This window comes from Schistocerca gregaria, chromosome 2 (genome assembly GCF_023897955.1).
Source record: "Schistocerca gregaria isolate iqSchGreg1 chromosome 2, iqSchGreg1.2, whole genome shotgun sequence".
Taxonomy (NCBI): domain Eukaryota; kingdom Metazoa; phylum Arthropoda; class Insecta; order Orthoptera; family Acrididae; genus Schistocerca; species Schistocerca gregaria.
The window spans coordinates 297,887,173-297,959,261 of record NC_064921.1 but is presented as its reverse complement, the minus strand read 5'-3'; positions in this window follow the sequence as shown (position 1 = coordinate 297,959,261).

Sequence of the window (72,089 nt, the reverse complement as noted above, 5' to 3'; positions counted from 1 at the left end):
TTAACAAGAAACGTAAATATTTACATTTAAATAGTTTCGTTGTCAGCAATGTAAATGGTTAAATTATTCACCTACACTTGCAGTCTCTGTGACACATCTCATTTGAAGGAAAGAGACGACGAAAAAGTCAACAACCTTTGCGCAGTCGTGGCGAGTAGTTGGAATTTTGTAGCTCATGTGAACAAATCGAAATTACATGACTGCGGAATTCAAATGACTATTGTGAACCAGCATTTAAAACACATAAACGATAAAATGAATGAACTTCTCTTATTTAGTAGCTACAGTACCCAATTAGCTATTACCATTTTCGAAAATTACTATATTCTTTGTAGGGGAAAAACTCGAGTCCATAATCACACCGAGAATTGAAAACGGAACAAATTTTCCAACCAGATAAGCACCATAGTTAAAAGTTTTCAAAGGGCCCTTGACTACTTTCAGTTCTACGAAAAGTGACGAATATCAGTAGATGTCATACAGCGTTGCTCATATAATCCGTTTTGAAAGAACGCGTACAATATACTCCTTAAAGAAAGACAACGGGAATGACAAGTACTGTGGTCTTTGACATTTTCTGTCAACTCGTACGTGTTACGGCACCGTAGTTGAGGACGCAGAAGAAGAAGTGGGTGGGCGCGAGGAAAATTCCCTGGAAGGCAGTTTTTCTTACCCTGTTCCTTTGCCGGCCCGCAGCGGTGTCAGGACGTGCAGTGCACAGTTGCCGACTATTTGTCAAGAAAATTGCGGAGGGTTACAGCTGGCGCCACGCCCCACGCTGAGAACGCTCTTCCCTGAATCGGTAGCGGCTGCACCAAATTTCATCGACCGTAGCGCCCGATGGAAACAGAAGAGCGAATGACGGGTAGCTGTTATGCGGGTAGCATATCTACCAGGACCGTTGTGCTTCGCGGGTTGCGTAAGCTGTAGTGTGCGGCGTGTGAAAGACTTCCGCAAAGACTCTTGTGGAATTCCAGGCAGTGGCTGCGAGGTCTTCGTGAGTTTCTTGTATACAATGGTGTTTCTCCTCTGCTAACAATATTAATAGGCTATGATAATTCGAATTTTACATTATCCTTTTCTTCTCTTTCATGTTTCTCTGAAACTTTTATTTCCTATTTCTTTTCTTTCGCATGCTTTTCTTTCTCTTTTCCTTTTCCCTTTACCTCGTTTCTATTACTTCATTTTTCACATGATAGCTTCAGTAATGTCGAATACTTTACCAAATTTAAAATTCGAAGCATGTTATGTAGTGGACCATTAATGTACTCCCTAACTCACGATGTGTCCTCACAGCATTACTTTCTTCTACTTTCCTACTGCCAGAAATAAAGCTATGAGGGCTGCTAGTCAGTCGTGCCAGAAAATTTCTGATTTAGAATTCCGATCCGGCACACCATTCGCTTTTGGTAGGAAATTTCAAATCAGTGCACGCTTTGTTGGAGGGTAGAAATTCATTCTGAATTTACATGTTCATTTTGCAGCATAACTGTAGATATCCTGGAGAAATCTCGAACAAAATCGATAAACAGGTGAATTAGTCAAAAAACATATTTATGAACTGGAGGATGCGGGATAATGTTGTTATTACTAGTGGGAGAAGGATCTACTAAAATAGTCGTTGGAATGTTTCACTCACAACGCTGAGGTTGTGGATGGGAAAGTGATGAGTAGTTAAAAAGAGCTGAAAACGACCAAAATTAGTAGATCGTTAGCAGTATTGGCATCCGGCAAAGTCTTTCTTAGGAAACGTGACGACGCTTGGTCCTAATGATAAATGCTTATGTACATTATATCTCTTACGCTCGACTTCATATTTCGTCATCATATACACAGCTATCCTGGCTAGGAGTAGATAAACACAGAGATTTCCGCAAGATGTCTCCTTTGCCGTCTTATTAGCCCCTAACATCTCCTCTCGAGCTTAACGCTCTTGTCTGAACAACACAGTAAGACTCGTTCCCACCAGTGAAAAAAACCATTCGTCCCCACTCCCCCCTCCCCGCCTAAAAAAAAATCAACCCTTCCTGTAGCAGGATCCCTCAATGTATCCAAGAAATACACAAATACGTATAGCTACAAAAGACAACAAAAGTCACATTTACGAAAAAAGCAATAATATATTTCGTTGTCCTGTATGCACAGCATACCCCATTATGGTAAAATACCAGTACACAGACCATCAAACTAGTCAGAATACTGATGACAAAAAAAAATCATTCCCCATTTCTCAATGCCCCTGCCTGGTGTATTCTGTTTGAATTTATTTTCATCGGATGTTGCTATATCATAAAATCGCATTTCTGTACATCCCTAAATACAGTTTTCTTCGTTTAAAATCACTGTCGTTAGCAATATCATGACTAGGACCAGTAGTAACATAGCTAGTATTATTCCTATGAGTTCTTAGTTGCTACTATAACTCGAAATAGCTTTAGATAAATCCAAATATTTTGGAATTTTATTTCTATCATTTAGTTCCCTTGTGTCATACTAACATTATCACATATTAAGTAATCATGATACAAAACGTAATGTGTAAATTCCCACTACGTTGTAATATATGTCTTATAGGTCCAAATCTCATCAAGTTAGATAAATAAATAAATAAATAAAAACAATGGTCTACTGAATACTGCACAGTAGATTCGAATTCGTCATATTACTCCAACATACTACTGTCTGTTTCAGGCTCAGTGTTGGTTTCCCAAAAACTTCATTTGTTCTCAGGTTAGGAAAGGAAACTGGCAACGAAGTTAATATAATTGTCAATTTTTAGATGACTTATCTTCAATAGTCTGCGTGCTGTTATTACATTTTGGTAATATCTGATTCCTTATGTACATACAACTTTCATTCATGAGGAGGCAATTAACACAGGCGATAAACACAGGAGATAAACCTTGTTAGATATATTCAAAAACTTGAATGACAGACGATCTAGTACAACACTGAAACGTAATGCAGAATTTTGGTAATCCAAGGAGTCTGTCAGTTACTTCTGTTCATATATCAATTTTGTGATAAATTTTGACAAACTGGTACTGTGTATTCACTTATTCTTCAGATCATCCTACACTTTTACCAATTTTCAGCGATAGACATTTTCAGACTTCTGTTTCATAATTTTGAAAGCAAATATTTGATAAGAAAACTAAATGTGACTGACAATATGAAGATTGCAAAAAACCAAACGTAATTTATAAAATTACTCAAGGCGTAATATTAACTGCACAAACGTGTTAACTTCGAAATCTGAAGCGAGGCAATTGGGTAGCAGGGAGCATCTAGCGTTGCCGCAAGGCCCAGTTCACATCAACCGAAAATACACCAACATATGCTGAGATCATTTGTAGAATACAAAAGTTTGAAAAGAAATGATAAAAATTTGGAATGTATCGAATTATATGTATTAATGACATTATCAGGGATCGATAATGCATTCCAGTTTTGACTTTTTTAAGCGTTTCTCTGTATTCTGCACTCAAGGCCATATATTTCTGCATGTATTGTGAGTGGCTGGACTCTCCTATTTTCGCCTTCATAAAGGCTAGAAATGTTTACGTTAAGTTGAAGTTATTTAGTTGGTACTTGATTGAGCGTGACGCAATTCTTAGCTTTTAATTCTGTGAGGATATTTTTACTGCACAGTCATTCTTGAAGTTATATAGTGCATTCCCTTCCACATATTATTGAAGGAGGCAAGCCAGAGAAAGGTTGAGAAACATCATTTGAAATCATTATGGAAGGATACCAATAAAATTAATTGATGACACTACTATCCTCTATAAAGATTAAGAATCACAAAATTTGTTGTGGGGTATGATCAGAAGTTAATAAGCACAGGATACGGACAGACATATTCGAAATTACTGAGGCACCCAGAAATCAAATTAGCGACACTTAACATGAAAATTAAAAACGACGAAGTAGAATTAAAGTATATAGGAATCTAAATAATAATCAAACGTAATACTTAAACGTAACATCTGAATCGCTTCTCTAATTCGTTTCTAAGCTGACAGATTTTCAATTGTCTTTTTTCATTCCTTCTTAGGTCTCGTAAGCAACTTGGACGAAAGAGCTGTTAAGCAGACCGTGCAATACCTCTAGCGTATACGTGTCATTGACGTCTTTCCGACTGTGTTGATGAGACTCACCCGAATATCTAGCTGGCTGTCTTGTGTTTCTTTGAATTTAAGTATTAATTTGAAAAATTGTTTCGTTGAAACTAGCCTCAATTATTTTAGATATTCCGAAGAAACATTATCTGTCTTTTTTGCATCGATCTGATGACCCGTCTTCCAAAGCTCTGTCATAATCTGACTCTAATAGTGGATCCTGTACGTCTTCCAAATCGAGATTTAAGGAGACAGCCCCTTCTCTCAGCGTACTCTTCGCAACTGCCCTCTCGTTCCTAGTTAATAGCGAAATCCGTTTTACTCTTTTAAAATTGGTTCCCATGCTTTTAAATTTTTCGAAAGTTAGTTTAACATTTCTATATGCTGAATCGGTCTATAGAAAGACCATTTCCCTCGGATGTAATAATTCCAATTCCAAAGAAGGCAGGTGCTGAGAGGTGTGGATATTTCCGAACTATCAATTTAATAAGTGATGGCTGCGAAATGCTGACACGAATTCTTTACAAAACGTTGGAAAAACCGGTAGAAGCCGATGTTTCGGAAGATCAATAGGAACACGCTAGGCAATACTGACCCTACGACTTATCTTAGGTTGAGGAAAGCCATACCTACGATTACAGCTTTTTTAGACTTAGAGGAAGCTATTGACATTGTTGACTGGAACACTCTCTTTGAAATTCTGAAGGTAGTAGAGGTAAAATACAAGGAGCCAGAGGCTATTTACAACTTGTACAGAAAAAGCGATGTTATAAGAGTCAAGAGGCATAAAACAGTGTTTGAGAAGGGAGCGAGACAGCATTATAGCCTGTCCCCGATGTTATTTGTTTCGTATACTGAGCAAGCAGTGATGGAGTCCAAAAAAATATTTGGAATAGGAACTGAACTTCCGGAAGAGCAGTTGAAGTGAATGGAGAGGTCTTGAAAGGAGGATGTAAGATGAACATCAACAAAACCAATAAAAGGATAATGGGATGTAGTCTAATAAATGAGATGATGCAGAGGCGATTAGATGATGAAACGAGATACTTAGATTTGGATGGCCGAAATAGAGAGAATATAAAATGTATACTGACAGTGGCAAGGAAAATGTTTCTGAAGAAGAGAAATCTGTTAACATCGAATATTGATGTCTAATGACACCTGAAATTGTTTGTCTAAAAGAAAGAAATCAAAAAATTAGAGATATATCTGATGCACCTTTGAAAGATACTGGAAATCATGTACAGCAAACGAGGTGCGTCAAATTCTTCTCTAATCTATTTTGTGTCTTATTTTCAGACAAATAATTTCACAAAACATACAACCACTTCTCTAAAACTTTTTATACACAAAAGGCGTGCAGCAATATACACTCCTGGAAATGGAAAAAAGAACACATTGACACCGGTGTGTCAGACCCAGCATACTTACTCCGGATACTGCGAGAGGGCTGTACAAGCAATGATCACACGCACGGCACAGCGGACACACCAGGAACCACGGTGTTGGCCGTCGAATGGCGCTAGCTGCGCAGCATTTGTGCACCGCCGCCGTCCGTGTCAGCCAGTTTGCCGTGGCATACGGAGCTCCATCGCAGTCTTTAACACTGGTAGCATGCCGCGACAGCTTGGACGTGAACCGTATGTGCACTTGACGGACTTTGAGCGAGGGCGTATAGTGGGCATGCGGGAGGCCGGGTGGACGTACCGCCGAATTGCTCAACACGTGGGGCGTGAGGTCTCCACAGTACATCGATGTTGTCGCCAGTGGTCGGCGGAAGGTGCACGTGCCCGTCGACCTGGGACCGGACCGCAGCGACGCACGGATGCACGCCAAGACCGTAGGATCCTACGCAGTGCCGTAGGGGACCGCACCGCCACTTCCCAGCAAATGAGGGACACTGTTGCTCCTGGGGTATCGGCGAGGACCATTCGCAACCGTCTCCATGAGGCTGGGCTACGGTCCCGCACACCGTTAGGCCGCCTTCCGCTCACGCCCCAACATCGTCCAGTGATGTCGCGACAGGCGCGAATGGAGGGACGAATGGAGACGTGTCGTCTTCAGCGATGAGAGTCGCTTCTGCCTTGGTGCCAATGATGGTCGTATGCGTGTTTGGCGCCGTGCAGGTGAGCGCCACAATCAGGACTGCATACGACCGAGGCACACAGGGCCAACACCCGGCATCATGGTGTGGGGAGCGATCTCCTACACTGGCCGTACACCTCTGGTGATCGTCGAGGGGACACTGAATAGTGCACAGTACATCCAAACCGTCATCGAACCCATCGTTCTACCATTCCTAGACCGGCAAGGGAACTTTCTGTTCCAACAGGACAATGCAAGTCCGCATGTATCCCGTGCCACCCAACGTGCTCTAGAAATTGTAAGTCAACTACCCTGGCCAGCAAGATCTCCGGATCTGTCCCCCATTGAGCATGTTTGGGACTGGATGAAGCGTCGTCTCACGCGGTCTGCACGTCCAGCACGAACGCTGGTCCAACTGAGGCGCCAGGTGGACATGGCATGGCAAGCCGTTCCACAGGACTACATCCAGCATCTCTACGATCGTCTCCATATGGAGAATAGCAGCCTGCATTGCTGCGAAAGGTAGATATACACTGTACTAGTGCCGACATTGTGCATGCTCTGTTGCCTGTGTCTATGTGCCTGTGGTTCTGTCAGTGTGATCATGTGATGTATCTGACCCCAGGAATGTGTCAATAAAGCTTCCCCTTCCTGGGACAATGAATTCACGTTGTTCTTATTTCAATTTCCAGGAGTGTATTTAAATGTCGCTGGGTATTCTATTCTGTTAAGAGTATATAATCTGAAAGCAAGCAGTGAAGTTTTAATTTTTGTTGCAATATGATATTTATTTTAGTTTTCCAACATGAGAGAGAAAAGTCCATAATTTCTACAACAATATTACTTTTTGGGAAAAATAGCTAGGCCTTGAGGACACAAACTTGTTGATGCTCTATTTTCCCTCAAATCTCCAATTAAGTTTGACCTTGTTACCCTGATTACTTTTGCACAATTAAAATGTATTTTCCAATGATATATTCAATTTTAACCGCATTTTTCCATTTCGCACACTTTGTTTGTCTATGAAAATGAGGCCAAAATTTATCTTTAAAAGCAATAATTAAGTTTCCTTTAAATTCCTTGATTACTTTCAAGTAATCAAATATTTTTTTGAAGACCTAGACGTCATGTTGATTAATGTGCTTCCCCGTTTTTCCATTTTCAACTCTTCCTATAGTATGAACAATAGGACAAAAATCCATTGCTTGTTTTGCATGGTGATTTGTTTTCGCTCTACTCAAACAATTTACCAGAAAACGCAGGGTAACAAAATTAAAAGGACACAAATTTCTGAAAGATGTAGTCAACGACTGCATGGTTCAAGGAAAGAACTGGGGGAAAACAGTGTACCAGCAATACGAGACAGAAACAGTTTCAGAACTAAGATCCGCAACTGACAGAATGAATAGAAAATTCAACGATATAGACAGAAGACAGAAAAGACACATGGAGATATGAGGGAGTACTTAAAAATGGAAGCAATAAGGACAGAACAGGAGTTCAATTTTTTACATGATAAAATAAATTTAGCTACAGAAATAGGTGAGAAAGGGAAAGTGTTCGGCACACGTCGAGCAAACCATCGACTCTGTATACACACAAGAGCTTCGACATATATTAAAACTGCAGAACCTTCAGAAGCATCGTACGTTGGTATTGTGTTGCAGTTCCCATTAACATGTTATTCGGCGCCAACAATTCGTGCCAGATGTTGGTGCATATGACAATGAAGCCGGCTACATCTTAACAAAATGCTTTGCGATCGCGACATAAAATTCCCTAGTACGTGATTTGATGCCACGCCGTAGAGTACTAGCAAAGGTGATGCGATACTATCGAAACAAGTGTTTTGCATTCCATGCAATTTTATTATCATCTCTTTAATAACATGGGAAAGATGTTTTACGAAAAAACCTCAAAGTACGAAACTCGTCTAACTTGAAGGGGGCACTATGGTTGCTGACTAGATGGCGCTGCTATAGGTCAAACGGATATCAAATGCGTTTTTTTTTTTTCAAAATGGGAACCCCCATTTTTTATTACATATTCGTGTAGTACGTAAAGAAATATGAATGTTTCAGTTGGACCACATTTTACGCTTTGCGATAGATGGTGCTGTAATAATCACAAACGTATGAGTACGTGGTACCACGTAACATTCCGCCAGTGTGGACGGTATTTGCTTCGTGATACATTACCCGTGTTGAAATGGACCGTTTACCAATCACGGAAAAGGTCGATATCGTGTTGATGTATGCCTATTGTGATCAAAATGCCCAACGGGCGTGTGCTAAGTGTGCTGCTCGGTATCCTGGATGACATCATCCAAGTGTCCGAACCGTTCACCGGATAGTTACGTTATTTAAGAAAACGTGAAGTGTTCAGCCACATGTGAAAAAAATTTTTCAAATGGCTCTGAGCACTATAGGACTTAACTTCTGAGGTCATCAGTCCCCTAGAACTCAGAACTACTTAAACCTAACTAACCTAAGGACATCAAACACATCCATGCCCGAGGCAGGATTCGAACTAGCGACCGTAGTGGTCACGCGGGTCCGGACTGAACCGCCTGGAACCGCTCGGCCACTCCGACCGGCGCCACATGTGAAACGTCAGCCCCCACCAGCAACAAATGATGATGCCCAGGTAGGTGTTTTAGCTGCTGTCGTGACCAATCCGCACTTCAGCAGTAGGCAAGTTGCGCGAGAATCGGGAATATCAAAAACGTCGGTGTTCAGAATGTGACATCAACATGGATTGCACTCGTATCAGATTTCTATGCACCACGAATTGCATGACGATAACTTTGAACGTCGTATGCAGTTCTGTGACTGGTCACAAGAGAATTTACGGGACGATGACAGATGTTTTGCTCGCTTTCTAATTAGCGATGAAGCGTCATTCACCAACAGCGGTAACGTAAACCGTATTAATATGCAATATTGGGCAACGGAAAATACACGATGAATGCGACAAGTGGAACATCAGCGACCTTGGCGGGTTAATGTATGGTGCGGCATTATGGAAAGAAGGATAATTGGCCCCATTTTATCGATAGCAATCTAAATGGTGCAATGTATGGTGATTTCCTACATAATATTCTACTGATGTTACTACAAGATGTCTCACTGCATGACAGAATGGCGATGTACTTCCAACATGATGGATGTCCGGCACATAGCTGGCGTGCGGTTGAAGCAGTATTGAATAGAATATTTCATGAAATGTTGATTGGTCGTCCCCGGATTTTCTTCTGTGGGGAAAGTCGAAGGATATTTGCTATCGTGATCCACCGACAACATGCGTCAGTGCATTGTCAGTGCATGTACGAACATTACGGAAGGCGAACTACCCGCTGTTAAGAGGAATGTCGTTACACGTATTGCTAAATGCACTGACGTCTCCGGACATCATTTTGAGCATTTATTGCATTAATGTGGTATTTACAGGTAATCACGCTGTAACAGCATGAGTTCTCAGAACTGATAAGTTCACAACCGAAGTAAAACTTTCAAACATATCTACGTTCTGTATTTTAATTCAAAGACCTACCTGTTACCAACTGTTCGTCTAAAATTGTGAGCCATTTGTTTGTGACTATTACAGCGCCATCTGTCAGAAAGTGAAAAAAGTGGTCCAACTAAAACATTCATATTTCTTTACTCACTACACGAATATGTAATAAAAATGGGGGTTCCTATTTAAAAAACGCAGTCAATATCCGTTTGACCTATGACAGCGCCATCTAGCGCCATCTGGTTTCCACCTTCAAGCTAGACAAGTTTCGTTCTTTGTAGTTTTTTCGTTTGACGCTTATTTCTTGAGATATTTTGCACGGTCACGATCAATGGACCACCCTCGCGCACTCCATGCATTTAGTTGTCTGGCTGTTAATGTATGTGCCGAAATCAGCAGTTTACATACTGTATGCCTTGCCCTGCCTCTGCAACGAGGTCATGATGCGCGTCGTGTGTGACACCAGACACGAGCTCGCGGCTCTGCAAACAGGGAAGCATATTGCGTCCCGCAGTGTCACCGCCCACGCAGCGAAAGCAGATTTGCTATCGGAAAGTGGGTCACCGCTTGCGAGTGCTGTAGGGCGTAGTTGTGTTCCGATACGCGGTGGGGACACGTGTTGGTCGTCGTGTGCCCAGCGGGCGGCACTGAGTACCTCTCCCGCGTGGGCGGCCGTCTGATAACGTCACACACCGAGCTGTCACATCTCCCCCACAGCCGACAGGATGTAAGCCAGAAGACCCGTCTGCCTGATCTGCCCAAAACTGTGGACACAACGATGGTAATATACCAGTGTATTGTGGCTGTTGCTGCTCGCCATAATGGCACCTCTGGCCTTGCATCTCTGGACATTATGGTTAATACCCTGAAGTGCTAAAGAAACTGGTATGCGTATTTAAATATAGAGATATGTAAACAGGAGCAAGAGTCACTGCGGTCGGCAACGCCTATATAAGACAACAAGTGTCTGACGCATTTGCTATATCTACATCTACATCTACATCCATACACCGCAAGCCACCTGACGGTGTGTGGCGGAGGGAACCGTGAGTACCTCTATCGGTTCTCCCTTCTATTCCGGTCTCGTATTGTTCTTGGAAAGAAGGATTGTCGGTATGCCTCTGTGTGGGCTCTAATCTTTTATCCTCATGGTCTCTTCGCGAGATATACGTAGGAGGGAGCAATATATTGCTAGACTCCTCGGTGAAGGTATGTTCTCGAAACTTCAACAAAAGTCCGTACCGAGCTACTTAGCGTCTGTCCTGCAGAATCTTCCACTGGAGTTTATCTATCATCTCCGTAACTCTTTCGCGATTACTAAATGATCCTGTAACGAAGCGCGCTGCTCTCCGTTGGATCACCTCTATTTCTTCTGTCAACCCTATCTGGTAGAAATTCCACACTGCTGAGCAGTATTCAATCAGTGGGCGAACAAGCGTACTTTAACCTACTTCCTTTGTTTTCAGATTGGATTTCCTTAGGATTCTTCCAATGAATCTCAGATTGGCATCTGCTTTATCGACTATCAACTTCATATGATCATTCCATTTTAAATCACTCCTAATGCGTACTCCTAAATAATTTATGGAATTAACTGCTTCCAGTTGCTGACCTGCTATATTGTAGCTAAATGATAAGGGATCTTTCTTTCTATGTATTCGCAGCACATTACAATTGTCTACTTTGAGTTTCAATTGCCATTCCCTGCACCATGCGCCAATTCGCTGCAGATCCTCCTGCATTTCAGTACAATTTTCCATTGTTACAACCTCTCGATATACCACAGGATCATCCGCAAAAAGCCTCAGTGAACTTGCGATGTCATCCACAAGGTCATTAATGTATATTGTGAATAGCAACGGTCCTACGACACTCCCCTGCGGCACACCTGAAATGACTCTTACTTCGGAAGCCTTCACTCCATTGAGAATGGCATGCTGCGTTCTGTTATCTAAGAACTCTTCAATCCAATCACACAATTCGTCTGATAGTCCATATGCTCTTACTTTGTTCATTAAACGACTGTGGGGAACTGTATCGAACACCTTGCGGAAGTCAAGAAACACGGTATCTACCTGTGAAGCCGTGTTTATGGCCCTTTGAGTCTCGTGGACGAATAGCACGAGCTGGGTTTCACACGATCGTCTTTTTCGAAACCCATGTTGATTCCTACAGAGCAGATTTCTTGTCTCCAGAAAAGTCATTATACTCGAACATAATACGTGTTCCGAAATTCTACAACTGATCGAAGTTAGAGATATAGGTCTATAGTTCTGCACATCTGTTCGTACATCGGTAACTGCGGCTACAATGGCAGGTTATCAAGATTTAAGTAAGTTTGAATGTGGTGTTGTAGTCCGCGCACTATCGATGGTTCACAGCATCTCCGGGGTAGCGACGAAGTGGGGATTTTCCCGTAGGACCATTTCGCAAGTGTACCGTAAAACATCAAATATCCGACATCGCAGCGGCGGGAAAAAAATCCTGCAAGAACGGGACCAACGACGACTAACCAGAATCGTTCAACGTGACAGAAGTGCAACAATTCCGCAAATTGCTGCAGATTTCTGTGTTGGACCATCAACATCTGTCAGCGTGCAAACCATTCAACAAAATATCAGCAATATGGGCTTTCGGAAGCGAAGGCCCACTGGTGTACCCTGGATAACTGCACGACACAAACTCTTACGCTTCGCGTGTGCCCGTCAACATCGACATTGCGCCATTGGTGACTGGAAACATGTTACCTGGTCGGAAGAGCCTCGTTTCAAATTGAAACGACCAGATGAACGTGTACGGGTACGGAGACTGCTTCATGAATCTATGAACCCTGCATATCAGCAGGGGACTGTTCAAGCTGGAGGAGACACTGTAATGTTGTGGGTCGTGTGCAGTTGGAGTGATGTGGGGCGACTGATACGACTGTGTCAGGTGACACGTACATACGCATCCTTTTTGATCTACTGCATCCATTAATGTTCATTGTGCGTCCAACGGACTTGGGCAATTCCACCCGGACAATGTGACACCCCACACGTCCAGAATTGCTACAGAGTGGCTAGAGAAACCCTGTTCTGAGTTTAGACTCTTCCGCTGGCCATCAGAGTGCCGATACATGTACATTTTTGAGCATGTGTTGGATGCCTTGCAATGTGCTGTTCAGAAGAGACCTCCACCCCCTGGTACAGTTACGGATTTATGGACAGCGCTGCAGGGTTCATGGTGTCACTTCACCCCAACAGTACTTCTTACATTATTCGAGTCTATGCCGCGTCGTGTCGCTGCACATCTGCATGCTCGTTGGGTCCCCACACAGGTGTACCAGCTTCCCTGGCTCTTCAGTGTATATCTTGTTCTGTTTGGTTTTCTAGCGAACTTTGGCTCGGCACGCACAGGTCACGAACTAGTTCACTTGTTGCAGAGTGACTTGTTTCAAGGCTTTGAATAAGTGAACAGAAACGAAAGAGATAAAACAAAAGTTAACAGCAATGGAAATGAAATTCTAAATCACATCCAGGGATTAACCATGTGGGACAATAGAACGAACGTATCGACAAGTGATTAGCATTAAATACGGTGTATAAATAAACGGATGAAGGAAGAAACAGAAATTGGAAGGTAAATGTGGAAAGTAGAAGCACCCGAGACTAATTAAAATTTGTGAAGATGGATGACCGCAAAGGAAACTACTGCCCAGATGACACCAAAGGGATGGAATGGAAGAACAGTTGATTCAGTACATTCATGCAATGAGGCTAACAAACCGGGGAAATCCTAGTCAGGAGAATAAAAAAAGGAAGGAATCAGTCGTCAACTGGATGATTTAAAGATATTTTTGTAGCCAAAATGGTCTCCAAAACTATTTTTTATTGAGCAATTTCGACTGGTAAGTCTGTCATCATCAGATTTTGAAAAACTTTTATGGCTGTATGTCATGTTCCACTGTACGTTCATTATTTATGGCATTCACGTTATAGTGGATAGTACGAAGGTTGGAACTTAAATAGTGGCAACTATTTATTTACAGCTCGTTCAAAATTGATACGTGTTTCGGATTTGTTTGACTGATGGGGCTGCAAAGTGCTATACCACCTACTGCACTCCCTTGACTTAAGCCCTCGTCAGTTCATCTCGATTTCTAAACTGAAGGAAACACTTCACTTCACGGTATTCGCTTCAGAACTGATACAAATTCGTCGGGCAATAGAGCGCGCCGGTCGCACTGTCAACACCACTGGCACTGCTCAGAATATCCTACGACTTCCACATCGCTGGCAAACGGGTTATACACAATGCTTGTGACTACTTTGAAGGTCAGTAAAACTTTGAAACACGTATCTATTTTGTACGAGCTGCAAATAAGCAGTTGCCACTACTAAAGTTCCAATCCTCGTATATTACTCATTCCTCACAGGTTTGTCAAAAATAAAATTACAAACAGGTTTGTTGCAAGTAAAAATACTTACAGCTAACATTCAACTAGTGGGAAGTGGAATGTCTGCGTACGTAGCCGTCCTTTGATGTTTGTCAGTTGTTAAACCCATAATAGGTAATAAAAGTGTATATTTAGGCCAAGTTTTACTTTGTATGACGAGCTAAGCACATCTGGGACCCATCTCACTCGAATTATATATAGTGGAACTCGTCATAATGAAAAGCCTCACTGAAATCTTTGAAACGTAAAGTTACAGCCTTCGTTCTAAAACAGAGATAAATAAATATAAACTTGAAATGTACACAGCTGACAAATTTGATCTATGGAATACAAAAAGCGATCTATAGCTACATCAGTGGTCATTCAGATATAACATGTTTACGTAGAGCAAATTGTTGTGATCGCTGGAAGCGTTGTCTTTACGAAGAACCGCAAAATACGGAAAAGAAAGAATTGGCGCCACGCATTAATTAGCTCAATATTGAGTTTAGGGGCATTTAAAGGCCTTTACGACAGGCTTCTAGCAGAAACAGAAATTTCTCATTTCGAATTGTGTGTCATTGACGTTCTTTGACAAAAATTTTTCCTCCGTTTCTTTTTCTTTCTTTCTTTTCTTTCTACAAGTACTTACTTATCATTTTCTTCTACTACGGTTAAACATGTCAAAATTCCACAGTCACTGGTTTCTTTAGTCAGTTATGAAACTATCCCACAGTGGTGACATACTTTGCAATTCCGCACTGCATAAGTAGAAAATAGTCACAGAACAAAACCTTTTCTATACTCTATAATAATGATAGTAGATAATAGGCGAGAATTACCAGGTGTACCGGTGCCAATTAGCGTTTTTTGTGAAAATGGAACACTAATTTTGAATTGAAAAGTAAAAACATTTTATTCAAAGTACTGACCATTTCTTTCTACACATTTTGACTACCTTTCTGGCAATTTGTGGACACCATGCCAATATAAATGTTCGTCTTTTGAAGCAAACCAATCAGACACCCAATTTTCGAATTCTTCGTAGGAATCGAAGTGTTCCTCAGCCAATGCGTGTTTGATGAAAACAAATGGTAGTCGGAAGGGTCCAAGTCTGGTTAATACGGCGGGTGGGATAGCAGCTCCCAGCGAAGTTTTTTGATTTTATCCTGAACCAGTTTTGCTTTCTGTGCAGGTGCATTGTCGTGAAAAAAATACTTTGCCATGTCTTCTGGCCCATTCTGGTCTTTTTTCGATCAATACATAGTTCAAATTGATCATTTGTTGTCCGTAGCGATTAGTATTCACAGTTTCACAGGGTTTTAGACGTTCATGATAGGTTAGTGTTGTTTAACGTCCCGTCGACAAAGAGGTCATTAGAGACGGAGCGAAAGCTCGGGTTAGGGAAGGATGGGAAAGGAAATCGGCCGTGCACTTTCAAAGGAACCATCCCGGCATTTGCCTGAAACGATTTAGGGAAATCACGGAAAACCTAAATCAGGATGGCTGGAGACGGGATTGAACCGTCGGCCTCCCCAATGTGAGTCCAGTGTGCTAACCACTGCGCCACCTCGCTCGGTGAAGTTCGTGATACACCACACCTTTCTGATCCCACCAAACACAGAGCATTGTCTTCTTGCCGAATCGATCTGGTTTTGCAGTCAATGTTGATGGTTGTCCCGCATTAACCCATGATTATTTCCGTTTAGGATTCTTAAAATAAGTCCAGTTCTCATCGCCAGTAACAATTCGATGCAAAATTGATTTTCTTTCATATCTTTGAAACAAAATTTGAAAAATGGTTTTTCGGTTTTCCATCTGTCTTTCATTCAGTTCACGTGGCACCCATTTTCCACACTTTTGGATCTTTTCCATAGCTTTCAAACGGTCACAAATTGTTTGTTGTGCAACATTTAACATTGCTGCGATTTGCTTCTGACTCAAAGTATCATCTTCATCAAATATTTCTTGCTGTTCGGCGTATTCGAACGTTTTTGGTGGTCTTCCATCTTTTCCATGGAATGAATGATGAAGCAATTCATGGAGATAAGAAAGCTGACTGTCCAGTCAGGGTAAACGATTATTACAGCACATACTTCCCTGCATTTGTCCTCTTCATTACGGCAGTTTCTTGACCCGCACACTGCAACCTAATGTAAAATCAAACAAATTCAGATGTGGGCACTATACTTAACATTTGTAAATCACCTGATTGCTGAACTCCTAATTTGTGAACTGGCAGAAGCCAGAAGAATTCAGGCTGTTAATGCTTTGTGTCTAACCACTCTAATAACAATAGTTCAAATGGCTCTGAGCACTATGGGACTTAACATCTGAGGGAATCAGTCCTCTAGAACTTAGAATTACTTATACCTAAATAACCTAAGGACATCACACACATTCAAGCCCCAGGAAGGATTCGAACCTGCGAACCTAGCAGTCGCGCGGTTCCTGACTGAAGCGCCTAGAACCGCTCGGCCTGCGCGGCCGGCTCCAACGCTTTATTGATGGTAACTGAGAAAAAGTAATTATTGATAATTTGTATAATCAGTATTAGTCTTACAACACTGTCCTAATGAGAATAATCTTTTGAAAATAAATTAATTTCGTGACTAAAACAGAAAAATCGAACTGTTTGAATTTTACCCCTCAGAAAAATTCATTTTACCCATCAGGGGGTAGTTATCGCCGGGTTGGGAACCATTGGTTGTGAGCAACTGTGCGTATTATATGTAATGTTCTATTTCTGACACACAGTCTGATGAAGGCACAAGTCAGTTAATGACTTATTACATTGCGACCTGCCTAGATTTGTGCAGACTACACATATGAAATTTATTCCAGTTTTTGCTGGTAGGACGTTCGCTACCAGCCCACTGGGCACGACGCACTCGTACCACGTACCGCGTGGATCGCAAACGGCCGCTTATCTGGCGTGTGGGGGGTGATGGATGGCGGCTTATGACGAGCAGACCGACGCGCCGCGGTCAGCGCCGCAGCGGGCGCCACAAAACCGCAAATCGCGAGCTGCAGCTGCCGCGGCCGCGGTCGGCGTCGCACCGCCGTAGGACGCGCGGGCTGCCTCACGGCTTCCATTTCCGGCCGCCGGACGGAGGCGATGCGCAGGCGCGGCGCGGCGCGCCTATCCCAGGAGGCTCCCGCAGTGGCGGAGGTCGCCAACGCCGCCTCCAGACCGCGGCCGCCACTGACTCATTGCTGCTGCGGCCGCTTTAAAAGCTCCTTCAAGGGGATGGATTCAGTTGCTAAGTACAGCTTGTGCGTGATACAAAGACCGTAAGCTCGCGGTATCGGTAAAAGAGGTGGTCCTTGCACTAGGACCGTACCGAATAGATGGTGAGATACGCCCCGCCAACGGCGTAGGCACAGAGGGAGTGAAAAATCTGGCCAGTAGGAAAGGAATAAGTCTGACGAACTTAACGGCAGAAATACATGAGTTCTGCTACCAGTCGTGCGTCTACAATGTACCTACGAGAACAGGCCTTTCCCTTGTGACAGTACATTCAAAATGTCGTAACTTCATACTATCATTATTATCTCCCAAAATTTTTGGGCGCGTGCTACTTGCTGAGACTGAAATCTTCCACGTGTGTGTTTTTCATCTCCTTAAAATGTGAGGTCGAGTTGGTGATGTAGCTAGTGAGTTGAAAGTGGTAGAGGATGAGCGGATGCCTCTCCTGCCGTTTCACCCCGTTTTTCCTGGCTCCCGAACGTAATTTTAGTATGCTACTTGTGTGTATCTAGTGTTATCTGATGTTAACGGTTTTAGAAATGTTGCGAATCGCGTAACTGAGGTGGGACGCCGCTATCCAGCTAGTATCCACGGGGTCGGATGTGGAATATGACCTGAAAACCATATCGAAGTTGGCCAGCAAAGGAGGCCTCGTCGCCAGTTCACCGGGTGGATTTCAAGCGGAGCTGAGGCTCCTACCCGAGTGCCCGATAAACATCTGAGCATTTATGCTGAAAACACTCATATCTCCAGTCAGTACGATTTCGTGTTGATCCGACCCAATTCATCTATGTTTTAGGAAGTGTGGCACAAATGTTTCACCGAGCGAGGTGGCGCAGTGATTAGCACACTGGACTCCCACTCGGAAGAACGATGGTTCAAGCCCGCGTCCGGCCATCCTGACCTACGTTTTCCGTAATTTCCCAAAACCGTTTCAGGCAAATGCCGGGAGGGTTCCGTTCGAAGGGCACGGCCGAATTCCTTCTCCATTCTTCCCTCATCTAATGGGACCGATGACCTCGCTGTTTGGTCCCCTCCTCCAATCAACAAACCAACCGCGAATTGTCTCGTGAATCATAACTTTTGGAGACTGGCCAGTTTCCTGGTATCCCAACACCGATCTGAAGCGCCTTGGCATGATTCGCGCGGCTCCCCCCGTCGGTGGTTCGAGTCCTCCCTCGGGCAGGGGTGTGAGTGTTGTCCTTAGCGTAAGTTAGTTTTAGATTAAGTATTGTGTAAACCTAGGGACCGATGACCTCTGAAGTTTGGTCCCATAGGAACTTACCACAATTTTGCACCACTACTTATAAATTTTGTTTCAGTCTGCCCTCGAACTAAATTACCTATCAAAATCATACACGCTGAAACTTCCTGGCAGATTAAAACTGTGTGCCGGACCGAGACTCGAACTCGGGACCTTTGCCTTTCGCTGGCAAGTGCTCTACCAACTGAGCTACCCAAGCACGACTCAAGCCCCGTCCTCACAGCTTTAATTCTGCCAGTATCTTGTCTCCTGCTTTCCAAACTTTACAGAAGCTCTCCTGCGAACTTTGCAGAACTAGCATCCCTGAAAGAAAGGATATTGCGGAGACATGGCTTAGCCACAGCCTGGGGGATGTTTCCAGGATGAGATTTTCACTCTGCAGCGGAGTGTGCGCTCATATGAAACTTCCTGGCAGATTAAAACTGTGTGCCAGACCGAGACTCGAACTTGGGACCTTTGCCTTTCGCGGGCAAGTGCTCTACCAAATGAGCTACCCAAGCCGAACTTTACAGAAGCTCTCCTGCGAACCTTGCAGAACTAGCATCCCTGAAAGAAAGGATATTGCGGAGACATGGCTTAGGCACAGCCTGGGGGATGTTTCCAGGATAAGATTTTCACTCTGTAGCGGAGTGTGCGCTGATATGAAACTTCCTGGCAGATTAAAAGTATGTGCATTACCGAGACTCGAACTTGGCACCTTTGTCTCTCGCGGGCAAGTGCTCTACCAACTGAGCTACCCAAGCACGACTCACGCCTCGTCCTCACCGCTTTACTTCTGCCAGTATCTCGTCTCCTACCTTCCAAACTTGCCCGCGAAAGGCAAAGGTCCCGAGGTCGAGTCTCGGTCCGGTACACAGTTTTAATCTGTCAGGATGTTTCATATCAGCGCACACTCCGCTGCAGAGTGAAAATATCATTCTTCATACAGGTTCCTCTCCATCAACGACAAATGTTTTCCATCATGCAAACAACCTGCCTGATCGTTTAAGGAAAATGAATTGTGCTTATGTGCCTTGTTTTATTTCCCATTCGGGTATTGGAGTAGTTGTTAACTGTTATGAACAGCGACAGTTATTGTACTTAAGTAGCGGCACACTTGCGACGACATGTCGTCTCTAGTGGCACATGAACCTCGAGCAACAGGGGACCTGCTGTTGTTGGCGGTGTAGCGCTAGCCAGCCACGTGCCGCTGCGGACGGAAACAGAGGGACACAGAGGGAGTGAATGCCTGCACTCAAGCGGAGGGAGCGCGCCAGTACTGGCGCGTGGCTGGTGTTTGTCCGTGGCTGGCGCCAGCAGCGCGCCAGTCCAAATAAACCTCGCCACTCACGGACATGCAATCCGCGCTTCTGGCGAGAGACACTCCGGGGCGCAGTGAACCGGGCCGGCGCGCCGCGAGGCCCCAGTCACTGTCGCTCCAGCTGAGGTTACCACGCAGACACGAGCATTAGGGTCCTCGGAAACTATTGGCTCATTAGAGACTCAGAGTGTTTAATGCTTTTGCTGAAATCGCGCCAACTGTCTGGCGAGCTGTGCTTCATCAGTGCTGGCCGCTTCTGTCGCACTCCTTACCGCGACTGTCGTGCTAAATTTTCATTGCCGTTTTATCTGTTTGTTTTACCTTAGCAAAACATTACAATAAAAGAAAACGTTAAATTTAGTTAATTCTTTTTTGTGTTACACGTTTAATAACATGGAACGGTACACTGCGATTTTCTTACTGCAGACGATGTAACTGCTATTCCGAGGCGATCCAGAAAATCTTGAAAAGTGCTTTCCTCATAGTCAGAGGCTGTTTGCCTTCCCTTAATTCGTAACTCCCCACTGGACTGTAATCATACCAAAAACAGTTAAAACAAATGAAGCTTTGTTTGCCCTCTGTGATTAATAAGCGCTGTAGGGCAGGTTCTGAATCGAATCGTAAAGCACTCCGTCGTCAGGCCACGAGTGATCTACCAGGACCATCCAATCGCCCGGTCATCCTCAGTGGAGGATGCGGATAGGAGCGGTTTGGGACAGCACATCGCTCTCCCGGTCTTTATGATGGTATTCTTGATCGAAGCCGCTACCATTCGGTCGAGTAGCTCCTCAATTGGCATCACGAGGCTGAGTGCACCCCGAAAAATGGTAACAGCGCATGAGGGCATGATGGTCCCCGTCCAAGTGGCGACCACGCCCGACAGCGCTTAACCTCGGTGATCTCACGGGAACCGATGTATCCACTGAGGCAAGGCCGTTTCCTATCGAATAGTAAAGGGAATGCACAAAAATATTGAAACACCAAAAATTACAACTGATTACCACTCCTAAAACCGTTCGCATTCAAAACAGCTTCCATTAGCCCTTCTACTGTTTCCAGTCAAGTCATGTACCATTCTTTATGCAAAATAGTGGCCAGTTCAGGTAACTATCATAATGGAAAACGGTCACTCAAACTTCTGTCCAAAGTAGACCACAAAGGGTCAGTAATATTGGGATCTGGTGACTGTCGTGGCCGTGGGAGATGCGACGATTCATTCTCGTGCTCTCAGAACTAGTCGTGGACCATACGAGCAGTGTGGACAGTCGACTTGTTGTCTTCGACACAACGTTACTATTAGGGAACAGGTACTGTACGATGGAATGGGCCAGATCAGCCAAAATGGTCACACAATCCTTGGCAGTAATTTGACTAGGACGAGTAGCGATGGGGCCCACGGAATACCACGACATGGCTTCCCACATTATCACCAAACACTCGCCATGTTCTGGAACCTAAGCTCAGACAAGTTGAAAACTGTGTGAAACAAGACATATCCGTCTTCCATTGTTCCACAATGAAGGTTTTATGGCATCCCCACTTCATCTGCCTGCTGCAAGCATTTGTGTCAGCGGTGAGTGGTTTTGCGACTCCAGCTCTTCTTGAAAATCCCAGTTATTGCTGGTCCCTTGATTTTATTTTGATGCTGACAAGGTTGCCGAAGCAGACATTCAATTCTGCAGTCACTTTTACAGCTGTCACGCATTTCTCTTTCGTAACAGTCCTCTTCAATGGCCGTCCGCCACAATAACTCAACACACACTTCCAATCGCGTTGTGACTTAGCGGATGACGCTTTTCAGTTTTCTCTGTATGCAGTATTCACTATGTGATCAAAGTACCGGGACATCTGGCTGGCGCGAGACACCTGGTTGGCGCCCTCCACCGGTAATGTTGGAATTCAATATGATGTTGGCCTATCCTTAGCCTTGATCACAGCTTCCGTTCTCCCAAGCATACGTTCAATGATCTGCTGATAGGTTTCTTGAGGATTGCAGCCCGTTCTTCACGGAATGCTGCACTATAGGCTACATGCCTTGTGGATACCCATTACGTGTCCTTAATGTAGTGGTGCCCATTGCTTTCGGCATCCTTATGCCGTTCATCACTGCTGATTATTCCGTCTTTAGGGAGACCCCAAACGCAGGAGAGTGCCCTGATCCTCTGTCTGCTCCTCCGCTCTCTTTAGCAAGGCAGTTGGTCGAATGGGGGGGGGGGGGGGGGGGGGGGGGACTTCTTATGCCTGCTTAGCGCCAGGTAAACGCGGAGAGCGCGCAGTTTCCGTATCTGTGATAGCAGCGGCGAGCCGCGGCGCTAAGCGGCCGGCGTCGCCTTATCACTGTAATGTGGGTGAGGGATGGGGGGAGGCGGGTTGGAGGCCTGGCGCGCTCGATATCCCTCGCCAGCTGGCGCTTCACACGGAACACGACGAGCGAAGGGGCCTCCCTCACGGACCATCGCCTCGATCGGAATCTCGCCTCACGGTCGGTTCCCCCGCATTCATACGTCCTCTCCCGCACGCGAGGGGAGCTGTCACTCGTCTCCTTCCTCACCGCCTCTCCCTCCTCCTCCAACTTCTTTTTCTCGCATCGAATATCTCACGCTTCGCAACACGCACACAGACACATCCCCAAACCCTGACGCAGACAAACACAAACAGTCGCTATCCAACCAACTAGTCCACCCCTCTCTCCAAACAATTCTGTCTGAGAAAACATTGTCCCCTTTTGCACTACTCTTTTTAGCGTTCCATATCCAAATCAAAAAAGGAACCCTTATAGGATCACATGATGTTACTATTAGGACATCCACAGCTTTCATACATATTTAAAAATTTAAACCTTCTAAACAACTTCTTGGGAACTGCATTAGCTGTTGATAGGTCTGCTATTACACGATCACACACAACAGGTTTTGCGATGATTTAATCAAATCCTCAGGTGTATACATCTTTGACAAAATATGAAGTAGAAGGTGTAATAACGGTAAAAATGCGAGGGTTGTACCCAATGTAAGGTTCCCATACATTTTTACAAATAGAAAACATTGTTTATTGTTATCAATTTATATAAAGTTGAAAAGCTTACACTTTTGTCTATTTTTCAACATTTTTTCGACACACTTTTAAAGACGGTGCTCCAGCTTTTGTGTTCTTAAGTCGAAGAACACTCCCTGCCAAACAATTGAGGTACCGTCTAACCTCTGCTCGGACTTCATCGTCACTCTTGAATCGTTTGCCACCTCAGTGTTCCTTTAGCTGGGGGTGGAGGTGATACTCGCTGGGAGCTAAGTCCGGAATGTACGGGGGATGGGGGCATAACAGTCCACTCAAATTTTTTCAAGATATCCTGTGTTTGACGAGCGACGGGAGATCGAGCGTTGTCGTGAAGAAGCACTATTCCCTCCTTTAATCGTCCTCTCTGGCGATTCAGGATTTCTCGCCGGAGTTTGGTCAATGTTTCACAATTCTGTCTCAGATTACTGTCGTCCCAGGTTGGATGAAACCGATGAGGAGTACCCCCTTCCGATCCCAAAACTCAGTCGTCATAACCTTTCCCGCCGACTGCGTTCGTTTGAATTGCTTTGGTGGTGGGGAACCGTATGACACGGCGTTTTCCCAGTATTCCTCCTCCGGTTGTGAATCTTGAAGAGACTGTTCGCTATTACTAGCTGAAATTTATGACAGAACTCATCTAGTCGTTCTCCTCTCTCGTTCCCTGTCCCTAGCACATATTCTACTGTAACTCTACTCCTTCCCCTAAAGCTGTATTCCAGGCCCGCATGACTATTTCGCTTCCCTTTACGTTCTGTATTATCCTTTCAGTATCTTCACATGCATTCTCTATCTCTTCATCTTCATCTTGCCACATCGCCATGTACATCTGAAGTGTCGTTATCGGTGTTGATCTGCTGTCGAATTACATAAGTAGACCCATAGTCCACGTTAATGTGTAGATCCTACTACAGCTGGCTCTGTAAGTCTTTTTAAAGGTCCGAGGAAGAAAGGGCATACGGGGACCATTAGGACAATGTCGGATATTGCCGTGGATATAGCTTGAATTACTTCGGGAAAAGTGGCCTACTGATAATGGCACGATGAATCTCAGCCATCACTAGTATGAAATAAAAGCTGCGGACACGGAGTATAAATGTTACTTTTTATGGAGATAGACCGAGACTAGTGAAGCATATTGAATGACAGAAAAAGTAATGCATGCAGAGCACATGGTCAGCATGTGGCAAGGCTCCCGTAAGATCGCAACATTGCACCAGCCAGCGGTGCATTCCTTCGCCGCCAGACAGCCAAACATTCGCCGGGGCGTTATTTATACGCAGAGGCTCCAGCCAGCGGCCCTGACCAGCGGTCGCCGCTCTGCTGGGCCGCTCCAGCTTCCGCTGGACAGCTGTCTTATTCATCAGCCCACCACTCGCATTCGGTCAGCGCCTACCGGAACTATGGGGTCCGTGACCAGACAGCAGCCGATCTGGCACGCAGTCTGACACACCAACTGGATATCACGTTGCTGCGGAGACAAGGCGAAGCAACACAGCGTCCCTTCGCCGCGGGACGTGTGTTCAAAGGGTCGACGCCAGTTCACGCCTCCGGCCAACGATGCGTAGACTGTTCCAGCAATAACGGGTTTTCAAAAAAATTGTTCAATTGGCTATGAGGGCTATGGGACTTAACTTCTGAGGTCATCAGTCCCCTAGAACTTAGAAATACTTAAACCTAACTAAACTAAGGACATTAAGAGTAGTGACTGGCGTATTGCGTATTAGAAGAGCGTCGCTTTTCGTCACAGGGTTATTTGGTAACCGTGATAGCGTTACCGAGATGTTTAGCAAACTCAAGTGTCAGACTCTGCAAGAGAGGCGCTCTGCATTGCGGTGTACCTTGCTCGCCTGGCTTCGAGACGGTGCGTTTCTGGATGAGGTATCGAATATATTGCTTCCCCGTACTTATACTTCCGGAGGAGATCACGAATGTAAAATTAGAGAGATTCGAGGGCGCAAGGACGCTTTCAGACAGTCGTTCTTCCCGCGAACCATACGCGACTGGAACAGAAAAGGGAGGTAATGACAATGGCGCGTAAAGTGCCCTCCGCCACACACCGTTGGGTGGCTTGCGGAGTATAAATGTAGATGTAGATGTACATGTAGACATGACACACATCCATGTCCGTGTCAGGATTCGAACCTGCGAGCTTAGCGGTCCTGCGGTTCCAGATTGTAGTGCCTAGAACTGCTCGGCCACTCCTGCCGGCACGAGTTTTCACAAACTCTGTCTGTCTTACTGCCACTATCTTCACTTCCGAACTCCCGTTGCTTTGTCAAGCCATCGAACACACTACAACCGAGATGAAGATGTGAACGCAAACCTGACACCTAGAAGAATGGCTCTTCCACGCCTCCGGAGTGGTCACTACACGCCAACAGCTACAATTCCAGCAGTATTTAGATAAATAATTAAACTTACAATTCTCTTTGCGAGACAGCACGGACTCCACATTCAATTAATGTTGTTGTTTAGTGTTGTTACCAGTTCTGGCCGCAGCGTGGAGAAAAAACTGGGTATCACTAAAGAACCAGATCAAGTGGCAAAATTTAGTTTTTATGGGTTTTATTGAATATTTTGGGATATTTCTCGCATCCAAGATTAAGAAGTTCAATTTAGATTCTAATGATTAATATATTCCAAACACAACCCCTTCTTACAACTTCTTTATCATTGTCCCGTTTTTTGCTCTGAAAGCGGTGCATCTTTTGAGAGAATCTTGTCCACCTGCAGGTTTGTTTGGTCAGAATTAAGAAACACTTTAGGAGAGAAAAAATTTGAAAAAAATGTGTGAAGAACTATAAATTTCTGCAGTCAAAGCCAACTATACTTTGTAGTCGCTAAGATTCTGCACGGTGGTAAAGTTCTTTTTCTAGAAATGTAATTATTTAACTGTGTTTCCTCTACAACAAGAAAAGTTAAAATACAGTATTAATAAAATAAATTATTGTGATAGTAAACAGTTGTCTTCAGTAAATATAGTGACTGATTTGTCTAAGGCTAACTAAGTAACATTTTGTTTGGTAATTTTCAGAATTAAATATAGTAGAGTTTTACTAGATCTACTGGTAGGTTTTTAAATGACATTTTTTAAAAGAATATGAATGATTTTTCTTTGTGTCTGGTTAAATTAGAGTAACCCTGGTGGTAGGGCATACACAATGTGTTCCAGTTACGTTAGGACGATGGCTATGAAAAATAGGTTATAGATTACGCTTACCAAATCACTGTATTTATTCAAAATAGTCTCCGTCTGAACTAGTACACTGTTGAAATCGTTTTAGAGTAGTACTGTAGTCAATTTTTGTAATATCATTTAGTACTGCAGTAGAATTTTCTTTTATCCACTTAATTGCATCGTAACGATCTCCTTTTATTACCAACTTCGATTTGTGAAACAACCTGCAGTCGGTTGTGGCCAAATCCGATGAGTATGGTGGGTGATAGAGCACTGTGACCATTCTGCTCACCAAAACCTTGAGCACGATCTTCGCTTTGTGGACTGAGACATTGTCAAAGAGGAGCGACCAGGAGCCTTCCTTTCGGTATTCGAGTTGAATCTGACAAAGCTTCGCCCATGAACACAAAACTTAACACAAAACTTGTTATGGCCTCGCCGCTCCACCGCCATTTTCCGACGAGTGCCAGAACACATACTGTTAGATGTCAGGACATGTGCTACAGCGCTTTCACCTTCGACATACCTCGTATTGCAACTGAAAGGATCTCAGCGCTACAGCTCACCACGAGATAGCATTGCAGTTTGAAATTTCACAATAGCATCCTAATGGAGCTGGGAGACATCATGTAAGGCGGGTGATGGGAGGGGGGGGGGGGGGGCTGGGCAGCATCAGGAATTGAGTGCTCAGTGTGGAGGACGAGTTTAGCACAGTCTCGTGAGACGGCTTTATCACTGACTGGCAGAGTTTGTAAGCCGCCTCACTGTGGGGCTCACTTGGCTGGCATTCCCACGTGACAGAGGCCCCATATTGAAAATATGAGAGGACACACACTCTACGTGAAGGTTCTGGTCTATCACAAGAAACGATCGCCATATTGTGTACCTGGCATATTACGAATCGTTCATACCCGCGTCTGACATCAGAGAACAATTTCAGGGCCCCCTGCAACATTGTGTTTCATCATACTCCATCAATTGGAGACTATCAGGAGCCAGGTTATAGAATTACCGTCCGATGCGTAGCCTGCCCTTAACTCCACAACACAAATTGCTCGACTTAGAGTAGCGCTGTGATAGGGAGGCATGGACTGCTGATGTAAGGTGTCGCGTTGTTTTCAGTGATGACTCGAGATTCTGCCCTACACCGTATGACTACCGTCGGCGGAAACGGTGTGATCAACGGCATAAGATCAAACTATGCTTATGAAAACGTGATGACATGTGGCTTCCCTCATACTGCTGTGCAGAGCATAACATGCAGTTTAATAATTCCAAAGGTTGACTTCAGGTAGCGGCAGATGGTAATGGACAGAAATCTGCTCACTGCTGGTAATAATTCAGGGAATTCCGATGGTACAACGCCAAAGAGAACCAGCGTCCTGCGTCATTTTACATGGTAGTGTCAAATTCAAATGGCTCTAAGCATTATGGGACTCAACATCTCAGGTCATCAGCCCCCTAGACCTAAGACTACTTAAAGGCAACGAACCTAAGGACATCACATACATCCATGCCCGAGACAGGATTTAAATCTGTGACCGTAGCAGCCGCATTGTTCCGGACTGATGCGCCTAGAACCGCTCGTAAACATCGGTCAGTGTCACAATATCGTGGTGCCGTAATTGAGAAGGATAATGCTCGACCACACATGCAATGTCTCTCTTGAACTGTATGCATGGTGTCAATGTCCTCCTCTTACTAGCAAGATACCCATATCAGTCCTCAGCAGAATGTGTTCCAGATATCACGGACCAGTTACAAGAGTTTGGGGCAGCGTCTCCTGGGACATGATATAACGAATTTATGACACCATTATTAACCGAATTAGTGCATTTATGCAGACCAGAGGGGGTGCAAGGTAATTATGGTGGCTCTCAAAGTGTCAAGTTCCTCTTATTACTAAAATAATAATACAAGTCGTCTCAACCAGTGAAGTTTCATTTCGTTTCTCCTCCTGGGTGCTCCATTTTCGTTGCCAGGCAATGTATTTGAAGAAATTCTTGCTATCACCATAAGCTGCTGAGCCGTGGCGGCTCATATCGATAGTGCCACTCTGGTAGTTTATCTTTCCTGCCAGCGTCAGGGCGGTAAGCAGCGCCCTCTGGGGAATACGCGAGGAGTAACGAGGGGAGGTCCTGTGGGGGTTTGTGCTCCGGGACGTGGTGGAAGACGGTTCTCGGGTTGACGCAGCGAGTGTGGGACCGGACCTATCGCATGGAGATATACAAGTTGGCTCTGAACCGAAGGCGCCGTAGCAAGCAGTGGGAAGCGGGCGTCCTGCAATTTGTGTGAAGGAGTAACGATTTTTGCATTGGATGTCGCAGTGGTTTCCGAGAGTTGCGGTGGCTGCTTTCGGAGAGGAGAATTGGTAAGAGCTTGTGTCTACGCTCATTTCCGTACGATGTTGCTGCCTGCCGTTATAAACGGGTGAAAATCAGGCGGTCGTATTGACTATACGCGAACTTGTGATGTAAAATTACATTTGTGATTGATTCTCACTTGTACTGTGACAATTTAGAGGCAACAACTGTGGTGGTTTCATTAGGTCTGGTTCTTTGCTGTGCATCTAAGGGAGGCAGTTATTTTGGGTAACTGAGGGAGCACCATTATGTTGGTCTAAGTGACACGTTCTCCACTTTTGTCTATGGCCTTGCGAATCGAAATCGTGGGGGAGTACACGTATGAGTAATTTGCTATTGTATTGATGGTTATGTTGTAAAGACTGATCTCTTGTGTGTTAAATCACGCGCTGATTTGTAGCCAATCTAAGCAGAAGTTGCCATTGCCACTTGCTTACTTGCTACTGTCCTTATGATTAGCGTTGTTTGCCGTCTGATTGCGGGTGTGCTCACGTTTAAAAAAAATTACGGCTACTATTCATAAGGGTTGTATCATATGCTGGTCTGTTTGCTTATCACATTGGCTTTCTATGCAGTAATTAAAGGAATGTGTATGGTGGTTCAAGATTGTAGGCTGACTAGTATTTGAACTGGTGTTGAGGTTAAGGGCGAGATCAGCGTCCCGCAAACCCGCACGCTGCACGTGGTTAAATGTTCCGCAGTTGGGGAGCCGGCTCTCTGTTCTTGGATTTTGTAAGGATACGTAATGAGTGCGTCGCTGTAGTTTTTCACGTGCTAAATTGCAGGGTGTCGGTGACGTCCTAGGGCTAGACTTGTGATGTATGTTATGTTGATAGGGAATTAACTGTACCAAACTTAAGATAGCTTTTGGTTTGTTTTAGGTCTGTACATGAAATAATGATATTTTGTCGATTGTGGCAATAACTTCCTATGTCGTGAGATTCTCTGAGAGGCTTGTACTGTTGCAGTGCAGTCCATCTGAAACGTGCTGCTTAAAACGTGGGACTACAGCTCTCTGATGTTATATATTACTGTTTAATCTTAAATGTCTTGGATGTAAAATGGTTGTTGAGGATTATTTAATTAATTTTGATCGCTGGTTACTTAAAGGAAGTACTTCGTTCTAAAATATGTGATCGGTCAGAGCATATTTACATATGATTTTAACTAATCATTCAAATTTTCTAGTCTTGGCTTCTTAAAAGGCTTTCAGTTAAATGATTGCTATTTGCCTGTTGAAATGTTTGAGTGACTTAAAGGAAAAGAATATTATTTTGTAATTTGTACTGTTTGTTCCTTTTGGGTAATACCTGACTTACGTGTTCAATAAATGAGTGTCTAGTCAATGGTGATGCACTGTTCTATTGCTAGCCTACCCCTTCCACTCCACAGCCTATTCAGCTGCTTTGTGTCAAAATTGTGTTCAGAACACCCCTCTGACCCGACACCTCAGCTGGTTTTGGCAAATAATGCTTTAATCAAGACTGGATTCGGCAGGAAGTACCATTTTCATGTCCGCGTAACAAGACTAGTCGTCTTGTGGCGGTTAGATGAATTTCTCCATATGCATTCACTCTGTTTTTCCGAGATGATAAACGTGAACATTATTACCGCCCCTCGTTTAATATTTCGACATCAATTTATTTCACCTGTTTATAGGCGAGCACTTCCCGCCATGTCCAGATGAGATACTGCATCGGCGCCCTCCCCTCTTAGCTATGAGGACCGGGCGCTTCGCTCGCACGCACTTGTGCCTGCCCGTGGCGTCCAGCGAAAGAGCGAGAGAGGGAAAGAGACGCGCCGTATAAAAGCTCCGAAAATAACGCAGCCGGCACGCAGGGCTGCCAACGTGCCGGACGGACGGCCGCGCTTCCCGCCGCCGGGGACGTATCGATTGCGAATGGTGGCGACCCCGCGCGCGACATGCGACCGCCTCATTAAAACGAACACTGGCGCCGTTGCCCCGCATATCGCGTTTAATTTTATGCCCGGCGTAAACACCGCCCGCATGTACCCTTAATAACTGCTCGGTAATCAAATTATTTAGCTGGCGATCCGCAAACCGAGGCGCGGATGGGCGGAAGCGGCTGGGGGTTACGATTGAAACGCTACAGGTATGTACATGCATATACAGTGCACACAGTTCATTGCGCGGCGTATGCTCACCCACAGCAAACCTATCAGGACTCTCGGGCATTCCACGTTATGAGCATACGCACTAGTCACCGTCCGTACAATTGACATCATCACCTCGAAAAAATCAATCTTCGAAAATGAAACGTGGTAAAAATAAATTTCATGTGACTTCTGAAATTTTCCCGGCGTATTTGTTCTTCTAATAATTTCCGGGTATGCAGCCGGATCCCGTCGACATTCTGCCACGATATTTCGGCCCAGAGACGTCCGGCCATCATCAGGTGAGTACACAACTACTAGTTAGAAGAAAAAAATAAATTTCCTTTACTTCATGCCTAGGGTCACAAATTTTTATGTCATCAGGCTACTGGTTTCGGTCTATGGTGACCATTTTCAGATATGTTTTGTGATGTACTGCAGCCAAGGTGGCATCGTCAGAAGCTAAACACCAAATCAGCCCAAGCTTTTGACGATGCTATGTTTTTATAAATCAGATCTGAAGGAGGTCATTATAGACCGAAACCGCTAGTCTGATGACATAAAAATTTGTGACCAAGGACGAGAAGTAAACGAAATTTATTCTACTTCCGGGGCACTTTTCAATTCGCTACCAAGTTGCAGCTTGTGATGAAACGTGGTGACGATTTTACTGGTCCTCTACACATTCTACGTGTACATATACACTCTATAAAAACTACCTTTCGGTTTGTAACGGTGAGAACTCTGTAGACGGGGTTTGGGACACTTGTGAGGAGCGACATTTGTGAGGAGACCCAGCCGAACAGGTAGCGGGCGGTCTACAGAGACACCAAACATGTAGCGCACTGCAGTTCAGTATTGTGTTGTAAAGATGTAATTCACCACGACAACGGTAGGAAGGCCTCTAGTGACTTATAACGGTTGCCAGTATATAGTGGAATATACCAACAATGAAGTTATAAGTTATTGGCGGTGCGCAAACGTAAACAAGAAGTGTAAAGGAAGACTATCCACCAAAAACAACTTAGTCTTAGGTGAAGGCAGCCATACATGTATTCCGGGCGTCGCGGCAAATGAAGTGCGAAAATACGTGGCAAACGCCAAAAGGCGAGCAAAAGAAACGCTCACTTCAGTTTCCTCTCTTTATGCCGAAGACGTAGAGCAGCTGTTCAATCAAGGATACGACATCGTCACATCATTGCCGTCACACAGGAGTGCAAAACGATCGCTGCAACGCATCAGGCCAAAAAGTATGGATCTACACAAGATCCGACTGATGCTGCAGGAATATTTCTGCAATAACATTATTTGCTGATGTATGATGGGAGCAAATTTTTACTTGCAGATTACGACAGAAGACCAAATGATAGGATTCGCCAGCGAAAGGGGAAAATCCTGTTTAACAGACTGCAAATCGTTCTTTGTCGATGGAACGTTCGAAAGCTCCAGCCAGCAGTTTGGACAGTTATTAATTGTTCATGCCGATATTTCCAGTTCTGAGAAGGAAACAAACACAGTTAGAACCGTGTAAGCCTTGTTACCCAATACAAACCGAGAAACGTACGATCGCTTTATCACAGCTGTTAAGAGCAAGGTACCTGGATGGAATCCAACAGCTATCATGATGGATTTTTCAAGCTGCAATCATCCAATCAGTAACACATTTGTTTCCTGATGCTAAGATTAATGGCTGCAACTACCATTTCAATCAGTGGTTGTGGAGGCAAGTGCAGAATTGCGGCCTTGTTGCTGTCTACAAGGAAAACGAAGAAATTCGTTTTCACATGAGATTGTGTTCCGCTTTGTCCCACATTCCCCTGTATATGTTAGACGATGGGTGGCTATGCATTCAGGAGCGCACGCCAGATAATGAAAAACTGCAGGGTTTTTACGATTATTTTGTTGAACAATGGCTGGATAATGAATACATGTCAAGGGATATATGGAACTGCGCAGGAAGGGGTCATTGCACCAACTATGTTTCAGAAGGATGGAATAGGAGGATAAATAAATTAATTTCGAAGGTTGATCCAAATTTATACTCCCTAGTAAAAATTCTCAGAGACGACGAGAATATCATGCGTACCAATTTAAACGATTAGTTTTAAATCTAGGTGGGAAAAGAAGAAAGAATTCCGCAATTAAGACAGCTGAGATAGTTTCTAAGGCCCTTACAAGACTCCAAGCTGACGGCAATATAACATCATTTCTTACTCGCGTGTCCTACGCACAGAAATTACGATGAAAAGAAAATGGCCGAAGCTACAGTAACACTCGATCGCTCTATTGTACAAATTGTAAATAAATAATCATCCTGTAAATATTGTTAATAAATATAATGGGAGACGAAGAGAGACTACCTCCTCGTGGTGTTCCCTGGAAACGACACAAAGTCAGCTAAACGTCTATTGCAAATGAAGTCTGAAAAATCATAGCTTTTCTAACAATCGCAATAAGCATTTTTGTGTAGAGAATTTTAGAAACAATGTCTGTCTGAGTGGACGACGAATACATCTTGTTTCAAACCATAAATTTCATTCCTTAACGCTAACTGCTAGAAGGACTCACATTAGACCTCAGTTCACTTCCCTGCGTGGTGCGGGAAAATTGAGGTTTATTTCGAAATACTTGAAGAAAAAAAGTTTCTACCGAGAACCAAATACTTTAGTTGGCTCCTCTTAATATACGGTAAAAGTTTGCTACATCTATCATATCAAATATTGGGTGAGGGCTTGAAAGATGGAAAACATTTTCGGTTTTTATAGTTTCTGTAATACACTCCTGGAAATGGAAAAAAGAACACATTGACACCGGTGTGTCAGACCCACCATACTTGCTCCGGACACTGCGAGAGGGCTGTACAAGCAATGATCACACGCACGGCACAGCGGACACACCAGGAACCGCGGTGTTGGCCGTCGAATGGCGCTAGCTGCGCAGCATTTGTGCACCGCCGCCGTCAGTGTCAGGCAGTTTGCCGTGGCATACGGAGCTCCATCGCAGTCTTTAACACTGGTAGCATGCCGCGACAGCGTGGACGTGAACCGTATGTGCAGTTGACGGACTTTGAGAGAGGGCGTATAGTGGGCATGCGGGAGGCCGGGTGGACGTACCGCCGAATTGCTCAACACGTGGGGCGTGAGGTCTCCACAGTACATCGATGTTGTCGCCAGTGGTCGGCGGAAGGTGCACGTGCCCGTCGACCTGGGACCGGACCGCAGCGACGCACGGATGCACGCCAAGACCGTAGGATCCTACGCAGTGCCGTAGGGGACCGCACCGCCACTTCCCAGCAAATTAGGGACACTGTTGCTTCTGGGGTATCGGCGAGGACCATTCGCAACCGTCTCCATGAAGCTGGGCTACGGTCCCGCACACCGTTAGGCCGTCTTCCGCTCACGCCCCAACATCGTGCAGCCCGCCTCCAGTGGTGTCGCGACAAGCGTGAATGGAGGGACGAATGGAGACGTGTCGTCTTCAGCGATGAGAGTCGCTTCTGCCTTGGTGCCAATGATGGTCGTATGCTTGTTTGGCGCCGTGCAGGTGAGCGCCACAATCAGGACTGCATACGACCGAGGCACACAGGGCCAACACCCGGCATCATAGTGTGGGCAGTGATCTCCTACACTGGCCGTTCACCTCTGGTGATCGTCGAGGGGACACTGAATAGTGCACGGTACATCCAAACCGTCATCGAACCCATCGTTCTACCATTCCCAGACCGGCAAGGGAACTTGCTGTTCCAACAGGACAATGACGTCCGCATGTATCCCGTGCCACCCAACGTGCTCTAGAAGGTGTAAGTCAACTACCCTGGCCAGCAAGATCTCCGGATCTGTCCCCCATTGAGCATGTTTGGGACTGGATGAAGCGTCGTCTCACGCGGTCTGGACGTCCAGCACGAACGCTGGTCCAACTGAGGCGCCAGGTGGAAATGGCATGGCAAGCCGTTCCACAGGACTACATCCAGCATCTCTACGATCGTCTCCATGGGAGAATAGCAGCGTGCATTGCTGCGAAAGGTGGGTATACACTGTACTAGTGCCGACATTGTGCATGCTCTGTTGCCTGTGTCTATAAGCCTGTGGTTCTGTCAGTGTGATCATGTGATGTATCTGACCCCAGGAATGTGTCAATAAAGTTTCCCCTTCCTGGGACAATGAATTCACGGTGTTCTTATTTCAATTTCCAGGAGTGTATTTATTGATACTTCTAGGAACGTATGCTTTCGGAGCTGTTGCTCCACAGAGTGATGGAGGACGCTTCACTTGCAGCGTCGTGAAGCTTTCGTGCCTACTAAATTAACATGCAACGAAACGTGGTGTTCTGCTTTAGATCTTCTCGGTTCTCTCTATCAATCCTACTTGGTACGGATCCCACACTGGTCAGTAATATTTCATTACTAGTCGGACGAGGACTTTCTACACTCCTGGAAATTGAAATAAGAACACCGTGAATTCATTGTCCCAGGAAGGGGAAACTTTATTGACACATTCCTGGGGTCAGATACATCACATGATCACACTGACAAAACCACAGGCACATAGACACAGGCAACAGAGCATGCACAATGTCGGCACTAGTACAGTGTATATCCATCTTTCGCAGCAATGCAGGTTGCTATTCTCCCATGGAGACGATCGTAGAGATGCTGGATGTAGTCCTGTGGAATGGCTTGCCATGCCATTTCCACCTGCCGCCTCAGTTGGACCAGCGTTCGTGTTGGACGTCCAGACCGCGTGAGACGACGCTTCATCCAGTCCCAAACATGCTCAATGGGGGACAGATCCGGAGATCTTGCTGGCCAGGGTAGTTGACTTACACCTTCTAGAGCACGTTGGGTGGCACGGGATACATGCGGACGTCATTGTCCTGTTGGAACAGCAAGTTCCCTTGCCGGTCTGGGAATGGTAGAACGATGGGTTCGATGACGGTTTGGATGTACCGTGCACTATTCAGTGTCCCCTCGACGATCACCAGAGGTGAACGGCCAGTGTAGGAGATCGCTGCCCACACTATGATGCCGGGTGTTGGCCCTGTGTGCCTCGGTCGTATGCAGTCCTGATTGTGGCGCTCACCTGCACGGCGCCAAACACGCATACGACCATCATTGGCACCAAGGCAGAAGCGACTCTCATCGCTGAAGACGACACGTCTCCATTCGTCCCTCCATTCACGCCTGTCGCGACACCACTGGAGGCGGGCTGAACGATGTTGGGGCGTGAGAGGAAGACGGCCTAACGGTGTGCGGGACCGTAGCCCAGCTTCATGGAGACGGTTGCGAATGGTCCTCGCCGATAACCCAGGAGCAACAGTGTCCCTAATTTGCTGGGAAGTGACGGTGCGGTCCCCTACGGCACTGCGTAGGATCCTACGGTCTTGGGGTGCATCCGTGTGTCGCTGCTGTCCGGTCCCAGGTCGACGGGCACGTGCACCTTCCGCCGACCACTGGCGACAACATCGATGTACTGTGGAGACCTCACGCCCCACGTGTTGAGCAATTCGGCGGTACGTCCACCCGGCCTCCCGCATGCCCACTATACGCCCTCTCTCAAAGTCCGTCAACTGCACATACGGTTCACGTCCACGCTGTCGTGGCATGCTACCAGTGTTAAAGACTGCGATGGAGCTCCGTATGCCACGGTAAACTGGCTGACACTGACGGCAGCGGTGCACAAATGCTGCGCAGCTAGCGTCATTCGACGGCCAACACCGCGGTTCCTGGTGTGTCCGCTGTGCCGTGCGTGTGATCATTGCTTGTACAGCCCTCTCGCAGTGTCCGGAGCAAGTATGGTGGGTCTGACACACCGGTGTCAATGTGTTATTTTTCCATTTCCAGGAGTGTATGACACCTAGTTTGTTGACTGACTTCATTTCCTGAAGAGTTTTCCTATAATCACTCTGCGACTAGTTTCATGTGCTCGTTCTACTTTTAATCTCTCCTGACGCATACTCCCACATATATTTTTTTTTAGAAATAACTGCTTCCAGTGTTTATTCTGCAATCGTATAACATACAATAAAGGGTCCTATAGCACTCGCTTATGAGCGACCCCTCCCGCCGGAGGTTCGATTCCTCCTTCGTGCTTGGGTGTGTGTGTATCGTTCTTAGCATAAGTTACTTTAAGTAGTGTTAAGTCTAGGAACCGATGGCCTGAGCAGTTTAGTCAAAAATGGTTCAAATGACTCTGAGCACTATGGGACTTAACATCTGAGTTCATCAGTCCCCTAGACCTTAGAACTACTTAAACCTAACTAACCTAAGGACATCACACACATCCACGCCCGAGGCAGGACTGGAACCTGCGACCGTAGCGGTCACGCGGTTCCGGACTGAAGCGCCTAGAACCGGCCACACCGGCCGGCAGCTGTTTAGTCCCTTTGGAATTCACACACATTTCAACATTTTGAACACTCCCTTGGGGTATACCCGTGTGTGTGTTGGGGCTTATGGGCGCTCAACATCGAGGTCATCAGCACCGGGTATACCCGTAGTTACTCTTACGTCTTAATACTTCCATCCATTGAGAATGTCTTTTCAATCCAGTCATACGGTTGATCTGGTACTCCGTATACTCGTATTTTGTTCATCAAGTGGCGGTGCAGACCAGTACCGATCGCCTTCCGGAAGTTATCAACTTGTCCAACTGTATGTTTTGCATTCTACGTCTCGTAGATGAAGAGAGCAAGCTGGTTTTAACACAAAAGTTGTTAGCGGAAGCCATGTTGACTCCTACAGAGGAGACATTCGCTTTCCAGAAATGACTACGCGAGCATGAAACATGTTAAAAAATTCTACAAGACACCGACGTCAGAGATATAAGTCTATAGATTTGTGCGTCTGCTCGACGTCCATTCAATGTGACGAATTCTCTCTATTGTGGACGACATGGCGAAGACCTTGCTTGTACAAGTCTCCAGAGAGCGTGGCAACTCAGAAGCCAGCTCTTCGTTATTGTGGACGAGCCTGTTCCGCAATGCTTTCTTCCTTCTAGGAACACTTAGAAGTCGCTGGATGCCACGATGGGAGAGTAGGACGGGAGGCAGAGGGAGATGAAGAAAGAACCAACATGCGTGGCGGTGTCCTTTGCAGAATGACCTATGCAGTTGTCGTCGGACCTCTAAAGCCTTCCGTAAACTCAACAGGCTATTTCCAGATAAGCACCTATGATGGTTTCCCTCTCACGTGTAGACCCAAATTAGCAGTTTCATACACCGGCCAGCGTCAACGGAAAATGTAGTTACCGTTCACGTCACAGAAAAATATAGTTTCAGTCTGTTTGTGTGAAATATTTGGTAAAGATTACTTACGAGGAAAATTATGGTACGGAAGAACTCAGAAAATTAGCTGGGTCGATCGAAAATTCACGGACAGTGTTCTGAATTGAAAAGTCTCTATAGGAGTACTCAGACAAAACTTGATCAGGCGAAGGAACTGATTGCCAGAATACAGTATGAGACATCAAGGAATTGTTAATTTGGTAATGGAGTTAAGCGTCGGGAAGTGGCGAGGGGGGGGGGGGGGGGGGGGGTTGACACCAGTAAACAGGTTCAAATGGAAGTAGACTGTAGTAATTTTGTACATACGATGAGACTTCCACAGGATACAGTATTATGAAGACCTGTGTGAAGCTAGGCGTTGGACTGAAACGCACAAAATCAAAAACAAAATGAGATGCTTGGCCGGTGACTGAAGCAGCCTTGCTAATTTCATCGTCCAACGCGCAGCAGCCCTAATCCATCGCCGCTAAAAGTACTGTTCTCTCTTCAGGGTTAACCATCTACTTTAGGAAACGTCGTAAAACTCAGTGTGGCACGAGACTCATTTGAGGCTATCGTATCAACGGGGTCCGTAAAGATGTAATGCAAATGAAAAATTACGTTTCGTTTGTTAAGTGGGTATGCGACACAAAAAAGAGCCTTGAGCCTGTTTCTACCTAAACATAACGAAAGGAAAATTAAAAACCCTTCGACAGACATGTCGTAAGACACCTGATGTCTTTTTTATGTGAGTCACTTGTTGAACGTCAGTTATTTGCTTTAGTCATAGATTTAAGCCAACAGCCTTGCCGCAGTGGTAACACCGGTTGCCGTCAGATCACCAAACTTAAGCGCTGTCGGGCTGGGCTAGCACTTAGATGAGAGACCATCCGGTCTGCAGGGTACACTCAGCCCTTGTGCTGCAAACTGAGGAGCTACGTGATTGCGAAGTAGCGGCTCCTGTCTCGGAAACTGACATACGGCCGGATAAACGGTGTGATGACCACAGGACCCTCCATATCCGCATCCAGTGACGCTTGTGGGCTGAGGATGACACGGCGGCCGGTCGGTATGTTGGGCCTTCATGGCCTATTAGTGAGGAGTTTAGTTTCATAGATTTAATCCAGTAAGGCTTGTTAAATGAAATTGTCGCCATGAAACTAGAAAAGCTTCTGAATTTTTTACACGTGTATATTAAATCTTTTAAAACAAACAAACGTTGTTAACATCTTCAACTTTTGCAGTCCTGTCTTCCTCAGTATTACGGTATATTGGTAAATTTTTACTTATGGACCGTCTGACACACACACACACACACACACACACACACACACACACACACACACACACACACACACACAGCCCACAAAAAATATTATATATATGCCACACAAAAACACACACACACACACATATATATATATTCCTGGAAATGGAAAAAAGAACACATTGACACCGGTGTGTCAGACCCACCATACTTGCTCCGGACACTGCGAGAGGGCTGTACAAGCAATGATCACACGCACGGCACCTCGGACACACCAGGAACCGCAGTGTTGGCCGTCGAATGGCGCTAGCTGCGCAGCATTTGTGCACCGCCGCCGTCAGTGTCAGCCATTTTGCCGTGGCATACGGAGCTCCATCGCAGTCTTTAACACTGGTAGGATGCCGCGACAGCATGGACGTGAACCGTATGTGCAGTTGACGGACTTTGAGCGAGGGCGTATAGTGGGCATGCGGGAGGCCGGGTGGACGTACCGCCGAATTGCTCAACACGTGGGGCGTGAGGTCTCCACAGTACATCGATGTTGTCGCCAGTGGTCGGCGGAAGGTGCACGTGCCCGTCGACATCGAACCGGACCGCAGCGACGCACGGATGCACGCCAAGACCGTAGGATCCTACGCAGTGCCGTAGGGGACCGCATCGCCACTTCCCAGCAAATTAGGGACACTGTTGCTCCTGGGGTATCGGCGAGGACCATTCGCAACCGTCTCCATGAAGCTGGGCTACGGTCCCGCACACCGTTAGGCCTTCTTCCGCTCACGCCCCAACATCGTGCAGCCCGCCTCCAGTGGTGTCGCGACAGGCGTGAATGGAGGGACGAATGGAGACGTGTCGTCTTCAGCGATGAGAGGCGCTTCTGCCTTGGTGCCAATGATGGTCGTATGCGTGTTTGGCGCCGTGTAGGTGAGCGCCACAATCAGGACTGCATACGACCGAGGCACACAGGGCCAACACCCGGCATCATGGTGTGGGGAGCGATCTCCTACACTGGCCGTACACCTCTGGTGATCGTCGAGGGGACACTGAATAGTGCACGGTACATCCAAACCGTCATCGAACCCATCGTTCTACCATTCCTAGACCGGCAAGGGAACTTGCTGTTCCAACAGGACAATGCACGTCCGCATGTATCCCGTGCCACCCAACGTGCTCTAGAAGGTGTAAGTCAACTACCCTGGCCAGCAAGATCTCCGGATCTGTCCCCCTTGAGCATGTTTGGGACTGGATGAAGCGCCGTCTCACGCGGTCTGCACGTCCAGCACGAACGCTGGTCCAACTGAGGCGCCAGGTGGAAATGGCATGGCAAGCCGTTCCACAGGACTACGTCCAGCATCTCTACGATCGTCTCCATGGGAGAATAGCAACCTGCATTGCTGCGAAAGGTAGATATACACTGTACTAGTGCCGACATTGTGCATGCTCTGTTGCCTGTGTCTATGTGCCTGTGGTTCAAAAATTCAAATGGCTCTGAGCACTATGGGACTCAACTGCTGTGGTCATCAGTCCCCTAGAACTTAGAACTACTTAAACCTAACTAACCTAAGGACATCACACACATCCATGCCCGAGGCAGGATTCGAACCTGCGACCGTAGCAGTCGCACGGTTCCCGACTGCGTGCCTGTGTTTCTGTCAGTGTGATCATGTGATGTATCTGACCCCAGGAATGTGTCAATAAAGTTTCCCCTTCCTGGGACAATGAATTCACGGTGTTCTTATTTCATTTTCCTGGAGTATATATATATATATATATATATATATATATATATATATATATATATATATATATATATATATATATATATATACGAACAGATCACAGATACTTCAATAGTTACAATCAACAGTTTGGCAATAACGTTCGATCTTTGGAAAAAACATGTTACAATCGGCAACAGAAACCAAAAAATAGCATTGAAACAAGCGTTCAATTCATAGTGCTGTTAATGTGGGAAAAAAACGCAAATTGGCATTCATAAGACGAAGAACAACACCAAAAATGCAACAGGAGCGTAATATATAAGAAATTGTCCACGCAACTTGTAAGTACAGTTCAAAACGTTACTACTTAATAGGAAATACCAACCATCAGAACTGTTTATAACCTATAGGTACAGTGATAAAAATGTAAATTAAATAGGAAACATATGTACATATTCCAGGCCACTGATGATGCCTTGCAGAAAATAAAGGCGAAACGCGTATGGCACTAAAATTGTGTTTTATTACGTTGCTGTCAGACAGTCCATAAGTAAGAATTATCAATAAACGTTATTAACTTTCTACATATTTATTCTTCACGTCAACGTATTTATTTCTCAATATAATTACCCTGATGACGAACACATTTCTCTCACCTAGAGACCAGTTTGTCGGCACGTCATTGTAGAATGTCGGACTTTGTTGATGCAGCGACAACCTCAGCTCCGTTAGCACCGCTTTATCGCTGTCAAAGTGAATCCCCAAAGATGTTCTTTAAGTTTTGGAAACAGATTTAATTCGGATGAGGCAAAGTCGCGACTTGATGCATAATCGCTGACAGTAAGCTCAAGTGGTCCGATTGTTAGTGCGCTTTTGTGTGATCTGGCATTGTCGTCCTGAAGGAGAGGATACGCCATGTATAGACGAACTCTTCGAATTTTTAATTCTGTTGCTCATTCACCGATATGTCCGTTACACGCTGTCATCTTACATGCTACAATTCGATGACGTATGACTGAAGAGGGTTGCAAATATGTAGACGTGAAGAACGGAGATGTTGAATGTTAATAACGTTCGTTTTGTTTAAAAAGTTTTAAGAGTTTTAACGTAAAACTTTCGGAGGAATTGCGTTTCAGCTCGCCCTCGTATATTAGTCACTTGGAGCAGTCCATGTTTTGAATGATCTGTGATACCGATTAAATTTAGGATGTGGAGAGCTCAAAACAGTTACGAATTTGGAGAGCAGGCTGCCTAAAGATCACAACGAAAGATGTCGGTTGAGCTCATTTCTTCGGCGTAAAGTTCTCTAGTTCTCCGTTGCAAATGTCCGCACACAATTTAGGCCAGTAAAAAAATAAAAGTACAGCAGTGACGAGACGCCGCAGCACCTACCAGGAAAAGCTGCCCTGTGTGTAAATGGCGGAAGGTGGTCGTTGCCCAACGCGGCGTCCATCAGCGGCTATCAGCGGGTAAACAGATAAACGACTCGCAATCGCCGGCGCCGGCCCTCGCTGCAGAAACAGACAACTACCTGCCGCGCCGCCAAATATCATTGGGATGAAATCACTCCGCTGGTCATCTGTCGTTCCGGGAAAGCGACGTACGAGAGGGAAGGAACGATTACGCTGGATGAAATTCTTCCCACACAGCTTGAATTACAAACGTGGCAGAAAGTATAACGTTCGGAACTTCCACACTGTGTCCCATACAGGATTGCAACGCCATGGCGCATTTGGATGGCGTTCCATTATTTTGCGCTGATACGCTGTGAACATTTTCCATAGAGAAATATACATACAGGATTATTCAAAACGACTGTGCCTGTTTAATTAATTTTTATTTCATGAAATATAAATTTTACGTAAGAAAGATAAACAATGGTAAGGAAGAGGATCCAAAGTCCCGATTATCACCGATTGAGCGATTATAGCTGTGACAACACCTTATAGAGTACTCGAGCCAAAAGGGAGCCAGTTCGCGTCGATTACACTGAGATTACTAATATGCAGCGTGAGCTTTTCTGCGTTGTTCCAATATAAAAAACGAGTTGCTAATATCAGTTGAGAAAGCATTTTGTTTTCAACCAGGAAAAGCGTAAGCTGCTGATTTGAGCAGTTTCTGAATGAAGGACGACGTACGGGCTGATTAAGAATGTGATACGATGAAGTGACACGAAGAAAGTTTCTTCAGTAGATCTAGTAAGTCAACCAATTGTAGAGGGCTAGGAGTATCTCTACTAACTGAGTAGCGAGTTTTTAGATGCCGTTAACTTTGCTTGCACTAACTTACAACAAGTGCTGGCTCCTGCTGAAAACAAAGAAAAGCGTACTGAACTCTTTGGCGACGTGCTAAGAAAGACAGAGATGAAACATTTCTGTGCAGTCGACTGTGTGACGCTCCTCCCTAAGCAAAAGGATGAGGACTTATTTCTCATTTCTTAGAATTCTGCAAAAACCTTCCCAGGTGCATTAACCTATCATTCACCTGACTATATGTGCCCGCTGTCCCATTTTATTTTCATTCCCATCTCAACTGTAGTTTCCAATCCATTCTAATACATACGATTGTTTTGATGAGAGATAAATACTCTACAGTTATTATTTTCCAGCATACATCGCAAGTATCAGTTCGGAGCTGTGTGTGTGTGTGTGTGTGTCTGAATCGGCACTGGACAATCATCTACGGAAAGCTGAAGCCACTAGTTTAAGCAGTTTCAACAGACTGAATTTATCTATGAAGGACAACACACGGACTGACTGCGTATTCATATGATGATAGACGAAGGAAGTGTTCTGAGTAATTCAAGTGAGTGAACCAGTAGACCTGGCAGAAAACTAGAAACATTCCTACCAAGTGTGTCGAGAGATTTGAGAGCCGTTAACTGCACTTGCCCTATCACTTACAACATTTGCTGGGTCTTGCTGAAAACAAAGAAAGGCATACTGAATTGTTTGGCGACACGCTAAGAAAGCTGGAGAATGAAACCTTACAATGCACTTAATTTTTATCGAGTAAGTGACGTTTCAGCGTAATGGGAAGATGAAGCCATATTTCTCGTTTCTCGGAAAGCTGCAAAAACCTTCCTTGGCCATCAAACCATCGTCCACCTAGTTGTATGTTCTAACTGATTTTTAATTTTCATTTCTGTCATAACTAAAATTTTGTCTCCGGTAAGTTGCCTAATAGATTTGACTGTTTTCCTAAGTATTTCCCAGCATACATCTCTCCATTACTGGGTGATCAACCACCAGCGTTGGAATGTTTTACAATTGAAAGCCTATGTCTCACCGTCGTAAGCCTGTCCTGGAAACACATCTGTTTTTAAGCTTTTCTCTTTATATAGTCTCAAACTATAATTTGGATTATTTAGTTCACGAAAAATTCTCTTGGATTATTTTTTACAAGCTCGCGTACGAACTGCGTGGAAGGAGAGTCCCCAAGAATGTATCCTGATCCTCTCACACGATTAGATAGTTCGAAGTACGGAATCGAATTCATATCGAGAAAATAAAGCTCAGTAAATTTCGAAATTTTAATGTTAACATGTAACTGATGCGAACATGAAGCTCGCGTCAGTCACATACACCATTTCTCAAGTTTGAATTTTCACGAACTATAGGGCAAAACTCAGTCAACCTGTAAGACCTAAATTAAAACTAAATTCCGTCCGAAGAAGCCTCGAAAGGCTCAACGGTACCGACCGACCGCTGAGTCATCTCAGCCGAATATGGAGAGGCACGTGGTCGCACACCGCTCTCCCGTCCGTTGTTAGTTTTCGTGACCGGAGACTCTATTTCTCACACATGTAGTTCCTAAATTGGCCTCACAAGAGCTGAGCTCACTCCACGTGCCAATAGCGCTAGACAGACAGGATGGTCGCAACCAAGTTCTGGCCAGGCCCGACAGCGCTTAACTTCGGGGATATGACGAGAAACGGCGTTACCCCTGTGGCAAGGCCGTTCGCCCAACCTGTAAGAATTTCTATACTTATTTTTATGGTTCTCCGATGATGGGAACGAAAAGTTGCAGATTCAGTTACCAGTGTAACAAATATTATTCGTACTGTAATTAAAAACAAAGGGGAAGGACAAGGAGGTCATTAAAGTATAAGCTCGAACTCGGATAGGTCGTAGAAGGAAATCTGGGAGGTTCTCTTAAACAGAATCTTCCCGCGTGTACCTTAAGCGATTTAGCTAAACCAAGGGAAAGCCATGTAAGATGGCAGAATGGAGAATCAAACCCTGGACTTCCTAAGAACGAGTGGTGTGTCTTAGCACTGGGACGCGTCGCTCTGTCGTGCAGTCCTCTCCAATTCGATTGGTCTAGTTCCTGTGCAGAATAAAAGGAGAATTATTGTTGACGAAGGCCCCTTTCAGAAGAACCGCTACTGATGATTTTCGTATTTCCTTAGCTTCATGTTGAAGATTTTGCTGCCTCCTCACGTTTTCCCTTCTGACTAATCACATAGAGCACTTTCAGGTAACATACACGTCTTGTAAATTCGATAACCGCAGTTTCACAACCTACCATTTAGTTCGTAGGCTTTCACAGCCTGTGTCATTTAGGATAAACTAATTTTGGGTATTAGGCCACTTCATCATCACAAAACACCAAAGCAACAAAACTGCCGACGTTTCGACCGATTTTCTGCGGCCCTGTTCATGGCAGCTAACTGGTGGACACTTGTGAACGTCTTTCCCTACATACTGCCTATACGTACACGCGGTCCGCAGAGCTGTAATCGTTTGCAGCCAGGATAGACATAGCTGGTGGCCATCCTCCTTGTTCTTGCTGGCAGAGCGCTTCAGTAGCCTTCCTTGTCTTACGCTGCTGCATCCACGGCTGCCAAGCAAGAACGAAAAAATTCAAATAAAACTGGAAGAACGGCCAAATTCCTCGCCGTGTTAAGCTACCTCTGACTTGTTCCGTCCCAGTCGTACATAAAGTTCATGCTCCGACACGCGAGTGTTACCGTGCCTTCCGGTTTGCTGCCCAACGCTGTGGTCTACAGTGCCCCTGCATCAGCTCCAGGCGAAAATTCAACATACCCCTATATATATATATATATATATGGTGTTACTAAAAGGTACGGCCAAACTTTCAGGAAACATTCCTCACACACAAATAAAGAAAATATGTTATGTGGACATGTGTCCGGAAACGCTTAATTTCCATGTTAGAGCTCATTTTAGTTTCGTCAGTATGTACTGTACTTCCTGTACTTCCTCGATTCACCGCCAGTTGGCCCAATTGAAGGAAGGTAATGTTGACTTCGGTGCTTGTGTTGACATGCGACTCATTGCTCTACAGTACTAGCATCAAGCTCCTGCACATTTCAGTCGAAGTGTTCGTACGCTTCTCAACAACAGATTCGGTGATAGATGGATTGGTAGAGGCGGACCAATTCCATGGCATCCACGCTCTCCTGACCTCAACCCTATTGACTTTCATTTATGGGGGCATTTGAAAGCTCTTATCTACGCAACCCCGGTACCAAATGTAGAGACTTTTCGTGCTCGTATTGTGGACGGCTGTGATACAATACGCCATTCTCCAGGGCTGCATCAGCGCATCAGGGATTCCATGCGACGGAGGGTGGATGCATGTATCCTCGCTAACGGAGGACATTTTGGACATTTCCTATAACGAAGTGTTTGAAGTCACTCTGCTAAGTTCTGTTGCTATGTGTTTCCATTCCATGATTAATGTGATTTGAAGAGAAGTAATAAAATGAGCTCTAACATGGAAAGTAAGCGTTTCTGGACACATGTCCATATAACATATTTTCTTTCTTTGTGTGTGAGGAATGTTTCCTGAAAGTTTGGCCGTACCTTTTTGTAACACCCTGTATATATCTGGCAATAACACTGAAAGTAGGCAACAACATCTAAGACATCAAATCAAAAACAGTGTTCAGTTTCTGATGCTGTGAAAACGAAATTTCAAATGGCAGTTAGGTGCAACAATGGACTAAGAACGGAACATGTACATCAACATTCACGATATCTGTAAGTAGAGCTGTATATGACGTAAATATACAACATGCTAAAACGAAACTAGACACACACACACACACACACACACACACACACACACACACACACAGACACACACACACACGCACTAATCACGAACGCTATCTATAAATAGAGAACAGCTTTCATACTATCTAGAAAGAAGAGCGAGATTAAATAATATTTAACCTTGTGAAGTTAATTAAGGATTTCCCGCAAACAGAAAATACTTCGTTGTCTACAGTTCTTAATTTATGTAACGTAAGAGTACAAGAAAGTCACTTTTCTTTACAAAACCAAAATCTTTTTATCGAAACTTTCAAAAGGCATTAAGGAAGTCTCATTACAGTTAACCCTAGGGAAACGTTAACTTTTATTCTGGAGGAAGCTTAAGTTTGTTTAGAGAATGTGTAGAATTGGCTACTGGGGAATTCTCAGCTTCGTAAAAGACGTTTAAGGAAATCCTCCTACCTTGTGTAGATTGTCTATTACCACGAACACTCGAAAGGAACCAGTGTAAGTAGAACTGTCAGTACATTTTATCAGCGAGCGTTGAGTACGCAGTCACCACGAGAGAAGCCCTTGCGGCGAGCACACGCCAGGAACCGTGCTTGACCTGCCGCCCGTTGTTCATGAAGTTCATCGATCGGCCGCTGCCGGATTCCGAATTGACGTGGCTATTTTGAGCGAATTGCAAGCACAGCGCTGTTGTAACTAAGGCCGCAGAGCTCAGTCACGCTGATGGTAGTGGTCGAAAGAACAGAGTCACCAACCACGAAAAAAATTTTCATATTATCAGTTGAGGCAACTATCTATTTGTGACATATCGCTGGAAAAGCATTACTCTAGACAGATAAGTAAATTCTGAAGGTGAAATTTGTTCCCTTATGTTTATCAATTGTTGTTCTTATTGTTGCTGTTTTTGTTACAGTCATTGTTTCCAAGGCTTGTTTGACGTAAATGTTGACGCCACCTTCTCTTGTCCGAGACTTTTGTGAGGGTAAACCTACTGAAACGTACATCCATACTAACCAGCACACTGTGCTCAGTCCCTGGTCTTCAACAATTATATCCCTCACGCATCCGACCTCCTCCGACCCCCCCCCCCCCCTCCTACCCATTCCTTTATTAAGTATACAATAACTCGTCAGGACGTGTTATAGAAGTCGTCCTTACAGTTCTTTTATCCCAAATTCATTTCATAAACTCTTGAAAAGTTACTGTCTACCTATGCAACCCAAAACGTTATGGTAACTTGCTTAAGACGTACTGAACTACCTGCGAAACGCAATGCAGCAGTTTTTCTGCGTAACATCGACTATAGAAGTCATGGATTGGTTTCCGGAGGCATGTGTCACCGGCTGTCTATGCAAAATCACGCAATTCCCTCCAAAGTACTTCCCGGTGGTTTGGGGGTGCCGAGATGGCCCACGGTAGCGTCCAAAGTACGTTCCATCAGGTTCAGGTCAAGATAATTTGGCGACCAAGACATCAGCTTCACTGTCGTGGACACCAAGCCTTCTCTTCTCCATAGCATGGGTGGATCTCAAATTTGCTCTTGTGCTTCTCCGATTCTCCCTTACTTGCTCTGCATTGATCCGTTATTAGAAAGGTTGACCAATGAGCAACTGGGCTTAAAAGTAAACCTGAGAACAACCAGATTTTTCTTATCTGCTTCGTGGGCAGCGATATTAAAGGCAAGGAAAGCCATGCATGGAGTAAACCCAAGAGAGTGATCACAGTGGTAGTAAACTACACGTAACAATATTAATTTATGATAAACTCCTTCCTTGAAAGGTGGACTGGGATAAGACAATATGGTGGATACAAGTGCCGTACTTTTCCCAAGCAAAACATGAAGAAAATGTTGGCCTCAAAGTTTGTGACATTGTCGGGAACAAATGGACTGCAAGCAATGAACAGTACCTTTCTCCGTAGTCTACCGCGTCGGGATTGACAGGCAGAAACGCAAAAAATGTTCAACACAATACACTGTAAACCAGTTATCCTATTTCTAACGCTGTAATGGGTCCGCCTAATCAATGTAAATCTCCTCCATTAAGGATTACACTGTATTGGTTAATTACACTGTAATGGATACAGTAAAGCTTGTCAAGTAACTGATCAACGTTCTAGTCCCGTTGCAGATAAAATCGTCTCCAATTTTCAACCTAGATTTAACCACTTCACCAGCTGAGCACTCGTGATAATATATTGGAGGCAAACCGACGGTCACTACAATCTTACCATCTCGGCATCCATCAGGAATCCGAGAACCGACATACCAACTGCTAAGGAAAGCAACTAGATTTTCTTATCAGATTTCCTGACGAGGAACTAGACCTGCGACGTGAGCAAATTAAGGGACTGGTGGTCGGTTGGAATTTGGGCTACGCAGAAAACGCGGCACGACGTTGTAGTAGGCTGGAGGCGTGCAAGTGTGCTTTCGTGCCCATTAGCTACGATAGCTGAGGTAACGGTTACGGATTCTGCCCTCTGCTCTGGTACCTAAAGCACTGGCAAGTTGGACGAAATTTTATCCAAACAAAAACTGAGATTAAATGGATAACAAAACATAGCATTAAAAGGTTGTTAACTGCTAACAATAAACTGATGTAGGCCACAACGCAAATTTCTGCTCAATTCAGAGATAATTTGTTCAATTAATCAGCTGAAAAGAATACTTAGAAATAGGTATGCTATAATAATACTAGTTTAAAATATAAATTTGTAATACTGAACTGCAGTAAGCATTGCGTAAATCTGCTTTCTAATAATGGTAGTTGACTCCCCAGGAATCAATATGCAATCACTAGTTTACCAAAATAACTAAATACCGAGCTTTGAACTATGCACAGATAATTCCACAAAAGCAAGAATTCACGTCAAAGTTCCCTGAAGCACATTTTGTGATAATCGCTGGCAGTTAAAATCCACACTACTCAACGTCCTCGGTGTATAAATAAGTGTGAGCAAATTTTGAAGTGTTCGCGACTGCTAGCCGCTCATATTCTGTCACTTTAATCCACTTTATGCCTTGCAGCATCATGTCTCCTCTATATCACGTCTCGACATGAAGTTCACTTCATCACATCTACACACCAGTTCTCTCTCTCTCTCTCTCTCTCTCTCTCTCTCTCTCTCTCTCTCTCTCTCTCTCTCTCCCCATCACTCAGAACCTCTCTCTCCCTCTCTCTCTCTCTCTCTATCTATCCTGTTACGACACGAAGTGCTGGCTATCACATCTTTTCACATCATTATACCAAGTCTTCCCCTGCTGTCACATCTTTTCACATCTTTATACAAAGTCTTCCGCGCTCAATCACCTCTCGACATAAAGTGTTTCAAGCCTCTCTCAATCTCCCAAAAATCCCCACCTCGCTCCCAAGGGCCTTCCATAAATCCGAATGTCCAGAAAAGTGCCTCAGTGCTCGCATGTACGAGAAACATTCGCTCCCCCAAGCATCAGGAATTACGAAAATCTATAAAATGATCACAATTTGCTTAATAAAACATTAAACAGCAAGTCCTCCCGCTTATGTAGACACCAAACACGATATCTTACACATTAAAGCATAGACATAATTCATTAAACACAATCAAGCGCGTACTCGCTTACAGCAAATAATAAAGAATCCGCTTTAAAACATATGAAATTCATGTTTGACCTGCTCAATTGAAGCGTCTTTTCACGCTCAATCTATTTACAATATTACCTAAAACTCAAAGATCATTTACTTGAAATTATGATGGAATGTCATTAATCCCTTCTGCGTTATATCATCTTACGCCAAAGCTAATTCTGATTCTAATACTGAATCCCCTACCTCTTCTGTCACGTAAGTTCTTCACTGTTCTCTTTCCATCCATCCGCTCTCTCCTCTGTACTCAAAATGGAATTCCGGTAGCACTCTTAATGTCACCATCCTTGCTTTTAATTTCACCGAAGATTGTTTTTACTTTCTATATGCCGAGTCAGTCATTCCGACCATTATTTCTTTTTCGATTTCTTGACATTTTTCTTGCAGCCATTTCGTATTAGCTTCCCTGCACGTGCTACTTATTTCATTCCTCAGCGAATGGTAATTCTACATTCCTGAATTTCCGTGAACATTTTTGTACTTCCTTCTTTCATTGATCAACTGAAGTATTACTTCTGTTAACCATGGTTTCTTTACGGTTGCTTTCTTTGTACCTGTGTTTTAGTTTCCAGCTTCTGTGATTACCCTTTTCGATATGTCGATTCCTCTTCAACTGTACTGCCTACTGGACTATTATTTATTGTTCTATCAATAGCCTTAGAAAACTTCAAGCGAATTCTTCACCATTACTACATTGTGATCTGAGTCAATAACTGCTCCTGGGTACAGCTTACAATCCAGACTATGATTTCGGAGTTGCCATACTGCTTTCATTTGCCGTGTGTATGTGGAGGATACTATGACCTGACACATTTACGTAATAAAAATATATAGAACAATGTTTGACTTAAGGATGGTAGCTAGAGTCGTAAGTTAGGTCGAATGCTTCGTTTATATAGATCACACGAAGCGTTGGGAGTTATTAATTTGCAGTAACTATATTTGTGAACTGTGTTCAACTAATTTCTACAGTTTTTACGATATTTATAATATGAAAGTCTTAATATATGCGCCTCAATCCATCAAGCATGCTGATACAGTATGTTTGGATTTATCGTATTACGAGACAGTGAATTATTGTAGAATTAGGAACTATTTCAACATGGCCGTCTTTCACACTGTAGCAGAAGACGTCACTGTACTCTACACTGTAGTACTGGCCGGAGGTATGCCACTTTCTACCTACTAACGGAGAAAAAACAGCTGTTGTCCACTGGCGGTCGATCCTATGTGCACGCGGCACACCCAGCAGTCAGATCCCACTCACGCGATATATTATTCCTCGAGAGTAAAAAAAAAAAGGCCAATTTGTGGTAAATTCTAATGGACCAAACTACTGAGGTCATCGGTCCTTAAGCTTAAACACTGCTTAACCTAACTTAAAAACACACTTACGCTAAGAACAACACACACACCCATGTCCAAGGGAAGACTAGAACCTCCGAAGGGGAGAGTCGCGTGAACCGTGACAAGGCTACCCCGCGCGGCAAAAATAAAAAAAATAAAATATTGTGTACTGAGCAACTGCTGTGTAGTTCCTTCATTTTCCAAAAACGTACACATACAAATTTAGAGCATGCGAGGAACTGACACTTAGACTTTTCTGTTACACAATGGACCACCCTCTGTAATCAATTTACTGCACGAACGGGCTACTCGTCATTCTGCCATGGCACCCTGATGTAAACTCAATAATGGATAGTCCTACTGCAGACCCGAAAATATTTTCAGCACTCCTTTCATAAAAACATAATCCTTCAGCAGCACTTGTAAGGCTACCAATCTTCTCGAAAGGGAGTACCTGTTAGCCTCGTATGCGTATACACTGAATCCTAAATATTTCTTTGAAGTGATGGGCAGGTGAAGTTTTTGTGCACTGGCATGGAAATTAGTAAGAGGAATACCATCAGTCATAGCTCCACGAACAAACTTTTCACACGTCTGTCAACCAATGGGTACAAAAGCTGGTAACACTGCTCCTCTAACAGTCCACAAACCTTCAGATCTACGAAAGACACGAAAAATGTTGATTTTAAAGGTGTGGCCCGAAAATTTCCTTCAACAGTTGAAGGATAGGATGGGAGAATTTAGCAAATAGTTCAATATTTCTGCCACCAAACTCAGCCATCTGAGTGGGAGAAGGTAGGATTAAGAAGGGTGTAACACTGTGATGCAGTCTTTTGCCCTTGCTCTTAGATCTATTCATCCAGGAAGGAATGACGAAACAGAAAAAGAGGTGAAGAGTGGAATTAAAATTAAGGGTGAAAGGATGTCAATGACAAGATTCACCGATGACACTTCCACCCTTAGTGAGGGACGAGAAGAATTACAGGATCTGTTAAACAGAAGCAACAATAAATGAGTACAGTATAGGGACAGCGAGTAAACCGAAAATAGTCTAAAGTATCGAGATATAGAGCAGAAATTAGGGTAGCAAGAAACTTAGCATCAATATTGGTGATCAAACTGCAAACGAATTTTATTACGATGGAAGCGAAAGAACCCATGACGGAAGACACAAGGAGGACACGAAAAGGAGACCAGCACAATAAAAGAGAGAATTCCTGGCCAAAGGAAATACGTTAACATGAAACATCGACTTTAATCTGAGGAAGAATTTTCTGTGAATGTGCGTTTGGAGTACATCATCGCAGGGTAGTGAACAATGGACTGTGGGAAAACCGGAACAGAATACAATCGAAGCATTTGTGTGAGGCTACAGAAGAATGTTGAAAATTGGGTGGACTGCTAAAGTATGGAATGTGGAGGTTCTCTTCAGAATCAGCGAAGAAATGAATAACAGGAAAAACTCTGACAACGGAAGGGACAGGATGATAGAACATGTGATACGATACTAGGGAATAACTTCCATGGTACTTGAAGGAGTTGTAGAAAGTAAAAACTACAAAGGAAAATAGAGAACGGAGTACATTCAACAAACAACGGAGGACATAGGATGCAAATGCTATTCTGAGATGAAGAGACTGCCACAGGAGAGCAATTTCTTGTAGGCTGCCTCACTCCAGTCATAAAGCTACAAAAATAAACTGAGAACACTAATCGCCATCCAAAAAAACCTACACATAACTTAAAACTTTTCAGAAACGTCTTTTTTCGCCGACAGTCCCCACAAATTTACGAATGGAGAATGGTCTATCCTTTACAATATATTTGCTGTTCAGGCATGAAGTTTTAATTGTATACCTGTTCAGTACTAGTCCTATTAGCATCACATTTCACACCATTGACTTTGTCTGCAAAATTATATCACTGTACAGGAGGAATAACTGCTTTCAATGCGAGTTCAATTCTTTAAGGATTCGGAGTGAGGGTTTACTGGTTAACTGTTTTTATTTGTGCTCATAATTAAAATACTCATCTTAATAACATCTCAAATGCACATGACTGTATCAACAGAGTACCTAGAAAATGAAAATGTTTTGTGTACTTTTTTGGTACGTGGATTTCCTAGCTGTCTGAAGGAGAGGACCTGAGTGACCTAAAATTGTCAGGCTAGATAAAATAGTAAATATGTAATTAATATTATGTGACTTAATATTGTTATGTATGTGAACCAGTGATTTTAATTTTCAGTAATTTTTATTTATTTGTCTGTGTCACAAATGATAGAATGATATGACCGGTTTCAATTGTGCTAGAAATCATGTTCAGATCACAAAACTATCGTTACCATGAGTAACTAGTCACATGTTTCACGATGAAGTACTGAGTCGTTAAAACTCATTACCTGTTTGACTCAGTACATGGCTGTACAACAAGTTACACACGGTAACTGTTGTTTTATGACCTGAAGACGACTGATAGCACAATCGAAACCCGTCATATCATTGTATAAATTTGCGACCTAGACAAGTAAAACATTTTAAAAGTGCATTCTTGTTTCTAATCAAACATCACACCGTCGCAAGAAGTTCTATAATCCCCTTTCCAACAACCTCGCTGTTGTTCGAAATATGTTATTGACAAACGAAGTTTTAGATGGAAGGTTTCATCCCGAAAGTTGCCCAGCGGTGAACAAAGAAGTGACTAAAGTATCGGTGTAGTTGTATACTCGTTTGCGAAGATGACGTCACTGAAGATAGATTTCAAGATAAACGGCTGTTGCTACGAACAGTAGCTAGCGAAATGTGCGCTGAACGTCTCTCCAGATCTAAAACAGGAAGAGGGTCAGCGAGATTGGCAGTACATAGAAGCGGGGATCATGATCGTTGTTCGCAGCGTCGATAAAGAGAAGAGAAGGTTTCGCTGTCGCGCACACCTGGCAATGATTAGCCTGCGATGGGGAAAGCGGTGCGGCCGCACATCAAAGTGACGTATAGACGGCCAGGCTGCGTAGCGATTCCGCTGTCACAACCTCACTTCCCTGGGCCCCCTGCGCGCGCGCGCGCGTGTGTGTGTGTGTGTGTGTGTGAGAGAGAGAGAGAGAGAGAGAGAGAGAGAGAGAGAGAGAGAGAGTGTATTCCATCGCCCTCCTCTCGCTGCTGTCCGCCAATTATTCACGCAGGATACGCTCCGATACTCCACCTGTATACCGGCACCGTGGAAGCCGAGCAAAACAGATTCGCCGAACGTGATGAGATCGCGATGTACGGCTGACATTTCCGTCCTTCCGTACCCTGCTTATTGACTTCCCACTCTACCGTCGCGTGACGTATTTTGTGAAGCAAAGATGAGCGAAAATTTGAGCGCTGCAGGGTTAATGTCTTTCCGTGTCAGGTTAGCGCAGCTAGCCATCCCAGTTTTCGTTTCCAGTGCACTAGAGCTCCACTTCCAGATCCACCAGAAGCGTATACTTTATGTCCCATTTTCCGCTCTCATTTCTGAAGGGTTCTACGTGTGCTCGTTGTCAAAGTTGCGAAGGGCATTCGTTACAAATTTCCCCCGACATTCTTTTACTTACAATACGACTCCGATACTCCGCAAGTATAAAACTTCCGCTTCTAAACAGATGAATGAACTCCTTTTACGTTCACTGAAATGGTTTCGGCGGAATAAAGGACCTAGTGGCATACAAAGTGAGTATACAGTGAAGTAGGGAAGTCTGTAGTCAGGAAGTGGCATCGTCTGTTCATAAGTCGGATATCGGAGCAACTGGCTTGAATTTCAAAGTCACGAAACCTGGAAATCGAAACACATAGCACATAGCGAACCGAGGTCATCATAAAACAGAAATGTTAGTACATTCTCCATAAAACCTGCGAAGGAAACGAATAGAGTGAAATCCATGGGGAAAAAACTGACCTAAAGCATGTTGTTGTTCTTGTTGTGGTCTTCAGTCCTGAGACTGGTTTGACGCAGCTCTCCGTGCTATTCTATCCTGTGCAAGCTTCTACATCTCCCAGTACCTACTGCAACCAACATCCAGCTGTATCTGCTTAGTGTATTCATCTCTTGGTCTCCCTCTACGATTTTTATCCTTCACGCTGCCCTCCGATACTAAATTGGTGATCCCTTGATGCCTCAGAACATGTCCTACCAACCGATCACATCTTCTAGTCAAGTTGTGCCATAAACTCGTCCCCAATTCTATTCAATACCTCCTCATTAGTTATGTGGTCTACCCATCTAATCTTCAGCATTCTTCTGTAGCACCACATTTCAAAAGCTTCTATTCTCTTCCCGTCCAAACTATTTATCGTCCATGTTTCACTACCATACATGGCTACACTCCGTACAAATACTTTCAGAAACGACTTCCTGACACAATAAATCTATACTCGATGTTAACAAATTTCTCTCCTTCAGAAACGCTCTCCTTGCCATTGCCAGTCTACATTTCATATCCTCTCTTCTTAGACCATCATCAGTTATTTTGCTCCCCAAATAGCAAAACTCCTTTACTACTGTAAGTGCCTCATTTCCTAATCTAATTCCCTCAGCATCACCCGACTTAATTCGACTACATTACATTATCCTCGTTTTGCTTTTGTTGATGTTCATCTCATATCCTCCTTTCAAGAGACTGTCCATTCCGTTCAACTGCTCTTCCAAGTCCTTTGTTGTCTCTGACAGATTTACAAAGTCATCGGCGAACCTCAAAATTTTTCTTTCTTCTCCATGGGTTTTAATGCCTACTCTGAATTTCTCTTTTGTTTCCTTTACTGCTTCCTCAATATACAGATTGAATGACTTCGGGGAGAAGCTACAACCCTGTCTCACTCCCTTCCCAACCACTGTTTCACTTTCATGCCCCCTCGACTCTTATAACTGCAATCTGGTTTCTGTACAAATTGTAAATAGCCTTTCGCTCCCTGTATTTTATACCTGCCCCGTTTAGAAGTTGAAAGAGAGTATTCCAGTCAACATTACCAAAAGTTTTCTCTAAGTCTACAACTGCTAGAAACGTAGGTTAGCCTTTCCTTAATCTAATTTCTATGATAAGTCGTAGGGTCAGTATTGACTCACGTGTTCCAATATTTCTACGGAATCCAAACTGATCTTCCCCGAGGTCGGCTTCTACCAGTTTTCCATTCGACTGTAAAGAATTAGCGTTAATATTTTGTACCTGTGACTTATCAAATTGATAGTTTGGTATTTTTCACATCTGTCAACACCTGCTTTCTTTGGGATTGGAATTATTATATCCTTCTTGATGTCTGAGGGTATTTCGCCTGTTTCATACATCTTGCTCACCAAATGGTAGAGTTTTGTCAGGGCTGGTTTTCCCAAGGCTATCAGTAGTTCTAATGGAATGTTGCCTACTCCTGGGGCCTTGGTTCGGCTCTAAATCATACGGAATCTATTTTCCTTAGTTATTCGACTTACGAAGTATTTTCAAGAGGAGTAAACAATCGACAGATCTTTTACCAAAATGCTGTGCTATGTCATCCGCAGAATTTCAATCGAAACAAGTGAAGCACATCAGTCTTCTTGAACTACGACTTCCAATCATCTCGGAATGGATAAATATAAGTCTGCAAAATAGTGGAAAGTTCTAATAATCATGATGGAGGTGGGTAGCTATGACGCTCTCGTATCTGCAGCACAGAGGCTCGAGCTGTCTTGTGACCGTGTTGGTCAGGATAGGTCCGACAATGATTCTCGTGCTTTCAAAACCAGTCCCGGACGATGCGAGCAGTGTGAATATGGGACAGCGTTGTACAAGTATCGTACTATGGATGGTCCTCATCAGCCAAAATGTTCAAATAAACCTTATCAGTAATATGACCCATGAGTCCCGCGGAATACCATGTCAAGGCTGCCCCGATCACCACGAAACCTCGACATGTTTTACTCTTTATAGCAGGCAGTCTGCACCGAAGGCTCGGGATGGCGTACTGCAGATGTAATCTCGATCAAAAGACGGAAACAAGACTCATCGAGCCAAACTGTTTTGTCCCATTGCCTCACGGTGCAGGTTTCATGTCTTCGGCCCCACGTTTTCATTTTTGGGACATTTGCATCACTGACTTGGTGTTTCGGAATTCCAGTAAGTGATTCCAGTTTCCACCTTTTGCTACTCCGTTCTCACTGTTTTGGTACTGACAGGGTTCGCGAGTGCGACATTTGTTTCAGCAGTCACCTATGTAGGTGTCGTCCTCTTATTTTTCTTCACAACCGTTTTCAGTGACCGTCTGTTAGCATCTATTCACACATACACTACTGGCCATTAAAATTGCTACACCACGAAGATGACGTGCTACAGACGCGAAATTTTACTGACTGGAAGAAGATGCTGCGATTTGCAAATGATTAGTTTTTCAGAGCATTCACACAAGGTTGGTGGCGGTGGCGACACCTACAACGTGATGACATGAGGAAAGTTTCCAACCGATTTCTCATACACAAACAGCATTTGACCGGCGTTGCCTGGTGAAACGTTGTTGTGATGCCTCGTGTAAGTAAGAGAAATGCGTACCATCACGTTTCCGACTTTGATAAAGGTCGGATTGTAGCCTATCGCGATTACGGTTTATAGTATCGCGACCTTTCTGCTCGCGTTGGTCTTGATCCAATGACTGTTAGCAGAATATGGAATCGGTGGGTTCAGGAGGGTAATACGGAACGCCGTGTTGGATCCCAACGGCCTCGTATCACTAGTATTCGGTTCACGAGAGTAATACGGAACGCCGTGTTGCATCCCAACGGCCTCGTATCACTAGCAGCCGAGATGATACACATCTTATACGCATGGCTGTAACGGATCGTGCAGCCACATCTCGATCCCTGAGTCAACAGATGGGGACGTTTGCGAGACAACAACCATATGCACGAACAGTTTGACGATGTTTGCAGCAGCATGGACTATCAGCTCCCAGACAATGGCTGCGGTTACCCTTGACGCTGCATCACAGACAGGAGCGCCTGCGATGGTATACACAACGATGAAACTGGGTGCACGAATGGCAAAATGTCATTTTTTCCGGATGAATCCAGGTTCTGTTTAGAGCATCATGGTGGTCGTATCCGTGTTTGACGACATTGCGGTGAACGCAGATTGGAAGCTCGTATTCGTCATCACCCCGCGTGATGGTATGGGGTGCCATTGGTTATACGTCTCTCTCACCTCTTGTTCGCATTGACGGCACTTACAACATTGGACATTACGTTTCAGATGTTTTACCACCCGAGGCTGTACCCTTCATTCGATCCCTGCGAAACCCTACATTTCAGCAGGACAATGCACGGCTGCATGTTGCAGGTCCTGTGCGGGCCTTTCTGGATACAGACAATGTTCGACTGCTGCCCTGTCCAGCACATTCTCCAGATCTCTCACCAACTGAAAACGTCTGGTCAATGGCGGCTCAGCAACTGGCTCGTCTCAATACGCCAGTCACTATTCTTGATGAACTGTTGCATCGTGTTGTATGTGCTTGGGCAGATGTACCTGTACACGCCATCCAAGCTCTGTTTGACTCAATGCCCAGGCGTATCAATGCCGTTATTACGTCCAGAGATGGTTGTTCTGGGTACTGATTTCTCAGGATCTATCCACCCTAATTGCGTGAAAATGTAATCACATGTCAGTTTTAGTATAATATATTTGTCCAATGAATACTCGTTTATTATCTGCATTTCTTCTTGGTGTAGCAATTTTAATGGTCAGTAGTGTAGTTTCGTACGTATCGTGACTTAGCGGATGATGTTTTTCTACTTAACTTGTGTGCAGTATAAATCTTCGATACGGCGCCTCTTGAAACACCAAACACGTCATCTAACGTGGTTATGAAAGGATCCTGCATACGAGCACCAGTAATTTTCCCACGTTTGGATTCACTCAGGTCTGATATATGCACTAACAACTACACAGAACTCAGTTGTGACCAGATTGAGTGTCACTACTATCCCGTCGTACACTTTAATCCTGAGGACACAAAGAGGCAGTCATGCTCGCCAAGGGTATCCTTGTTCTTTAAGACAATCTCCAACGTCACAACTCAACAAGTTTACCGAATAGTGTATCGCTCCTACAGATTTGAAAGTCTAGCGCGAACACCATATTTTACCTGCCTCACTCATAGGACTTCCACTTCTTACCAACAACAAAGTTATTTTTGAAATGGTAAGCATTCTCTGTGGTTCTGGTTTCTGAGGGTAAAATGTGGCCTTTGAATCAACTCACTGACGTCTGAAAGCGAGGCTCGTAAAGTTGGATAAGAGTCCTGAGAATTAGCTAGACATGTGCAGTACAGAGGGCTAATACCTGCCTCACGTTTCAACGTTCCTAGTCTACAAGAATATAGTAGAGGGCTCTTTAATAATCCCTCAGTCTTGTGGCGTCATATTCTTTCCTGTTTACTTAAAAGTAATTGTCGTCGGCTTCTTCTTAATTATTAGGTGTTTAGTATTCGTGTATCCATACAGGTAAACACAGATATTACTTGTGTCTTTATTAGAGATCTTATGACTACGTAGCAATGGAAATGATGATGAAAAATGTTGTAGCAATTGAGACTGAACTCACAGAGCCAGGGGAGAAAAAGTATGTCCTCAAACAAATCCTGAATAAGTTTACCTTTCATTCAGAAAGCTGTTGCACTCAGCGACTGTTATGCTGACTTGCAAACTATAGGTTGCAGTAATCAGCCGTCTTTTAAAAGAACGACTGATTGCTGCAATATATTATTTACAAATCCTGCATAGAGTATCGATCTTAAGTCTATGCCCATTTTGGAGCTACGTTTCAGTGCCATGTTTAGACTTTTGTAAGAGCAATTCAGTCTTGCAGTTGTCCACAGATTACGTTTGTCGGAAACCACCTTGGGAGGCAGTAAATTAAGAAACTTCCTTTTCTTGTTACAATCTATTAATACATTCTGAACTAGATTTTTCCACGATTTTCAGAGATGGTAGTTAAATGCATCAATCTGGAATACGGTGGTCTAGTCTAGAAATGGCTGAAACAAAAATTGCGAAATGAAATGTGCCACAATATAGCTTTACTGGCCGAGTGGGAGTACCTACGAATCTTTGTTCCTCCGATCCAATAAACCGACTTTTTACGAAAGTAGCTTTTAAGATTGTAGAGCAGAGGAATGTCAGAACAGTGTGCGATCTTTTAATTTTTAGGATGGACGAAAGTGAAAACGACATATGTGTTCGTCATGAAGGATGTTGACTGCACACTCCTTCAATGTACTGCGTGTGGCGTGGGTTGGTATGATTCGTTGTAAGAGTCTCACAGGCTGCGGTATTTGTTTCCTAGTCCACAGCCAGTCAGCACTTTTGGAATGAAGTTGTACCCAATTATGTAATAAGTAGGCACGATTTTCCTTAGTGCGCAAGCAATGGAAAATTTCTCGGAAACTCACAGGCTGTATCGGATAAAGTGCTCCTTTTGATATGACCTGATCCATCCCGTATTTCCAAGACTACTCCCAGAGATAATGAAAAAACAGCGCGGTATCACAACATAACAACCGAAGCCTATTATGTAGTTGATTGTTAGTCAGCAGTTCTACGTGAAATTTGTTTGCGGAAAAAGTACCTACACCTCCACGATTTTAAAATTCTAACCCTTCGCATTCTGATTAACCCACATGTGCTACATCTATGTGTGTACCCTGCAAGACACCTGATGGTGTGTGGCGGAGGGTACATTGTGTACTATGGTCCCTTCCCCATTTTTCTGCGCCAGTTGTGAATAGTCCGTTAGCAGAACAATTCAAGGTAAGCCTCTGTGCTTTATCATCACGGACATTTCCAGATATATGCAGAAGTAAGCAGTATATTAATCGAGTCTTCTAGGAATGTACGCTCTCGGAAACATAGCAGTAAACCACACCGTGATGCACAACCTCTGTCTTGTGAGATCATATCTCTCTAATTTTACCTCCAGTCTTCTAGAAACGTACCCTCCCGGAACTTCAGCAGTAAATCACACTGCGATGCAAAACTACTCTCTTGAAACGCGTAGCACTGCTCTGTATGAGCATCTCCGTGAAGCTTTTGCTCTTACTGAATAAATCGGTAATCAAACTTTGCGAATTCCTTGTAATGTTGTGGGAAAACCGATCAAAGAGTGAGATTTATTGGCAGAATTCCCTCTAAAATGCAACAGGCCTACTAAAAATACTGCTTACACTACGCTTGTCAGATCTCTTCCGGAGTACTGTTATGCGGTGGGTATCCACATCAGATAAAGTTTGGAGAATACATAGAAAAAGTTCCCAAAAAGGCACTCGTTTTGTATTATCTCGAAATAGGGGAGACAGAGCCACGGATGCGATACCCGAACTGGAGTGGCAGTCATTAAAACAAAGGCATTTTCGTTGCTGTAGGATTTCTCATGAAATTTCAGACATCAAAGGTGAAAATATTTTGTTCGCGTACAGCTACGTAGAGAAAAATGATCATCATGCAAAAATACAGGAAGTCAGAGTTCGCACGGAAGATTTAAGTGTTGGATTCCCGTGCATTCTTCCAGAGTGGAATGACGGAGCAATAGTTTGAAGGTGGTTCCATGAACGCTCTGCCAGGCAATTGTGGACTGCCGATAAATTAAGTAAATCTAGATGTAGAAACGTGGGGCAAGTTTTGTTTCTTCTGCATGTCATCTATGAATGTTATCTGGTACGAAGCCCAGACTGACGAGCAATCTACACTTATCAGCCATAACATTAAGACCACCGACATCATATCGATATAAACCCGTCCAGGTGACGGTAGCGTCACCTGGCGAGGAATGACTGCACACGGTGCGTGTAGCATCGGCGAGCGTGAAATCCGTGTATAGTGGGGAAGGCGTGTGGTCTACTTGAGTTTGATTCGAGGAGTGTTATGGTGGGTGTCTTTAACACTTAGCGAAACCAAGGTGAAATCACGTCCAAGCATAATGGGATTGGGCAGCCACCACTCATTACCAGGTCTCGGACGTCGTAGGCCGGGCATAATGGTAAAACAGGACCGGCGGCTAACTGTGGTTGAATTAACATCAGACTTTACTGCTGGACAGAGTAGAAGTGAGTTTAAACACGCAGTGCTTCCTGGAATCCTTGGCGTAGAGAAACAACTAAAAGAGCTGAAAATCAGCAAGTCACCAGGTCCTGGTGGAATCCCAATTCAGTTTTACAAAGAGTACTCTACTTCACTGGCCCCTTACTGAGCTTGCATTTATCGCGAATCTCTTGAACAGCACAAAGTGCCAAGCGACTGTAAAAAAGCGCTGCTGACTTGTATGCATAAGATGGGTAAAACAATGGAACCTTCAAAATTACAGACCAATTTTTTTAACATCGGTTTTCTGCAAAATCATAGAGCACATTCTCATTGTCTACGAATCAGCACGGCTTTAGAATACATCGTTCGTGCGAATCCTAGCTTGCTCTTTTCTTACATGACGTATTGCGAACTATGAATGAAGGGAAACAGGTAGATTCCATATCTCTAGATATACGAAAAGCGTCAGACACGGTATCCCGCTGCAGACTGTTAACTAAGGTACGTGCATACGGAAGATGTTCCCAGATATGTGACTGGCTCAGAAACTTCTTAATAGAACCCAGTATGTGGTCCTCGACTGAGTGTTCATCGGAGATTCGGTGACATAAAGAGTGTCCCATGGATGTGTGATTGAACCGATGCTATATTCTCTATACATAAATGATCTAGTAGACAGGATGGGCAGTAATCTGCAGTTGTTCCCTGATGATGCTGTGGTATGTAGAAATGTGTCTAAGAAAAGTTACTGTAGCAGATATAAGATGACGTTGACAAAATAGATAGTCGGTGCGATGAATGGCTCTTAATGTAGAAAAATGTAAGTTAATCAGTATCAGTAGAGAAAAAAAACCCGTAATGTTCGGCTACAGCATTAATAGTGTCCTGCTTGACACAATCAACTCATTTAAATATCTGGGTATAACATTTCGAAGCGACATAAATGGAACGAGTATGTGAGGGTTGTGTTAGGCAAGGCAAATGGTCGACTCCGGTTTTTAGGAAAGTGTAGTTCTTATTTAGAGGATGCTACTACAAACTATTTTTGAGTACTATCCGAGTGTTCGGAATACGCACCAGGTGGATTGAAAGAAAACACCGAAGCAATTCAGAAGCGATCTGTTAGATTTGTTACAGGTAGGTGGTAACATTAAGAGTGCAATCGAAATTCCACTTTCAAATGCGGAGGCGAGAGCGGATAGGTGGAATGAATACTTGAAAGCCTCTATGAGGGGGAAGATTTCTCTGATGTGATAGAAGAAGAAAAATGAGTCCATTTAGAAGAGATAGGGGATCAAGAATTAGAATTTAGAAGAGTTTTGGACTACTTAAGGCAAATAAGACAGAATGGATAGATAAAATGCCATCAGAATTTCTAAAAACTTTAGGAGAAGTCGCAACAAAACGACTATTCGCATTGGTGTCTAGAATTTGTCAGGCTGGAGACATACCATCTGACTTTCGGAAATATATCAGTCACACAACTCCGAAGAGTGCAAGAGCTGACAAGTGCGAGAATTATCGCACAATCAGTTTAACACCTCATGCTTCCAAGTTACTGACAAGAATCATATACAGCAGAATGGAAAAGGAAGTGATGGATGAGCTGTATTGACGATCAGTTTGGTTCTGAAGAAGATAAAGCACGAGAGAGGCAATTTTGACTTTGCGGTTGATAATGGAAGCCAGACTAAAGAAAAATCAAGACATGTTCATAGGATTCATCGACGTGGAAAAAGTGTTCGTTCGAAATTCTGAGAAAGATAAGGGTAAGCTATATGGAAAGACGGGTAATATACACTATGTAAAAGAGCTAAAAGGGAAAAATGAGAAAGGACGACCAACAACGAAGTGCTCAGATTAGAAAGGGTATAGGAGAGGGTGTAGTCTTCCTTCCCTACTATTCAACCTGTACATCGAAGAAGCAGTGATGGAAATAACAGAAAGATTCAGGAGTGGAATTAAAATTCAAGGTGAAAGGATATTAATGATATGATTCGTTGATGTCACTGCTATCCTGAGTGACAGTGAAGGAGAATTACATGATGTGTTGAATGGACGATCAATGTAATGAATACAGAATATGGATTGAGACTAAATCGAAGAAAGATAGTACCAGAAATGAGAACAGCGAATAACTTAACATCAGGTTTGATGGTAACGAAGTAAATGAAGTCAAAGAATTCTGCTACCTAGGCAATAAAATAACCAATGACGGACGGAGATGTAGTGATAAAGACGAATTTTGAAAATTAGGTGAACTGATAAGGTAAGGAATGAAGAGGTTGTGCGCAGAATCGGAGAGGAAAGGCATATGTGGAAAACACTGATAATGAGAAGGGACAGGATGACAGGACATGAGGAGATAAACTGCATGGTACTACAGGGAGCTGTAGAGGGCAGAAACTGTAAAGGAAGACAGGGATTGAAATGCCTCTAGCAAATAATTGAGGACGTAGGCTTCCAGTGCTACTCTGAGATGAAGATGTTGCTGCAGGAGAGGAATTCGTAACGGGCTGCATCAGATCAGTCAAAAGACTACTGACCTAAAACAATAGTGGTTCGGTCAGCATGCGAGTGTTATGGATATGCTTTGGTGGCTCATGTGGGAACCCATGGATAGAAGAAAACTTTCATTTCGGAGGATAATACTGACAACGTTTAGCGTAACGGTATTAGAAGCTGACTGCAGAACGATCGAATTGCCGCCAACATACATTTCACGTATGGACTACGAAGATAAGATACGAAAAATCAGGACTCGTGCAAAGGAATATTGATAGTTGTTTTTCCGTCGCTCTGCCAACGAGTGGAACAAGAGAGAAAACATGTAGTTAAATGGTACCCTCCACCACGATCCTACGGTGGCCTGCCCAGTATGTATCTGAATGCAGATGTCGATGTAGAACACTCCTAAAGATCGGCCTCCGCTGCCGACGACCTATGCATTTGCCAATGTTAACGCAACGATATCGGCAATGCATGGAGAAGAAATAAAAACTTTGAGATTCACCGATGACATTGTAATTCTGTCAGAGACAACAAAGGACTTGGAAGAGCAGTTGAACGGAATGGACAGTGTCTTGAAAGGAGGATATAAGGTGAACATCAACAAAAGCAAAGCGAGGATAATGGAATACAGTCGAATTAAGTCGGGTGATGCTGAGGTAATTAGACTAGGAAATGAGACACTTAAAGTAGTAAAGGAGTTTAGCTATTTGGGGAGCAAAGTAACTGACGATGGTCGAAGTAGAGAGGATATAAAATGTAGACTGGCAATGGCAAGGAAAGCGTTTCTGAAGAAGGGGAATTTGTTAACATCGAGTACAGATTTAAGTGTCTGAAAGTCATTTCTGAAAGTATTTGTATAGAGAGTAGCCATGTATGGAAATATAACATGTACTATAAACAGTTTAGACAAGAAGAGAATAGAAGCTTTTGAAATGTGGTGCTACAGAAGAATGCTGAAGATTAGATGGGTAGATCACATAACTAACGATGAGGTATTGAATAGGCTTGGGGAGAAGAGGAGTTTGTGGCACAACTTGACTAGAAGAAGGGATCGATTGGTAGGACATGTTCTGAGGCATCAAGGGATCAGCAATTTAGTATTGGAGGGCAGCGTGGAGGGTAAAAATCGTAAAGGGAGACCAAGAGATGAATACACTAAATAGATTCAGAAAGACGTAGGTTGCAGTAGGTACTGGGAGATGAAAAAGCTTGCACAGGATAGAGTAGCATGGAGAGCTGCATCAAGCCAGTCTAAGGACTGAAGAAGACGACAACAACAACAACAACAACAACAACAACAACAACACAACAACAACATCGGCAACTACGACTGAAAGGAGCACGTGACCATGGGCACTGGACGTAGGCACAGTGGCAGAGCGTTACAAGTTCGGATGAATACCGATACTTTATCATGCCGTTGTGCGGACGCGAATCCATCTTCCAGGTGAAAAGTCCCTTGACACTTGTCCTGCGCGACGGAGACAAGATGGCGGGGGCCTCATTATGCTCTGAGGAACATTCAAGTGGCATCCATAGGTCCAGTGCAGCTCGTGCGAGGCATCACGGCGGCCAAGGAATATCGTACACTGATTGCACAAAACGCACAGACTGCAAGACAGTCATGGTTCGCGACGGCAGTGACATTTTTCAATAGGATAATGCTCCATGTCACAAGGCCATGAGTCCCTGTTTATTTAAAAGAATTGCCGTAAGGTACGGTACCAGTTGCCTCATTTTATTTTCCTCAGCGCCTTCAAAACCGTACCCAAAATTTTTGGCATACGAATATTTTCGGACTTTTTTATGCTGAGAGAGAAGGATGCCTTGACTGTGACAAAGAGGCAGAAAAGTAACAAACACTGAAAGATAGTAGACAGTGGACGTGTTATAGAAAGAACGAAGCAGACAGTGGAAGTGTGAGAGAAAAGGAGGGACACAGTGGCAGTGGAGCATAACTGACAGTGTAGAGCAGTGCTAGGAAAAGAGTGAAAGAGACGGTGTAAGAGGGAGGGAAGAATAAAGAGAAAGTGGAAGCGGGTGAGAGACAGAGTATATGTCCGCCTGCTTAGCTGAGTGGTAACATGTTTGCCTACCATTCAAAGTAGGGGTTCGATTACCGGCAAGCTTGGCGATTCTCTCCGCTCGTGGACTGCGTGTTGTGCTGTTATCATCATCGAGACGCAAGTCGCCCAATGTGGCGTCATCTGAAATAAGGCTTGAAACTCGGCGGCCGAACTTGCCGTCAGTGCAATATGATCATCTCAATTTTTCTTTTATACAGAGCATATGACAATGAGAACGAGGAAGAGAGACAGAGAAATACTGACAGTGAGAAGAGACAGAAGCAGCAGTAGGAAAGAAGGAATAAGATATGAGCGATAAGAAAGAGCAAGAAGGGGGCAGTGACAATAAGAGGATATTGTAATAGCAGAACAAAACGAAGGGGACTGTGGCTGTGATACAGGAGACAATCTCAGAGGCAAAGAGGTAATGACTATGAGTTGGACTGATTGAGTGAATGAGAAAGAGCAGCTGGGAGCTGACGGGTATAAGCAACTTACAGCGATGGACTGGTGTGTGAGGGCATGTGAGTTTTAGTCAGGGGAGCTTGTAAAAGTTTTGGGTGAGTATAATGTAAAAAAAAGAAGAAAAGATATCACTAATTGGCGGGGAGAGTGGATATTATGGTGTTGTTTCGGCTATTCCTCGTAGGTGCCGATTTCACACACGGGCTGAAACGATCCAGTTATGCGTATACTGTATTACTTAGGAACAATTTTACTTATTTTATTATTATGATGTTCCCATTTTTACGTAAGCCTTAGTTCTGAATAGAATATTGTTGGTTTCTTGATAATTAGCCTTCATTTATGTCGAAAATGGGAACAACATAATAATAAAATTCATTGCATCTTAGAATTACTTTTCATTCCTCTAATAGTTTAATAATAGAGCTGGAACGGAATTAGATAGTTAAAGCTACACGAGAAGAACAGATGTTGCAGCACGAAGCCGCCTCTCAGGTGCTGAGATGGTGTTTTACATTTAAACGTGTTTCACAATCTGAAGAGCAGCGATTTACATTATTTGATGATAGATTTTCTGGAACGACAAGTGCGGACGGAAATGCAATTACGATGTCCCCAGCCCAACAAGCGTTTTGGTTTAGAGCCGCCACTATTACAGGTAAACTTTTTCTACGTCAGGACACGTAGGGCTAGATAAGATCCTATGAGATAAAGCCCAGTCTGCTTCTCTCTCTCTCTCTCTCTCTCTCTCTCTCTCTCTCCCTCCCTCCCTCTTTCCTTCGCCCTCCCTCTCTTTTTTTCTACCTCGAGCGCAATGGTACCATTATGTCTTTCCAGAGAACGTCGCTCTCGGGGCGTTAAACTTAACGATCGCCCAGTTTAAATGTCGCCCGTCGCATGCCAACCAGCCTGGCAGCTTGGGAGGGTTAGAGACCGTTTGCAGACTGGTCCTCCTTCCACCGCCCTCGTTCTCAGCAATTCGTGCTGCGTTCCTGAAGCACGGAGCAAGACTATAATGTACACTCACACGCTAAGCATTCGTCCTTACCTATGCAGAGCTGCATTTCCTGGGCACAGGTGGCAGCAGAAAAATTCCACGCACACTTTGGATGATAATCTGTGCCCACCGAAACGGCACGTAAGCTGCAAAGAAAGGTCACCGTCATTTACGTAGCTACTGACCTGTTTTATAGCAGCCTTCTAGTAGCGTGGAATTTGATTCGAGTCCCCGCCCCATTTAAATGAAATCCAGCTCAATGCAACTTCATTGCGTAATAACTGGTTTCGTAAAAAAGTACTGCGATACGTTAAAAAGTTCAAAGGAGAAATATCTCAGCCGTTTACCATTGAAACGAGTACACTGAAGATCCAAAAAAGGTGGTACAACTTCCTAATATCGTGTAGGGTCCCCGCGAACATGCAGAACTACCGCAACACGGAGTGGCGTGGAGTCTACTAATGTCTGAAGTAGTGCTGGAGGGAACTGACACCATGAGTCCGGCAGGGCTGTCCATAAATCCGTAAGAGTACGAGGGAGTCGAGATCTCTTCTGAGCAGTACGTTGCGAGGCATCCCAGATAAGCTCAATAATGTTCACGTCTGGAGAGTTTTGTGACCAGCGGAAGTGTTTCACCTTAGAACAGAGTTTCTGGAGCCACTCCATATCAATTCTGGACGTTTGGGGTATCGCATTGTCCTGTTGGAATTGCCGAAGTCCGTCGGAATGCACAATGGACATGAGTGGAATGAGGTGATCAGGCAGATTGCTTACGTACGTGTCACCTGTCAGAGACATATATAGTCGTATCAGGGGTCCGATATCGCTCCAACAGCACACACCCCATACTATTACAGAGCCTCCACTAGCTTGAACAGTCCCCTGCTGATCTGCAGGGTCCACGGACTCATGAGGTTGTCTCCATACCCGTACACGTCCATCCGGTCGATACAATATGAAACGAGACTCGTCCGACCAGGCAACATGTTTTCCGTCATCAACAGTTCACTGGCGGTGTTGACAAGCCCACTCGAGGCTAAAGCTTTGTGTCGTGCAGTCATGAAGGACACATCAGTGGGACTCCAGCTCCGAAAGCCAATATCGACGGTGTTTCATTGAATGGTCGCACGCTGGTACTTTTTAATGGTCCAGCATTGAAATCTGCAGTAATCTGTGGAAGGTTTCACCTCTGTCACGGTGAATGATTCTTTTCACGCGTCTTTGCTTCCGTTATTGCAGGATCTTTTTCTGGCTGCATCTATGTGGGACATTTAATGTTTTAGCGGATTCCTGATAATAACGGTACACTCGTGAAATGGTCGTACAGGAAAGTCCCAACTTCATCGCTACCTCGGAGATGCTGTGTTCCATCGCTCGAGCGCTGATTTTAACACCACGCACAGACTCACTTAAATCTTAATAACCTGCCATTGTAGCAGCAGTAATCGATCTAACAACTACGCCAGACACTTGCAAACTTATGTAGGCGTTGCCAACCGCAGCGCCCTATTCTGCCTTTTTACATATCCCTGCATTTGAATACGCATGCTTATACCATTCCTTTGTAGCGTCAGTGTATAAGACAGGAAGATGGTTTATCGCCATTAGTTTTCAACTTGCCCTGGAGCACGTGCTGACGGAATGGTACAAGAAAAATCCTGAAAACTTGAGAATTGGAACCACTAAATATCACCTAAGCATAATGTTCTTGGGATTCACAGATGACCTAGCGTTAACAGCGAATAAAGTTCAAGAAGCCAGAAATCAAATAGTAAGCCTACAAGATACAGCACCAAAAATAAGACTCCAGATACCATTCGAAAAACCGAGCGAGGGGGCGCAGTGGTAGCACACTAGACTCGCACTCGGGAGGACGACGGTTCAATCCCGCGTCCGGCCATCCTGATTTAGGTTTTCCGTGATTTCCCTAAATCGCTCCAGGCAAATGCTGGGATGGTTCCTTTGAAAGGGCACGGCCGACTTCCTTCCCCATCCTTCCCTAATCCTACGAGACCGATGACCTCGCTGTTTGGTCTCTTTCACCAAACAAATCAAACCATTCGAAAAGACTGAGATAATGGTAGCAGATGCACTAGCAATCAAACACATATCTGTAAATAACAGGAAATTAACAGGAAATTAGAAGTAGCGAAATAGTTAACCATCTGGGAGGAATTATAGCATATAACCTGGACGAGAAATCTGCATGGTAAGGAAGAACTAATGAAATGATGAATGTTGAAAAATTAACATGGTCTACAAACAATAAAAATGTGTCAGTCAAAACAGAATTAAAATTTTACAAGACGATGGCTCCGCCGGAGGTGTCATGCGAAACTAAGCTCTCTTCAAAGTGACTCAGAAAAAGCAGAATCGACAAAGTCCTAAAATTTGAGAGATGAATACAACATACATAAGTATGAAATTTAGAACAAGGTGAATCACGGCGGATAGTGCCAAGTGAAGTGGTGTACACCGAAGTGGAGCCCATTACAGAGACTATAGGGAAGAAAGGTATCTCTTTTCTTCGGTCATTTTATGAGAAGACAAGAAACCAGATTAAGAAGAAAAATTGTAGAGATGCTTTGGAACATGAAGCAACAAGTAGATGGATAAAGGAAATCGGGGAGAATATAAAAGAGCTAGAACTAACTCTTGGCGATTTGAAAAACAAAACAGAAAAATTAAAGAATCCAAAAAATAATCATAGACAAGCCAAAAATAGACATACGGCATAGAATGAAAATGGTCTTTACAGATTACGAACAAAGAAAAAGAATAGAACGAATGAAAAGGTATTGGGCAATTCAGACTGAAAAGTTGTTGAAGAACATGGTAAAAGTGACTGAAATACTCCAATGAGGTCGTTATAGCAGGAGAAGAAGATATATTACATTCTTAATTACATTAACTCTAATTCGTTTCATGTGTTTTAATATCAAATTATGCTTAAAAAGTATGCACAAAGTGTCACCCGGCGAAGAGGAAAAAGCCACCAATAGACGTATCTCGCTAGAGATGGGTACAAAAATTGTCATAGAGGAGACACCGGTGCGAGCTGTATTCTACGTTTTAGCCTGACACTACATGT